Raw genomic sequence first — 71,349 nt, 5'->3', positions numbered from 1 at the left:
TTGTTCTCATCTGCAAAATGGGATTGGTAAGAATCATCATCTCCTAGGGCTGGTATGAGGATTAAGGAAGTCATTGCTCATGAAGAGGTTGGCACAGTGCCTGGCACTCAAGAAAATATCTGTGAGTTGAATGAATATAGTTCATGCACTTGCATGAGAATTCTGCAAGAAGTATCATGGAGAGGTGACTCCACAGGACATAGGCTCTGGAAACAGAGAGACCTAGGTTCGAATCTGTATTGATGCCTGAATTTGTATCCTAGCTTCACCAGTTACTAGCTGTGACTTATATCAGTCAGTTTACTTTTCTATTTATTCATATTTAAAAGAGATGATAATAATACCTACCTCATAGAGTTGCCAGGAAAACTAAACTAGAACACAGAGCTTAGCAAGGTGCCCGGCATAGTGTAAGAGCTCAGTGAATGTTAGGAAATGAAAGTTAGTTAAAAACAAGCCACAGCCCATGCATAGGAATTCACAAAGCAGAGAAATGCAGTGGCAGGCTTTGCAAACAGAGGGAATAGCAGGTGCAAAGACTCGGAGGCATGAACAGGCACAGCATGATAAGACTGGAGCCAATAAGGCATGGCTGAAGCAAAGAGTGAGTGGTAGGAGCTGTACTGCAAGTGTGGACAGGAGGAAAGCCATGCAGAGCCTTGAATGCCAGCCTAGGGAGCTTCGACTTCTCTCCGAAAGCTATGGAGAGCCACTGAGTGTTTTAAGTAAGGGAGGGACATAGTCATATTTGGACAACCTGAGCTCTTAGTCCCTATGAAGGCTTTGGCAATCAGGGCCAGATGTTTCATTAAGTGGATGGTAAAACTGAGACCCCATATGGAGAAGGGCTTTCCTGGTGCCTAAAGTGAGGCTTCAGCAGGTCCAAGGTTAGAATCCTGGGCTTGGCCCAACCATCTCTCTTCTAGTATTCCTGGGCTTGGGTGAAGGCAGAAAAGACCCAGATCCAGGGACCCCACTGGAGCAAAGAACTGAGTGCTACACACAGAACAGCCAGAAAAATCCCCGTGGTAAACAACAAGCAGCATTTAATTAACTTGTAAGTCTGTGGGTCAGCTGGGTTGGCTTGGCTGGGGTAGCTCAGCTCTGCCCCCTCCTCCTCCCAGGACCAGCAGGCTAGGCTGGGCATGTTCTTGTGGCAGTAGCTGAGGCACAAGCAGGCAAGCCCAACCACGGAAGTGCTTATCAAGCCCCTGCTTGATGCACCTCTGCTCTCATCCCATTGGCCAGAGCAAGTCCCATGGCTGAGCAACGTCCACTCAAGTCGCAATGGGAGGGCACTGCAAAATAACATGGTAAAGAGTGGGAACATACAATTGGGGGCATGCTGGGGAGGAAGTAAGGAGTTGGATTCATCGTCATAGCTACCATAGGTGCTCTTTAGAGGCTTCCCAGGCCTCCAAGCCCCCTTTCTGCCCTCAGAAGTCCATTTGTCACCCTAGCCATGGCCCCCAAGAAGGGGTGGGAAGAAAGGCCACCAGCATTTCCTGAGCACGCACACCAAGCACCGTGCTACGTGCTCTGCAAGCCCATGTTCCTGAATGCACATGTCTTCCCAACCTCTCCTGCCATGCCTCTCTCCCCCTTGCCTGCCCCTCTCTGGCTGGACTGCTAACACCAACATTCAAAGCTCCCTGTGTGCTTCCCACCTCAGGACCTTTGCTCATGCTGTGCCCTCTGACCGACACATTCCCCTCTCTCTTCACCCCCTCCAAGGCAAACTCCTTCACATCTCCTCTGAAATACCTTCCCTGGCCACCCTGTCTCAGTATCTTTTTATTCTTCACCACGGAAGCTCTTGTTTGTTGTCTTCATAGCTCTTATCACTGTCTGCAGTGGTGCATTCATGTATTTGTTTGATTCATGTCTCTCTCTAAAGACTGTAAGTACCATAAGGGAGCATATCTCTCGGACCTTGTGCAGGGCCTTCCACACTGTAGACACTTAGTAAATATTTATCAGAAGGAAGGAAGTGAAAGAGAGGGAGGGAAGAAGGAAGAAAGGGAAGGAGAGAGGGAAGGAGAGATGATGAGGTAAGAGTTCTTCATGCCCATTTTACAGATGAAAAGAGGTTCAAATGCATGAAGTCCCTTATCCATAGGCCCACAGTCACACCATTAGGAAGCTGCAATGTAAACTCAAGCCTAAGAGACCCCTCTCTACTCTCCCCTCTATTCGCCCCTCTAGACCACGAATTATAAAAAATGATCTTAACCATACAAAATATAGTCAATCAGCTGGGTGCGGTGGCTCTCGCCTGTAATTTCAACACTTTGGGATGCCAAGGTGGGTGGATCACAAGGTCAGGAGTTCGAGACCAGCCTGACCAACATGGTGAAACCCCGTCTCTACTAAAAATGCAAAATTAGCCGGGCATGGTGGTGCACGCCTGTAATCCCAGCTACTCAGGAGGCTGAGGCAGGAGAAGCATTTGAACCCAGGAGGCGGAGGTTGCAGTGAGCCAAGATCATGTCACTGCACTCCAGCCTGGGCGATAGACCATCACAAAAACAAAACAAAACAAACAAACAAACAAACAAAAAATATATATAGAGAGAGAGAAAGTCAATCAGGCCAGCCACAGTGGCTCATGCCTGTAATCCCAGCACTTTCGGGGGCTGAAGGAGAAGGGAGTCCAGGAGTTTGAGAGCAGCCTGGGCAACATAGTGAGACCTCATCTGCACAAAAAAAATTTTTTTAATTAGCCAGGCGTGGTGGCATGCATCTGTAGTACCAGCTACTCAGGACACTGAGGTGGGAGGATCGCTTGAGCCTGGAAGGGAAAGGTTGCAATGAGTCTGCCTGGGTGACAGACTGTATCTAAGAACAAGAAAATAGAGTTAATCACATAACAAATGCTTATCTGCCCAGCACACAGCTTAAGCACTAAAACATTATGAGGAACTCTGAGGGCTCCTGATCTCCCCTCCTGGACCTCATTCCTTCTTCCCTGCCTCCACAGAAGTGGCCATCACCCAAAATGGGCTGTTCATCATTTTCTGTGACCCTCGGCATGCCCCATGCTTATTCTCACCTCAGTACCTTTGTTCATGCTGCCTGGTACACCCTCCCTTCCCTTCCTTAAATCCTACCCATCATTCAAGACCCAGCTCCAGTCCCACCTCCTCCATGACACCTTCTCTGATTGATCCAGCCTGAGATCATTTCTCCTGGACAGTTCATTCTCATCTGCACATTGAGATAAGTAAAAGTTAGGCTTGTTCAAATGCTTGTCGCTGATAAGTTGAGGCTGAAGTCACTGCCTTAGTCTGAACTCTGATCTGCACAACCAACAGCTTGCTCAAATGTTCCTTGTGGACATTTTGCAGCAAGTCTCAAACCAAATGCCCCATCAGCCCTCAAAGCCTGTTGCTCTCCCTGTTTTCTGGGCTCTTGGGGATCAGCCCCACTACCCACCCTCCTACTAAGTCCAAAGCCTGACTCCTCAACACACCCTCCCCACCAGTCAAGATACCATTCATCCCATTCATCCCAGCACTTCTGTCTCCTCCTTCCTCTCTACCACCATGTCCGATGCCCTAGTCCAGCTACCATCCTCTCTCTCCTACAAGACAAAAACCGCCTCTGTGGTCTCCCCGCTTCCACTCTCGCACTCTTACAATCCATTTTCCAGACATCAGCCAAATAATCTTTTAAGAATACAAACATTATGTTAAGTGAAATAAGCCAGAAACAGAAAATTAAACACCGTGTGTTATCACTCATATGTGAAAGCTAAAAAATGCTAATCTCATATAAGTAAAAAGTAGAACACAGGCTAGCAGAGGCTGGGCAGGGTTAAGGGGGTGGGGATAGGGAGAGTTTTGTTAAAGGATACAAAATTACAGCTAGATACCAAGAACAAGTTCTAGTGTTCTATACCAGTGTAGGATGACTAGGGTTAACAATAATATATTAGTTTCAAATAACTGCAAGAAGGATATTGAATGTTCCCAACACAAAGAAATGATAAATATTTGAGATGACAGATATGCTAATTACTCTGATCTGATTGCTATACATTATATGTATCAAAACATCACTAATGCTCCATAAATATGCACAATTACTATGTGTCAGTTTTAAAAAAATGTTTAAAGAATACAAACCAGATCATGTTGCACCTGGTTAAACCCCTATGCTGGCTTCCTAGTGCTCTTAGAAAGAAACTAAACTCCTTAACATGGCCTACGAGGTCCTGCATGTTCTGGGCTCTGCTCATCCTTTGGCCTTATTTATTGATTTATTTTTGTAGAGACAGGGTCTCGCTGTGTTGCCCAGGCTGGTCTCAAACTCCTGGCCTCACACAATCCTCCTGTCTTGGCCTCCCAAGTAGCTGGGAGCACAGACGTGAACCACTGCACCCAACACATGGCCTCATCTTCACCACTCCTCCTTGCCCTGCTCACATGTGCCCTGAACCCCCAACCTCCCACACCCAGTAGACCTTGGCCACCTATGTCCCCTGCCTAGACCACTCTCTCTGTCTCTTTGCCTAGTTATCTCCTACCACCTCCACCACTAGGTCTCCACTCAAAAGTTATCTTCTCAGGTCAATGCAAGTCAAACTCCCATTATTATGTGCTAAAAGCCCAAGGGACCTCTTCTGTAAGGCACTTATCGTTGAAATTTGACATTTCTTTGTGTGATTCTTGGATTAATGTCTATCTTTTTCTCTAGGATGTGAGTCCCATGATGGCAGGGACTGTGTGTTGTTCACTGCTATATCCTAAGATCTCCATCCAGCAGCCAGTAGCAGGCTCAAAACTATTTGTTAAATCAATGAATGAATAGAACTGCAGTAAATATGTGTGCAGAGGCACACCGCGTGAGGATCACAAGATTATGGAGGGGCAATTGGCAGGAATGGGGTACTGATTAGATGGGGAGGGAGAGCTGGCTCCCATTACCCTCAATGTTTGCTCAGCCTCCTATATGCAAACAATACCCCAACCATGATGACCATGACCATGGCCCCCCTATATCCATGGTCTCCAGCCAGGCTGCTGCCTTCTTGGTCCTGCTGCCTCCTCAGTCCCTGGTAATTCTGGCACCTCCAAGAGAGGGGAAGGAAAGGGAAAGGAGAAAGGGAGAGGAGAGGGGAGAAGAGGATAAGAGGAAGAAGAAAAAGAAGAGGAAGAATCTTCCATTTTCTCTCTTTTTTATTATTTTGAGACAGGGTCTCACTCTGTTGTCCAGGCTGGAGTGCAGTGACACAATCTCGGCTCACTGCAACCTCCAACTCCTGGGCTCAAGTGATCCTCCTACCTCAGCATCCTGAGTAGCTGGGAGCACAGACACGCACCACCATACCTGCTAATTTTTGTATTTTCTGTAGAGATGGGGTTTCACCATGTCATCCATGCTGGTCTCAAACTCCTGGACTCAAGTGATCTGCCTGCCTTAGCCTCCATTCTCTCTTGAGCCCACTCCGATCAGGCTTAATCCCCTACCACCCCTCAAAAACTGACTTGGCCGAAATCCCCAATGACCTCCAGGCTGCTCACCCGATGGTGACTCCTCTGTTTTCATCTTACTGGCCCCTAAAGCAGCAATAGATACAATTGATCATGTTCTTCTTCTGGAAACACTTTCTCCACATGCCTTTGCCTGGTGCTCCTCCCACCTCACCAGCAGCTTCTTCTCTGTACCCTTCCTTGGCTACCCCTTAACTTCCCACCTGTTCAGTCTGGGGCCCCAGGGCTCAGTCCTTGGTCCTCCTCTCCTCTTCATCTACTTTCACTGCTTTGGTGATATTATCTAATCTATGACTTTAAATATTAATGTCAGGCTGGGTGCAGTGGCTCATGCCTGTAATCCCAACACTTTGGGAGGCTGAGGAGGGTGGATCACTTGAGGCCAGGAGTTCAAGACCAGCTGGCCAATATGGTGAAGCCACATCTCTACTAAAAATACAAAAAATTAGCTGAGCGTGGTGGTATGTGCTTGTAATCCCAGCTACTTGGGAGGCTGAGGCAGGCGAATCGCTTGAACCCAGGAGGCGGAGGTTGCAGTGAGCCGAGATCGTGCCACTGCACTCTAGCCTGGGTGACACAGCGTAACTCTGTCTCAAAAAAAATTTTAAATTAAAAAATAATATATTAATATCATCTGTGCCCTGATGTGTCCTAAATCATAGCCCCACACAGAGCCCCTCCTGCAGACCTCTAGATCTGTCCTAGCAGATCCCAGCGACCCATGGCATCTCTAGGCTTGATGTTTCCCTCCAGTCTTCGCCTCCATCTTCACATGGTGTTAGTGTCTTCACAGCATCTTCCCTCTGTGTATTTCTCTATGCTCAAATTTCCCCCTTCTTATAAGGACACCAGTCATTGGATTAGGACCCACCTTAATCCAGTCTGACCTCATGTTAACTTTTTGCAGATATAAATCTGACCTCATGTTAACTTTTGCAGATATAAATCTGCAAAAACCTTCACAGGTTCTGGGTAAACACAAATTTTGGAGGGACACTATTTAACCAGTACAGCATCCCATCTCACATCTCCCTGTGGAATGCCTCATAACATTTCAAACTTAAAATACCCAAACCTGAACCCCTGATTTTCCCCTTTCTTCCCCACTAATCCACTCATCCTTACCCTTCTTTATCTCAGTAAATGACTCCTTCATCCTTCCAGCCATTCAGGCCCAAAACCTCAGAGTCAGCTTTGACCCCTCTTTCTTTCACACTCCACGTTTAATCCAACAGGAAGCGTTGCTTGTTCTACCTATAAAATGTGTCTAGAACGTGACTTCTTCTCACCACCACCCTGCTCCAAATCTCCATCATCTCTTACCTGGGTCATTTGTAACGGCCTCTTCATGAGGCCTCTAGCTTCCACCATAAAACCCCTCAGACTGTCTACCACACACTGGCCAGAGAGATCCACTTGAAATCCAAGTCAGACCATGTCACTCCTCTGCTCAAGACCCTCCCATGTTAGTTTGTCAGATAAAATACAAGACACCCAGTTAAATTTGAAGTTCAGATAAACAGCACATAATTTTTATTATAAGCATATCCCATGCGACATTGGGGACATACTTAGATGAAAATTTTTTTGTGTGCTTTATCTGAAATTCAAATTTAACTGGGCATCCTTTTATGGATTTTTTTTTTTTTTGAGATTAGGTCTCACATCATTGCCCAGGCTGGAGTGCAGTGGTGCAATCAAGTCTCACTGCAGCCTCAACTTCCCGGGCTCAGGTGATTCTCTCATCGCAGCCTCCTGAGTAGCTGGGACTACAGGCACATGCGACCACATTCATATTTTTTGTAGGGATGGGGTTTTGCCATGTTGCTAAGGCTGATCTTGAACTCCTGGGCTCAGGCAATCTGCCCACCTCAGCCTCCCAAAGATCTGCAATTACAGGCGTGAGCCACCTCGCCTAGTCGTCATCCTGTATTTTTATTTGGCAAATTCAACACTCATACTCCTGTGGCTCCCATCTCATGCAGAGAAATACCCAGAGTTCTTACAATGGCCTACTTCATGTCTTTCTTCTTTCCTCCTTTCTAACCCAACAGCAGCCATGCTGGCCTCCTTCCAAACCTGAAATATACCAAGCTTACACCTACCGCAGGACCTTTGCCTGGTATGCACATCCCCTGAATAGTCATATGACTTCCTCCTCACTTCTTTCTGCTCACTTCATTTCTTGCTCAAATGCCCCTCCCTAAGGCCTTTTCTGACTACTGCATGTACCCATTCCCCCTGGGTCCCTTTCAATCTCTTTTTCTGCTTTATTTTTCTCCACAGCCCTTGTCATCTTCTAATATACCATATATTTTACTCATTTCTCTTCTTTATTATCTATTCCTTGATTAGAATGCCATAGGGCAGGGATTTGCATCTGTCTTGCTCACTGCTGTCTATGCAGACCCTACAGCAGTAACTGCCTTACAAGAGGAGCTCAACGAATACTTGTTGAATGAATAGCTTTCAGTTTCTTCATCTTTAAAGTGGAAATACCTCTGTAATCATGGAGAGGTATTATGAGGATCTTGTGAGTTAATAAAAGTAAGGCGGTGCTTATTAAATGCTCCCTTCTAAACTAGGTTCCCTGCCAACTCATAGATTTGATAGGTGTATAGTTATGTCTACCCTGAGTCGTCTACCTCTGAAGTTGCTGCTGTCCTCCTAGCGGCAACTTCTGGGATTACAGGCATAGTGCCCCGGGAATTACTAACCTGCTACTAGGGACCAAGCCTAGCAAATCCCCTTTAAAGGCTGGCACACGTAAGCCCAGGACACCTGAACAGAACTCCCAGGAACAGAGCAGCCACCAACTGTCTCAAAGACCCCTCCCATATCCCCAGGCCCACAACTGCCTGCTGCAGGCTTCCATATTTCCCAGAACTTGCCTCTGTTCACTCCTGAGTCTGGCTTTCAATTCCGTCTCACTGTCTGCCTTTGCCTTCATTATCTTCCACCTGCCATGGAGGGGTTAGTTAAAGTGTCAGGAGCGATGTCATTTACAGCCTCCTGTTGCTAAGCAACAGACCCAGGTGAGCCCCTGAACTTTTTTCTCAGCAGCTGAAATGTATCTAGTGGAGTGATGGGGGCCCTGGCTGAACTAGTTCATCACTTGGGACAAGCTGCCAGCCTGGTGGCCCTGTCCCTCTTGGGACCCAGACAGGACTGATCCAGGGCTCTGGGCTCCACTGTTTTCAGATTTCCCTAATTAATCAGTGCTGCCCGGAGCCTCCTGGGTATCCAGCCCCAGGGAGCACATTCAGGGTGGAGATAATCAGACCTGGGCCTCCCTGTCTCAGTGTGGAGAAAGATTCCCAAACAGGTCATTATAATCTGGGATGGGGTGTCACATGAGGGAGACAGACTTGCTCTGCTTGCCAGGGAAGCTCCCCAGAGTTTCGAAGGATGAATGGGAGTTCATCTGGGAGTTGGCCTGGGACAATTGAGGGGAAAGGGCTTTCCAGGTGGGGACACAGGACGTGAAAATATCTGGAAGCAGGAAAAGCCCTGGCTCCTTCTTTCAGCAAGGGCTCCTACCTTGGAATGGTGGGAACAGTGGAGGGGTCTAGACTCTAGCACCCACCCTGTGGCTAACTCTCTCTGTGACTTCAGTTCTGTCCTTGTTCCTCTCTGGATCTGAGTTTACAATGGGATGCAGGGAGCAGGGATAGGATGAAATCAATGTTTAACTAAGTACAACATGCATGCTGCTGGGGATATGCCCTAGGTTTGGAGGCATTCCGGGATCCAACTTTTTTGTTTGAATACTTTGAATTTACTTTAAGTAGTGCTAGAAAGAAATATATAAGTAGGCCAGGAGTGGTGGCTCATGCCTGTAATACCAGCACTTTGGGAGGCTGAGGCAAGCAGATCACTTGAAGTCAGGAGTTCAAGACCAGCCTGGCCAAAATGGAGAAACCATGTCTGTACTAAAAATACAAAAATTAGCCAGGCATGGTGGCATGCGCCTGTAGTCCCAGCTAGTCGGCAGGCTGAGGCAGGAGAATCACTTGGACCTGGGAGGTGGAGGTTGCAGTGAGCCAAGATCACACCACTGCACTCCAGCCTGGGCAATAGAGCAAGACTCCATCTCAAAAAAAAAAAAAAAAAAAAAAAAAAAATATATATATATATATATATATAAACTGGTACATCATAACAAGTAATGTTTCATATTCCTTTAAAATACTTTAAGTTATTTTAAAGAAATATATTAAGTAACTAATAGTACAGGTGGTAGCTAAGGGGTGATCTGGGAATGCCCAAGATTCCAGACACACTAAAATCAGTCTGTGAAGGCTCTTTCTGCTCTGCTAGCCATACAAGGACTAACACTACCCACTGCTCTTTGTCACTTAGCCACAGCGCCTGGGGCACCCCAGGCAAGATTATCGCCTTCATTTCACTGATGGGTCACTGAGGCCCAGGGGAGTCACTCAGCAAGTTTGTGGCTTGGGGAGCTGGGCTTTGAGCCTGTGCTCATTCCCCTTGCCACACAGACATCACTCACTTGTCTCCCCCAACCCCTACTCCCAGCATGGGTGTAAACTGAATTTTCACTGAAAGCATCCAGGAGCATATCTGCAAGGTCAGCCATGCTGGAGACAGTCTGCCATGAAACTTTGGGCAAGGGGCTTCCCTCTCTGGGCCTTGGTTTTGCCATCTGTACAGTGGGAGAGTGCCCAGTGAGATTGGGTGAGAATCAGGGTTTTCTCCAGCTACGTGTTCTTGGAGTCAGAGTTTCTGAGAGCCCCTGAATGTCCAAGAAGCTGGAGGGACAGACAGGTGGAGGAGGAGGCAGAAACAGCCTCTCAGGCTTCTTGTTGTACAAATTGCTCTAAACTTCAAAGGGCCCAAAGGCCCAGAAAGTTTCTTCTCAGCATTGTCTTGGGCAAGATTCCTCCATCTTTCTCAGAGATCTGGCTTTGTTCAGGCCTGATTTATGGGATCTTCTGAGAATACTGCTTCCTCCCTGCTGCCCGGTATAGGTGCCTGACTGAGAGGATAGCTGTATTAGTCCGTTTTCACATTGCTATAAAGAAATACCTGAGACTGGGTAATTTATAAAGAAAGGAAGTTTAATTGGCTCACAGTTCTGAAAGCTGTACAGGAAGCATGATGCTGGCGTCTGCTCGGCTTCTGGGAGACCTCAGGAAACTTACAATCATGGCAGAAGGCAAAGTGGAAGCAGGCATCTTTACATGGTGGGAGGAGAAGCAAAAGAGTGAGGGGAGAGGTACTACACACTTCTAAACAACCAGATCTCAAGAGAACTCACTCACTATCACAAGGACAGTACCAAGGGGGATGGCGCTCAACCATTCATGAGAAATATGCCCCCATGATCCAGTCACCTCCCACCAGGCCCCACCTCCAACATTGGGGATTACAGTTCACTATGAGATTTGGGAAGGGACACACATCCAAACGACATCCGTAACCAACCATCAGATTTGCCTAGGACAAACAGCTTCCTGGGATGTAAGACTTTAAGTTTGTTTTTCTGTTTGTTTGTTTGTTTGTTTGTTTGTTTGTTTGTTTGCTGAGATGGGGTCTCATTCTGTCACCCAGGCTGGAGTGCTGTAGTGAGATCTTGGCTCACTGCACCCTTGACCTCCCAGGCTCAAGTGATCCTCCCACCTCAGCCTCCTGAGTGGCTGGGACTACAGGCATGCACCATCATACCCAGCTAATATTTTAATAATTTGCAGAGATGAGGTGTCACTATGTTGCCCAGGCTGGTCTTGAACTCCCGGACACAGGTGATCCTCCTGCCTCAGCCTTCCAAAGTGCTGGGGTTACAAGCACGAGCTACCACAACCAGCCAAGAGTTTAAGTTTTAAAACTGGGATGATCCCAGCCTAACTGGGATGATCCCAGCCTAACTGGGATGAGTTATGGCCTACCACCTCATGCAAGGCCTTGCTAAGAGAGTTACTCTCATCTCCTCCTGGAGTCCTCACAACAACCCAGAAGGTAGGGCTCATTGTCCCATTCTCCAGATGAAAAAAGCAGAGGCTCAGATGAGAAATGACTTGCCAGGGCCACAGCTGCCAAGTGGTGGAGCTGATTTTCAAATCCAGGTCTGGGGTTATGGGAGGTAAACGCACTTGATACAAAACCTTCGGTGGTCCAGGATTCTCAGCATTTGGATAGGATAGAATGGAAGCAGAGAGGAGGTGGGTGACTCTGACTCAGTATCAAGGCCCTTCTCTCTGGGGTTCTCTGTGTCAAAAATAATATTGTCCTTCTTTTCCATGAAGGTTTGAGACTTGGGTTATGGTGTCAGCCCCGCCCCTAACTTGTTGGGTAACCTTGAACAAATCACTTGCTTCTCTGGGCCTCAGTTTTTCCTAACTAGAAAATGAGAAAATTATCTTGGATCCCCTTTAAGACTACATTGCTATAAAGGAGGCTTAGAGAGCAAGAGGTTGAATTGACTCTTTGCTTTACAGATGAGGGAAATTGAGGCCCAGAGAGAGAGGACTAAGTCTTGCATTTGCACTTGACTATGATACAGGAGAATGTGGTCAAAACTGAAAGAGAACCAGAGCCAACATGAAAAAAGATACAGAGAGGCAAAGAGATATACACAGAGAGAAGGAGGATGAGTGAGAGTCAACTGTTGACTTTGTTTGGTTTCTGGATCCAGCCATGCCTGAAGTCTACTTGGACTTCCTAATAATTAAGTCAATACATTTCTTCTTTTGCTTAAGCTAGCTTGAGTTGGGTTTCTGTCACTTACAGTCCTAAGAATTTATATCAGTTTCTATGTCCTTCCATTGAGGGATCCAGGGATACGTGTATTAAGTAATTAATTAATTCATCCATTCAACAAACATTTATTAGCATGCACTCTGTAGTAGATAATGCACGAAGGGCACAGTGTGGATATAGCGATAAACAAGATACATTAGGGCCTCAAAGGACTCACAATCCAGTTGGGGAGGCAGATAGGAAAATAAATGAGTGCGATGGAGTGAGATAGAAGTCTGCAGAGAGAAAGAGAGACAGAGAAACCATGTATCAGAGAACGAGAGGGTGAGACACCCTTAGGGTGGCCAAACAGGCCAGCAAAGAGATGGAAACAGCGGTGTACCTCTCAGAAATGATGTAAAATGCGTGGGCGGTGGGGTGGGAAGAGGTGAGGGGGCAGAAGGAGGAGGAGAGCTCTGTGGTTGGGGCCACAGTGGATTCAAAGGTGGATTAGCACCTGCTGTGTGTTTAGTCCTGGGCGGACCGGGGTATTTCCATAGTGAAGAAGACACGAGAGCAAGTTCTCCATGAGTAGGACCTCCCAGGTTGGTAGGTGGTGCCCAAAGCCCACAAATAAGGGCACTGGGATATGATGGGGGCTGGGGAGAAGTCTGTCTGTTGAGATCCTAAGGGAGTGGTCAATTCTAAGTGGGAAAAAGGATGTCAGTGAAATTTTCTTATGAATATCTATGTAAGGCCGGGTGCGATGGTTCACGCCTGTAATCCCAGCACTTTGGGAGGCCAAGGCGGGTGGATCGCATGAGGTCAGGAGTTCAAGACCAGCCTGGCCAACATGGCCAAACCCCATCTCTACTAAAAATTTAAAAAAAAAAATTGTATTGTAATCCCAGCTACTCTGGAGGCTGAAATAGGAGAATCACTTGAACCCGGGAGGCAGAGGTTGCAGTGAGCCAAGATCGTGCCACTGCACTCCAGCCTGGGCGACAGAGCAAGACTCTGTCTCCAAAAAACACAAAAATCTAGGTAAGCAGGGTCTTTTAAACAGAGGAGGGTGGGCAGAGATGGGTGGGGTTTGGGGCAAGATGGACAGGAACATGAAGCCATTGGCACAGCCAGTCATGTCTGGATGTCTGGGCAGCAGAGTGGCCCCAGGCAGGCAGACTGGGTGCAAATTCTACTCTGCTGTTGCTTCCTGTTGGTTTTCCTCAAAACAGATCCTGTGACAAGGATTTGGGTGCACATGGTTTATCTGGGAGGTGGTCCCAGCACGTTGAAAGAGTGGGGATGTGAGACTGGGAAGGGAAAGAGGTCAATATGGGTGTGTTCGTGAGCAGGTAACTGGAGCTTATCCGGCTGAGGACTCAGAGAAAGGGCGTGCAACATTGTCCCTGCAGGGGACGAGGAAGCGGGACTCGTCCCCATTGATTGAGGGCTGCTCCTGAGGTTTGAACTCCGTGACTTCTGGCCTGCCCCTGCTGGCTGAGCAACCTTCAGGAGGCCAAACAATGCCCTCGGGTGTGGCATGTCCAAGAGCCGTCTACTGGTGACCCCCAGGGAAGATGAAAGAGGCAGCAGAGCACCAAAAGCAGCTGCCTCGGCTTCTTGCCGGTTGTGTACACTTAGCTTCTCTGTGCCTTGGTTTTCTTGCCTATAAAATGGGGCTGAAAATGGTACCCCCCACACAGCAATCATGAGGATGTAAAATGCTTAGCACAGGGCCTGAGACATGGCTCCGAAAATGGCAGCTAGTTTGGTTTCTAGAGAACTATGAGTAGCTCTGCATGGCTGGAATAGACAGTGCGGGTAGCAGGGGCAGCAAGAGTGAGGGGGGAGGGGGAGCAGCAGTGTCATGGGGGGGCCTTGATTGTCAGCACAGGTAATGAGGTCTCAACCAGAGCATGGCTGACATGGTTTGGATTTGTATCCCTGCCCAAATCACATTTTGAATTGGGAGAGGGGCCTGGTGGGAGGTGACCATATCATGGGGGCAGATTTCCCCTTTGCTGTTCTCGTGATAGTGAGTGAGTTCTTGCAAGATGTGATGATTTAAAAATGTGTAGCACTGCCCTCTTCGCTCTTTCTCTCTCCAGCCACCATGTGAAGAAGGTCCTTGCTTCCCCTTCACCTTCCGCTGTGACTGTAAGTTTCCTGAGGCCTCCCAGTCATGCCTCCTGTGAAGCCTGCAGAATGGTGAGTCAATTAAACCTCTTTTTCTCATAAATTACCCAGTCTCAGGTAGTTCTTTATAGCAGTGTGAAAACAGACTAATACAGTGGCTGAGGGATGCTAGGGAGGAGGACGAGTGAGGAGGGCTGCTGGGTGTGGGGCAGACAGAGACTAGGATGTTCAGGATGGCTGCCCTCTGGCCCACCAGGACATCCCTGAGTCTGGTGTTCATTCACACAGTGTCTCCATGACTTCTCTGTACCAACCACTTTCCAGGGAGGTGGATCTCAGCCTGAAAAGAGCTCTTTGTGCAGGCAGGGAGATAATACTTGAGCAGAAATAATGATAATTTGGGTAAAACCCATCAGAAAGCCATCAGAAGGAGGCACAGAGGGTGAAGGGAGCTCAAGGGGAGGGAAGCATCACTTCCAGATGGAGAGGTCAGGAGATGCTCTGGAGGACAGGTATTTAGGATCTTGGCCTTATGGGAAGGATGACAAGATAGGCAGGTGAAGTGAGGGTGAGGTCCAGCCTAAGCAAAGTCAGAGAGGTGGGAATGTACAGGAGGTGCTGCAGGTGGGTCAGTGGCAGTGGGTCAGTGACTGCAGCCCCAAAACCCAGACCTCCCTGTGGAACTGTCTTTGGGATTAAAGTTATCTTGGCTTGTCCAGTTCAAGGCTATATTTGCGTGTAAAAGTTTGATGTGCATGGTGTAGGTGAAGCCATGGGGAAGACAGCTCCTCCCCCTCCAAATGCCAACAATGTATATTAGCACAAGCCTATAGGAGTGTGTTGAGTTGGGTTCCCCAGAAGCAGACAAGGATATCTGTGCAGGTGGTGTATTAACAGAGCGCTCCAGGCCGGGCGCAGTGGCTCACGCCTGTAATCCCAGCACTTCAGGAGGCCAAGGCAGGTGGATCACGAGGTCAGGAGTTTGAGACCAGCCTGGCCAAGAAACCCCATCTCTACTAAAAAAAATACAAAAAATTAGCTGGGCGTGGTGGCAGGCGCCTGTAATTCCAGCTACTCAGGAGGCTGAGGCAGGAGAATCACTTGAACCCGGGAGGCGGAGGTTGCAGTGAGCCGAGATTGCCCCATTGCACTCCAGCCTGGACGACAAGAGTGAAACTCCATCTCAAAAAAAAAAAAAAAAAAAAGAGTGCTCCCAGTGAAGACTGGTGAGAAAGTGCGGGAGGCAGGACAGGAAAGGGAAGGAAGCCCAGTAAGATGCATTGGTTATTTATTGCTGCATAACAAATTAGCCCAGACTTAGCATCTGAAACAACAAGCAGTGATCATCTCAGTTTCTGTGGTCAGGAACCCAGGAGTGGCTTCACTGAATGGTTGTGTCTCAGGGTATCTTAGGAGCGGGCAGTCAAGGTGTTGGCTGGGGCTTAATCACCCCAAGGCTCAACTGGGAGGCCTGGCGTGGTGACTCACTCCCATAATCCCAGCACTTTGGGAGGCCAAGGCAGGCAGATCGCTTGAGATCAGGAGCTGAAGACCAGCCCGGCCAACATGGTAAAACCCCATCTCTACTAATAATACAAAAATTAGCCATGTGTGGTGGTGCATGCCTGTAATCCCTGCTACTCAGGAGGCTGAGGCACGAGGATCTCTTGAACCTGTGAGGTGGAGGTTGCAGTGAGCCAAGATTGTGCCACTGCCCTCCAGCCTGGGCAACAGAGCAAGACCCTGTCTCAAAAAAATCAAAGGCTCAACTTGGGGAAGATCCACTTCTAAACTCACTCTTGTGAGTGTGGACAGGCCTCCAGTCCTCACTGGCTGTAGAGACATCAGTTCCCTGCCACTTCAGACGGCTGAAGTATCATGGCATATCATATAATATCCTATCATAGCCTATATCATATCATATCATGTCATGTCATGTCATGTCATGTCATGTCATATCATATCATGGCAGCTTGATTGCCCTAGAGAGAGACAGCCCTGAAAGGGAGAGAGAGAAATAGAGGGCCACCCCAAGACAAAAGCCATAGTCTCTTTTTTTTTCTTTTTTTGAGATGGAGTCTTGCTCTTGTTGCCCAGGCTGGAGTGCAGTGGCACGATCTTGGCTCACTGCAAACTCCACCTCCTGGGTTTAAGCAATTCTCTGCCTCAGCCACCCAAGTAGCTGGGATTACAGGTGCCCGCCACCACACCTGGCTAATTTTTGTATTTGTAGTAGAGATGGGGTTTCACCATGTTGGCCAGGCTGGTCTTGAACTCCTGACCTCATGATCTGCCCGCCTTGGCCTCCCAAAGTGCTGGGATTACAGGCATGAGCCACTGCGCCCAGCCCCCCATGGTCTTTTTATCACTTAATCTTGGAAGTGACATCACATCACAGCCTACACTCAAAGGGAAGGGATCACACAAGGGTGTGAGTGCCAGGAGGCAAGCCCCTTAGGGCCATCTTAGAGTGTACGCCTGCCCCAGTGAAACATTCAGCAAAGTCCCAGCCTCAGCCACATCCCACAGGGAGCTCTGGAGTGTAAAACAGTCTCCAGGCAAGGAAACTGGGCTTTCACACTCCTGTCCCAGTCTGTTGTTGACTAAGTCCCCCAGGGTGGGGCTTAACAGCCAGGCATTTCAGGTTCGTTCCATGGACAAGGCAGCTCCAGTAGCTGAAGAACAGGCCTCCAACGAAGGTCACAGGCATGAACTCTTCTCTTACAACAACGCATGGCCAGGCACGGTGGCTCATACCTGTAATCCTAGCACTTTGGGAGGCTGAGGCAGGCAGATCACTTGAGGCCAGGGGTTCGAGACCACCCTAGCCATTATGGGGAAACCCCACCTCTACTAAAAATACAAAAATTAGCAGACCATGGTGGCCCACACCAGTGGTCCCAGCTACTCAGGAGGCTGAGGCACAAGAATCACTTGAACCCAGGAGGTGGAGGTTGCAATGAGCCGAAGTCGTGCCACTGCACTCCAGCCTGGGCAACAGAGCGAGACTCTGTCTCAAAAAAAAAAAAAGCACACAGAGGTCGGGGGAAGCACCCCAAATGTAAAAGATCCAATGGGCTCTAGAGAGAGCATCAATAGTGTCCCCTTAAAAGCGGGTAATTTGGAAACATTTACCAACATCAAGAATGCCTGTATCCTTTAACCATCAACCTCACTTCTAGAAATTTCTCTTACAAACTCACTGAAGAAACAGCCTGAATATCCATTAGTAGGGTCTGGTTAAGTAAATTATGGTCTGTTCATATACTGGATTATTATACAGCTGTTAAAAGAACTAATATGGGCCGGGCATGGTGGCTCATGCCTGTAGTCCCAACACTTTGGGAGGCCGAGGGGGGTGGATCATTTGAGGCCAGGAGTTCGAGACCAGCCTGGCCAACATAGGGAAGCCCTGTCTCTATTAGAAATACAAAAATTAGCCATGTGGGGTGTCGCACACCTGTAATTCCAGCCACTCAGGAGGCTGCGACAGGAGAATCACTTGAACCCAGTAGGCAGAGACTGCAGTGAGCCAAGATCACGCCACTGCACTCCAGCCTGGGCAACAGAGCGAGACTCTGTCTCAGAAACAAACAAACAAACAAACCCTAACATGAAAGATCTCCTAGACACATCATTAAGTAAAAAAAGCAGGGTGTAAAATATTAACTGTATTGGAAACAAAGGAATTATTTGTGTATATCTGGACTTGCAAAGGAATGGGAATTTTCAGGTGAAATAAACAATACGTTATTATTGGTGAAAGGGAGACTGACAGCCTGGGATGGGAGGGAGACTTTTTCATCTTATGTCTTTAGCAATAATTGAATATTTAATTGTGTGCAGTGGCACAATCATAGCTCACTGCAGCCTCAACCTCCTGGGCTCAAGTTATCCTCCCAGCTCAGCCTCCTGAATAGTTGGGACTAAGGTACACACCACCATACCTGGCTAATTTTTAAACTTTTTGTAGAGATGAGGTCTTGCTGTTGCCTAGGCAGGTCTCAAACTCCTAGCCTCATGTGATTCTCCCACCTCTGCCTCTCAAAGTGCTGGGATAACAGGCGTGAGCCACTGCACCCTGCATTGCAATAATTTTTTAATCGATTTTTAAACAAAAGAGAGAGTGAATCTGGCAACTCAAGTCCCTAGAAGCCACACATATGTTTGTGACTCTTCCTGTCACCTGTTCAGTGCTATGGGGGCCCAGCAGCAGTGGTTTCTGACCCAGCCCAGAGTTGTCCCTAGGAAAACTGGTTTGCTTCAATGAGATTGTATTGCCTGTCTAATTTGTTTCTGCTTTGTGTTTTATAATTTACTCTGAAGATTATATTGTATTTTTTATTTTACTCTAAATTTTTTACAATAGCCGTTGGCCAAAAGCATTAATGATCTGATTTTGAGAGCTGTGTAAATTACCAGCCTGCACCAGCCCATTTCTCTCTTGCCCTGTCTAGGTTGTCCTCCCCAGAGCCCCCTCTGGAGATCTGAGGAGCAAATCCAACCCCATGACTCCCACCTCTGCTGAAAGCTGCCATGGCTCCCTACAGCTCTCAGCATAAGCAATAACAATAAGAGCACCCACTCATTGAGTGCTGACTACAGCCCCAGCCCTGAGGCTCGTGCTTTACATGGGTTATTGCCTGGAGATTTCACAAAAGCCCTGGGAAGCAGAGATCATCTAAACCAGCAGTCCCCAATTTTTTTTGGTACCAAGGACCAGTTTCACAGAAGACAATTTTCCCACAGAATGGTGGTGGGGTGGGGGAACGGTTTTGAGATGAAACTGTTTCACCTCAGATCATCAGGCATTGGATTCTCATAAAGAGCACAGAACCTAGATCCTTCACGTGCACAGTTCCCGATGTGGTTCGTGCTCCTATGAGAACGAAATGCTGCTGCTGATGTGACAGGAAGTGGAGCTCAGGTGGTGATACTCGCCTCCTGCCATGCGGCCCAGTTCCTAACAGGCCACAGACCCGTACCAGTCTGTGGCCCCAAGGTTGGGGACCCCTGATCTAAATGATTTTAAAGGTGAGAAAACTGAGTCACAGAGAGGTGGAGTTATTTTCCAAGTTTACACAGCCAGGATCTGGCTGAGCCCAAATCTGACATCCTACTTGGCTCAAAGGGCTGGATCTGGGTTGAGAAAGCATAAATGGGGCTGGAGAGGCCAGTAGGAGCAGATCGCGAAGCACCGGATGCTGAGGGTGAGGATAATGGGAGCCAGAGGAAACAAGGACCCTGAGTCCTCTGATATCTGTTTGGAACGATCTTGGGTGCCCCTTTCAAGACCTGCATGGTCATTTCCCTCCAAAAAGTGTTCCCTGCTTTTGTAGTCCATGGTTATTCATTCATTCAACAAATTCACGTGCCGGACGCTGTTAAGTTTAGGGACACAGACATGGTCCCACCAAATCAGACAAGGTCCCACTCTCCAGGAGCTCTAAACTCTATACTCTAGGAGTATAAACCAACAGTGACAATTCAGAGATCCATGTTTGGGTTAGAGGAAGCTCAGGGAGCCGGGGGGTTGTAGAAGCGTAAAGGAAATATCCAAACAGTCTGGGGAGAGGGGTTGGGGTCAAGGGAGACTCCCTAAGCAGGTGCTGCCTCAGTTCAGCTCTGAAGATGGCAGATACCAAGGTGAAAGGAGAAAAAGGGATAGGAAATGGGGCAGAAGAAACATTCCGAACAAAGGGAACAGCATGTACAAAGGCCTGGAGGAGAGATTCTTGAAAGAAGAGACTTGGCCTGAGTTGTCGTCTGCCAGTTCCCCAATGCCTAGAACACTGTCAGGCACACAGTGGATGCTTAATAAATATCAGTTGAGTAAATAGAGCATGGCATGTGCAGGGGGCTGCAGGTGATTCAGGGCAGCTAGATGATAACCTGCAAGGCAAGGAGAGATCATGCAGAGGCTGGGGAGTTCCATAGGGGCCAGGTTAGGAAAGGTCTGGAATAGCAAGTTTATAATTTTGAGCACCAGAGAGCTGCTGACGGGTCTTGATTTGGGACAGGGGTTAGCAGGGAGGGTGCTTCATTGGAATGGTTTTGAAAGACCCTCCGGTTCAATATGTGGAAAATGACCTGGGAGGGGCCAGGCGTGATGGCTCATGCCTGTAATCCCAACATTTTGGGAGGCCAAGACAGGATTGCCTGAGCCCAGGAGTTCGAGACCAGCCTGGGCAACATGGCAAGACCCTGTCTCTATAAAAAATATAAAAATGGGCCAGGCATGGTGGCTCATGCCTGTAGTCCTAGCTACTCAGGAGGCTGAGGTGGGTGGATTGCTTGAGCCCAGAAGTTCAAGGCTGCAGTGAGCTGTGATTGCATCACCGCACTCCAGCCTGGGTAACAGAGTGAGAACAAAGAAAGAAAGAAAGAGAGAGAGAGAGAGAGAGGGAGGGAGAGAGGGAGGGAGGGAGGAAGGAAGGAAGGAAGGAAGGAAGGAAGGAAGGAAGGAAGGAAGGAAGGAAGGAAAGAAGGAAATAAATAAGCTCAATACCCCAAGCAATGCCTGCAACTGAGGATTCCTCCCAGGGAGACCACAGCCCATTGGCATGGCTCAATAGTTTGTGAACTGCAAAATCCAGTCTGGGAAGCTGGTTGTGTTCATCAACCCCACCTGCCCATACTGCTGGAAGACCCAAGAGATCCTCAGTCAATTGCCCATCAAACAGGGGCTTCTGGAAGTAGTAGTAGTAGCTGTCGATATCACAGCTTACTAACCACACCAACGAGATTCAAGATTATTTGAAACAGCTCACAGGAGCAAGAACGGTGCCTCGAGTCTTTATTGGTAAAGATTGTACAGGCGGATGCAGTGATCTAGTCACTATGTAACAGAGCAGGGAACTGCTGACATGGCTAAAGCAGATTGGAGCCCTGCAGTAACCACAGAGCAGGCCCCATGCTGATGTCCCTCCTCAAGAGCTGGATGGCATTGCAAATGATGACATCACTTCTTGGTGGATGAATTTGGGGGCACAAACAGCTTTTTTTCTTCTTTTGGCTCAGTATTTGAAAGTTGATCAACTTGTTCTTAACCACAGGGCCAAGAAGGTTGACGGACCATCTTGGTTTTCTTCTGGATGCGCTCTTTGGTTTTCAGAAGACTGTGACAAGTTCTGGCCTAGGATTCGCTCACTGACCCTCAATTGTTCTTTCTCTTTGGCACGCATTTCTTACTGTTCCCCATGTGTTGGCATGCCCCTACCTCTAAGCCGGTGTTTTTCAACTATGTTTATCCAGACTCCTTCTCCACAATAATGAATCCAGTTGGTTTTCTGCTACTGCCCATTAGCTGAAATAATTTCGCTGCTTGACTTTATGGAGTTGGTGTTATTAAATTAGTGGGTATTTTGAATGTGCTCTTTCAAACTACATGCATCTCTCCACTCAACCCCACCCCATCCCATCCTGCCTTGAGAATCACTGCTCTGAACCAGTGTTCTCCACCTTGTCCTCTCACAGATCTCATAGGAAATGTTCAACAATTCTGTGAAGAGTCTCAGGACCCAATTGGAGAAATATGAAAAGTTAAGCTTAGTTGGTCTTGGTATCACATGGATCAGAGGCATAATTGCAGAGGCTGTGATTATGTGGGACACGCTGTTATTTAAGATGGCTATCCAGATAATACTGAACACTGTGTATTTATTTGATTTAGAGTACCAACAAGAATTAAAGCACAAAATGTAAAATATCTGAGGAAAACTTACAGCCCCCACCCCAAGAGTGTATCTGCGAAAGAGCACCCCACACTTTGAAAACTAAGAATCCCTTATCATGAAGTTTGCCTGTTCTAGAATTGTAAGATTGTTAATTTCCTTCTTCAGTCTCTAGTGAGAACGCTTAATTTATTTTCTAATAAAAAAATACCTATAGATTGAAAAAAACAAAAAGAAAATGACCTGGAAGGGACAAGGCTGGAGGCAGGGTGACCAGTGAGGAGGCTGCTTCCATAATTCAGATAAGAAAAGATGATTTAGAATCTCACTTCTATCTTAGTCCATTTTCTTTTGCTTATAACGGAATACCTGAAACTGAGTAATTTATCAAGAAAAGGAATTTATTTCTTACAGTTATGGAGGCTGAGAAGTCCAAGATCGAGGGGCCACATCTGGTGAGGGCCTTCTTGCTGATAGGGACACTTCACAAGGACCCAAGGTGACACAGAACATCACAGGGAGAAGGGGCTGAGCATGCTAGCTCAGATCTCCTTCTTCTTATAAAGCCACCAGTCCCTCTCCCATGATAACCCATTAATCCATTAGCCCATCAATCCATTAATCCATAAATGGATTAATCCATTTATGAAGGCAGAGCACTCACGACCCAATCACCTCTTAAAGGCCCCACCTCTCAATACTGCCACATTGGGAATTAAATTTCAACATGAGTTTTAAGGGGGCAAATACTTAAAACATAGCACCTTCTAACCAGCTACAATACTGCCCAGCTGCCCATTCAGGATTACTGAGAACCCCAGAATCTTGTCCAGCCCAGTACTGTCCTCCATGTTGACTCTCATTAGCAAAGAGGAAGTCCAGATATCACCTAGGTCTCCTGGAACTATACTCCTAGTAATGCTGCCAAAGATGGCACTTATGTCCAGGTGAGCATACGGTCTTTTTTGTACCTTTCTAATTATCCAAGGTATATCGGTATATCGGTCATTGTCCCATTGGATAAATAGAAGGCCCTTAAGATATTTCAAGCAGAGAGGGACTGAATGCATAAAATTTATTACAAAATTGTTGGCCAGGAGAAGCAGAAGAGCAAACAGGAATAGAAGGTGGCACCCAATTATCAAGAAGCTGGTACACTCCATGCTTGGCCCACAGGCCAGCACTCACTACTGAGCTGCTGCAGGTGCTGCCACTGCCATTGAGCAGGAGCCACTCCCATGGTCACCACTGGAACCACTGACCCTGCTGGAACCCACACTTGTCTGTGGTCAACTGAAATTGTCTACTGCTACTGCTACCATGTTTCGTCTCTTGCTAGAACCTCCCATTAGCAGAACCTACTGGTCCCAGCTGATGAGATCATCTGACAAATGTAGTTTGCAGACTTCTAGCCCCCACAATAACTGCAGAGAATGGAAGCCATGAGAGCCATCAGCAAATAATTGGTCCACAAGGTGTCCTCAGTCAACAAAGCAAATAATTGAAGAAACCCTTTGAAACCAATAAAACAGAAGTGGATGAATTTCTGTCCCTGTAGCACCAACATGGGTGCCAGAACAAATCTTTGAGATGGATGAGCCTGTAGGACCAAGGTTTTCTGAAGTTTAAGGAGCAGCAAAACTCTTTCCCCAGAAGTGACAGCTATATATGTCTGTCCCAGAGAACAGCTCTCGTGAGGCCAGGGAGGGGACCTGTGGCATGCACATCCAAATCCTTCAGAGCAGCCTGCTCCTCCTCTCCACATTCCTCTTGACAACCCCCAAAGGCATACACAAAACCATCTGAGAAACCGATGTCTGCCCAGATCTAAATTTATGAAGTTGACTGAGTAATGACGCAGACAGGCTAATACCATTGAAATAATTAATTCCTTACAGTTCCCAAGACAAGGGGGCATGCCACGCCATGCAGGGCCACATGGGAATCACCAGGATTGGTCAGCAGGCAGGAGCAGGAGCAGCTACAGCCTACAGGTTTCCTTGGGAAAGGCAAAGCAGGGTAAATGACTTGAGGATAGTTTGAATAATTCTGGTAGGTGGGAAGCATAAGGGATTTCCGTAGTTGTCTGGTGCCTGGCCCTGGGTTTATTTAGGACAGTGAAAATGATGCCTTGGTGCAAAAGAGTTGAATTTGATTTGATTTGATTTGATTTGATTTTTTTGAGACACGGTCTTGATTTGTTGCCCAGGCTAGAATGCAGTGACACAATCACAGCTCACTGTGGCCTCGACCTCTCAGACTCAAGCAATCCTCTTGCCTCAGCTTCCCCAGTAGCTGGGACCACAGGTACGTGCCACCACACCTAGCTCATTTTTAAATTATTTATAGTGACTGGGTCTCCCCATGTTGCCTAAGCTGGTCTGAAATTCCTGGGCCCAAGCAATCCTCCCGCCTCAGCCTCCCAAAGTGCTGGGATTACAGGCATGAGCCACTGCACCTGTCCTGAGAGTTAAATTTTTTAAAGTGGTTCAGAGCACGGACTCTGGATCACAGGGGAAATGTTGGCCTTGTGATTAATGGATGCCAAAGAGACAAGAACAGAATCTAAGAAAACACAGACAGGAAACCACTTTGAAATGACTAACCTTGTCTTATTCTCACGCATACACCCATTTTACAAATGGAAAAGGGAAAAGGACCTCCCCAGAGTTTTACACTGAGTTTGAGTTGAGATGAGGACTCAGGCCACCTCTTGTCTTCCAGCCCAAGCCCCTTTCCCTGGCTCCTTTAGGCTGGTAAGTGTTGGGAAGTATTTGCAAAGCTAAATAAATATTTCCCTTTTTGCTCTATGCTCCCCATGTTAGCTGTCTGCAATGAATCTCTAGTCCCTGTCAGCTTTCTTGCCCCCACGCACCACATGAGCCAAATCCTCTAAACACCACCTCTGCAGTAGGGGTTTCAGAAACCATTCTGGAACTGCTGTTTGTCTAAGAACCAGCTGTGCATGGTAGAAAAAGCACAGGCAAAATGAATGTACTAGAACTACATGTACCAACGTGTCTTCATCTCAGGATTATGTAAGTCCAAACAAGCAAGTTGCAGAATGACAGGTCCATCCGAGACCCTTGCTCATCAGGACTTTTCTGTCCCCCGTCTTAGAGAATAGGTTCCCCCTGCCCCCATCACTCACACTCTGCCCATTCCCAGTGTTCTGTCCCTCAAGTCTCAGCCGTAATGTCCCTTCCCTAGAGAGGCCTTCCCTGACCACCCCATTTCAGTTGCCTCCCTGCAGATAATGTCTCTCTACAGCATATGTTTGCAATAGCAACTATTAGCTCGTTTATCTCCCCACTGTCTGTTAGCTTCCTGAGGGCGGAACCATGTCTGTCTTTATTTCAACTTTATTTCCAGTGCTTCAAACACATAGGGCACTCAATAAGTGAGTGTTGAATGAATGAATGTGTGAATGAATGAGAGTAAGCTCAAAGAGGGGGAATTACTCAAGCCAAGGCTCCCCCGCCCCCACCCGTGGGCTCTTTCCCGAGCCCCTCCCTCCCCAGGAGTTCAGGCTCCAAGATGGGTTCAACCTGCCTTGGAGAGCTCCCTGGCCCTCTCTTTCCCTCTGTCTGAAGTTTCCCATCCCCCTGAAATGGGAGGGCCCAGGAGACCTCCCCACGACACCTGCCGCTGGAGAGCGTTCTCCCAAGGGAAAAAGGACGGGGGGCGGGGTGGGGGGACCTCCCCGCTCCACGACGTCCTCACACCAGGCCCTGCAGGGGGAGGGAGCGCGCGCAGCCCCCACGCCCACCGCCTCTGCGAAGCAGCCACTGCAATCTGCAGCCTGACCTCAATTAGCCCGGTGCCTACGCGCGCCAATTACCGCGTCAATCACTGCGCCGGCTCCTGCAGAGGGGAGGTGGGGGAAGGAGGAGGGGAGAGGGCCTGGATAAGAGCAGCCCTGGCCGCCCTGGACAGGCTGAAACCGGTCTAGACCTGGGGACGCCACTGCTGAGACCCCTTTCTCTCCTCTAGCCCACCTCAGAGCTCAAGGGATCCCTCTCATCCCTCTCATCAATACTCCGGACTCATTCCAGATGGACTCCCCCACCAAACACCCACTCACCTCCCCATGCTCCACACTGCTCTGCGCAACTGTGCGTGCCTCAGTTTCCCCACCCACTAGATTGTAAACTCCGGGAGAAAGAATTGGTATCTTTTCTCTTGTACACCCTAAACACTTAATAGTAAAAGTAAGATAAATACAATAGCAAACCTATTATATGGGAATCAAAGTAATACCCCGGAAGAGAGGAATCTCCAGTGCCTGAAACACGTGAGGCTAAAGTAAGATGTCCAGGGAATTACGGAGGATTGGCAAACAGTAAGCGCACCGTAAATGCTGTTTTCACCTCCCTCCATTTATTCAAACATCTGATGACACTGATGCAGGACAGGCAAGTCCCAAAATTGGGGCTTAGCCTAGAAGGATTCTTGGCTTCACCCAGGAAAGAATTCAAGGGCGAGCTGGTTGTGTTAGTAACTTTTATTGAAGCGGCAGTGTAGGCAGCCACAGAGGCAGTACTGATCCTTGCAGAGCAGGGCTACCCCATAGGCAGCGTGCCCAGAGTAGCAGCTTAGAGCCAGTTCTGCACTCGTATTTATACCCATTTTTAATTATACGCAAATTAAGGAGCAGTTGATGCAAAAATGTCTAGGATGAGGATAACTTCCGGTTTGTCCAGTGGTTGCCATAAAAAGGGTCAGTAACTTCCAGCTGTTGCCATGGCAATGGTAAACTGACCTGGCGCACTGGTGAGCATATGCTACAGGGTGATGCTTTGTTTGGGGAAGAGCTTCCATCCCAGATCTGTTTTAGCTAGTCCTCAATTTGGCCCAGTGTCCAAGCCTGGCCTCTGGAGTCTAGTGCCGCCTTCTACCACAACACTATCTCTGTGCCAGGCTCTGGGCTGGATGCCATGCCAGGGACCCAACCAGGAGGCTGGCCTGGTGCACACAGGAGGTCATGGTCAGCTGGTTTTGAATCGATTGTTGAGGTTTGTCTTCTCCATATCCTCATTTTTCAAGCCCTGATGCTTTTTTGACCTTGTAAAATATGAGATGGAGGCACGAAGATGGGACCAAAGATTGAGACACTTGGGTCTGAGCTCACTAAGGAGACAAAAGTTCCAGCCCCTATCCTTAGGAACATCCTGCTCTGCAGAGCAGAGAGTCAATTTTTTTTTTTTTTTTTTGAGACAGAGTCTTACTCTGTCACCCAGGCTGGAGTGCAGTGGTGCGATCATAGCTCACTGCAACCTCCACCTCCCTGGCTCAAGCGATCCTCTGTCCTCAGCTCCCTGAGTAGCTGGGTCCACAGGTGCATGCCACCACGGCCAATTAATTTTAATTTTTATTTTTTATGTGGAGATGGGGCACGGGGTGGGGAGTGTCTCTCTAAGTTTCTCAGGCTGGTCGCGAACCTCGGCCTTCCAAAGTGCTGGAATTACAGGCGTGAGCCACCAGCCTAGCCGGACAACATCCTGCTGACTGTGCAGGACAAAGCTGCCCTAGTTAGGTCTCCCCAACACTCTTTCTGTGTTCCTTCTCTGGTGCCTTTGGAACACCTCCCCTCGCCAACTCCCTGCCTCTGGTGCAGCTGTAACCATGAGGCTGCCCCACCATGACTCCAGCTGACCATTTAGAGTCCCCCATCAGCCTAGCCAAGTGATTGGCCCAAGGATGGACATGTGACCCCAGCAAAGCCAATCAGAGTTTGCCCTGGGATTGCTATAGAGAAAGACGCTCTTAGGGTTGCTGAAGCGGGAGATTGAGTCAGGGGTTGCTGGTGGCCGCTTTATTGGCCATAGACAGAGCCCGTTTGCATAAATGAAGCCAAGCCTGGGAAAGATGGGGAGAGAGACAGAGACATTGTTTGAGCCCCTGGTTCTCTCAGTTACTTGACACAACCAATTGAATCTTGCTCAAGGCAGTGGAAGTTGGGTTTGTGTCAGTTGCAACCAAGAGTCTTTTGCCTGTTTGTTTTGAGACAAGGTCTCCCTCTGTCACCCAGGTTAGAGTGCAGTGGTGTGATCTCCACTCACTGCAACCTCTGCCTCCCAGGTTCAAGTGGTCCTCCCACCTCGGCCTCCCAAATAGCTGGGACTACAGGCACATACCACCATGCCCAGCTAATTTTTCTATTTTTTGTAGAGACAAGGTTTTGCCATGTTGCTCAGGCTGGTCTCAAACTTCTGAGCTAAAGCAATCTGCCCACGTCAGCCTCCCAAAGTGCTGGGATTACAGACATGAGCCACCACGCCCAGCCCAAGAGTCTTTTACTTTCCAGAATTTCTACATTGGGCACATCAAATTATTATTATCAAACACATAGACAGAGATGCTCTTAGAAGCTCTCAGGTACAAAGGTGATGTCCACCATTTTCTGTTCATTTGTGCTTTTATATCATTTCTACAGTAAGTATTACTTTTGTGATACCAAATAGCAATTGTTTTAAAACATACTTTACCTATGATTTTGGGACATAATGATGAGTCCCAGAAGTAGGTGCTGTATGTTTCTGTTCATGCAACGTTCACGACCAGGCAAACTGGGTCTATTAGTACCAGAGGTCAGAAGGGTGGTTACCTCTGGGGGGATGTGGAATGGGAAGGGTGCAAGGGAGCCCTCAGGGTTGATGGAATCATTATCTTTACCTGGGTAAAAGTTACACAGGTATATGCAAATATAAAGAGTCATTGGCCAGGCGCAGTGGCTCACGCCTGTAATCCCAACACTTTGGGAGGCCAAGGCGGATCACTTGAGGTCAGGAGTTCAAGAACAGCCTGGCCAGACATGGAGTGAAACCCCATCTCTACCAAAAAAAAAAAAAAAGCAAAATATTAGCTGGGCGTGGTGGCACGCACCTGTAATCCCAACTACTCAGGAGGCTGAGGCAAGAGAATTGCTTGAACCCAGGAGATGGAGGTTGCAATGAGCCGAGATCACACCACTGCACTCCAGCCTGGGTGACAAAGCAAGACTCTATCTCAGAAAAAAAAGGAAAAAAATGTCATTAGGTTGTATTTAAAGAAGTGTATATTTTACTGAGTATGTACTATACCTCAATAAAAATTTTGGAATAGAATAACATGTATTCATATCTCTGGATACCTTATAGCTCTACAAAGCTCCCTCACTTAGCCCACTATCCCACTCAAATTTCACATGAAGAATAAGAAATTTTTTCTTTATTAAGATTCTGGTATACAATAACAATAAAACAACTTATGTTGCCAAGCATGATGGTATATGCCTGTAATTCCAGCTACTACAGAGGCTGAGGCAGGAAGACTGTCTTCGCCCGGGAGTTCAAAACCAGCCTAAGCAATACAGCAAGACACCTGTCTGAAAATAAATGAATACATAAATTTTTTTAAATAAGTAAATAAAGCAACTTACGACCAGGTGCAGTAGCTGACACCTGTAATCCCAGCACTTTGGGAGGCCGAGGCAGGTGGATCACCTGAGGTCAGGAGTTCAAGACCAGCCTGGCCAACCTGGTGAAACCCCATCTCTACTAAAAATACAAAAGTTAGCTGGGTGGGATGGTGAGCACCTATAATCCCAGCTACTAGGGAGGCTGAGGCAGGAGAATACTTGAACCCGGGAGGTGGAGGGCTGCAGTGAGCTGAGATCACGCCACTGCACTCTAGCCTGGGCAACAGAGCGAGACTCCATCTCAAAAAAAAAGAAAAAAAAAACTTAAGTAAAAAATTAAAATAATTGTAGACAAGATCACGGGGGCCACAACCTTCTCCCGTCACCACCTCTGGGAAGCCTTTCTCCCTGTGAGACCCTGCAGGGATTCTCACTGCCCCCACGACACTACGACTATGGCCGAGTAGAAGTGAATCAGTCTGGCAAACCTGACAGAGCTGCATCCTCCTCAAACAGCCTGGCATTTGGAACAGAAAAGCCCGCTTTCCCAGCAAAAGTGATTTCCAGTATTAATGGGTGGAACCTTCTCCTGGATTGATCCCCCTTTTCACAGGACTAATTATAGATTTATTAATATTTATAGGCCTCTAGTCACAGCCGATAGTTCTTGTTTGAGGACATTAAGCCTTATCTCACTACCTCCAGGAAGGGGCACTTGAAGCCAGCTCTAATTGGGTGACCTGCAATCAAGATAGAAGGGAAAAAATGACAATAGCTCGCCTGTTGCCATATATTAAAATACGGTCCGCCCAGCTTAATGATTATCTTTAGAATTAATAATCTTGCTAGTCCAGGTTTGGCCCTAATAGCAGGAAATTGTATTAAATACTTTGCTAAGAGCAATCAGGTTTTTGATAAGGCTAATGGCCCTGCCCCTGGCTGTTTCTCATCCCTGAGCTCTTGGTTTTCCTTCCCCAGCAAAATGCCAGTTTGTCCATATCCCTTGTCATCTAAAGTCACCATCACCTGGTGCTGTCTCCTGATGGGGTTCCTGCTGCCTCTCTCATCCCCATCCCATCCATCTTAGGTGCTGCGACATGATTCATCTTTGGAAGTTGCAGCTCTGGCCCCACCATGCCCCTACTCCACAATCTTCAGTGGCTCCCCATTGTCTACTGTATGAATGGACATCTAGCCCTTTGAAATTCAGTCCCAACTGCTCCATACTTTGTTCTCTGCAAGGACCCTAACCTTTAGCCACACTGGACAGTTCCTTTCTGTTTCCAGAACACACCTACAGTATCAGAAATAACATGGGCTTGGGAATTGGAGCGCCTAGAGTCAGATCCCACTGCCAATTGTTTAACCTTGTACAAAATGCTCAACTGCTTTGAGCCTGTTTCCTCATCTGCAAGATGGAGGTGATAATATTTTCTACCTCATATGGCTTGTAGTAAGGATTGTATGTGATCGAGCAAGCAAAATGTCCCAGCCAGGATCTGGTATACCCTGGCGCACAGTTAACACTTGTACCCACCCTCCCCTAATTCTGCAATTTTACATCCCTCTTCCTGGAGTGCCGAAGAGTGCGGAGCTTCAGAGCTCAGATATCTGAAAATTCAAACTCAGGCTTGGGTGATCTTGGGCAGGTGTCTTAATCTCTTTAAGTCTCACTTTCTTCTTCCATGAAATGGGTGCAATAGTCCCTATTACCTATTGCTGTTAGAATCTTTAAATAAGACCATATAGGTGAAACACCTATAGTACCTGGCACAGAGTAAATTCTCAGTAAATATTAGTTACATTGTTGTTACATTCCCAGCTATTAAAGCAGCATTCAAAAGTCTTCTCTTCCAGGAAGCCCTCCTGCACCTCTTTTTCTGACTCTGTCTTGTGATGTTTTGTACTCTCCATGAGGCATTTGAGTGCTTCCATCCTTCCCCTCGGCCACCCACAACTGGGCTTAGAGTATCCACGGATCAAGTTGTGCCTCTGTCTCGATGTTTTGGGTGCCTGGCATGAAGTTCGGCACAGAGCAGGTGTTCAGACGTTGTCTCAATGACAGTAGCTGCTGCTGAGCGCTGAATGCTCACTATGTGCCAGGCACTGTGGTGGGCACTTTCAAGCAATTAACTCGTATAACAATGGATTTTTAACATTCATAGCAATTAACAAGCAATTAATTCATTCCCTATGGCAATTAATAGCAATCCTTTCTTACAAACAACCCCATAAGGTGGGTTTTATTAGTGTCTCCAGTTTATGGGGCAGGAAACTGAGGTGTGGAGAGGTGAAATGACTTGATAAAAGTCACACAGAACATAAAGGATTCAAGGGTCACGTGCAGCCTGGGGCTGCCAAGAGCCTTCACCCCCAGCAATAAGGAACTGGAGTTGGCAATGTTTCCCTAAGCTTGTCTCGGGCAGCCCCAGTGGCTGCAGCTGTGACTTTTTTTCCCCAAGGTGGAGACCAGTGCCTGCTGTGTGCCCATATCTGGGTTAGGCCCTCCCCAACATTATCTCCTTAAATTGAGCAGTGTTACCTCATGTTGCACTGATGGCAACCAAGGCTCAGATAGGTGAAGTGACTTGCCCACGGTCACACAGCAAATAAGCGGAGGAGTGGGTATTTGAACCTAGGTCCAGGGAGCTCCAGTCTCCTTTAAGACTGGTGAGCTCAATCAGAAGGCTGAAGCTTGAGCTCCAGTTCTTGCTGGACTGCAGTCCGGTCCTGACCTCTGTGCCCCCTTCCTAGAACCTTGGCCCTCTGCCCTGTGGTCAGCAGCCGCTCCTCTTGGAATGAAGGAGGGTTCTGGGCGCTTCTCTATGTCCTCCAGGTCTCTCTCCTCATCACCAGCTGGGGTCTTATTTTAAGAACAACAGAATTATCTTCCTGGGATCCAGACCTTACCCTGCCCAACTCTGACACTTGTCCCCTTGGGTTGAGGTCACCTAACTCCACCTGGTCGCCCTCCTTGAGACTCAAACATTGTGATTGGGAGCCAGAGGCAGGCATTCACCTGAATTCTCCTTCCTGGCAACCAATATGTGTAATGGAAGAGAAACGTGCAAAGGGCTGTGTGGGTTTGGGGAGGAAGGCTCTGCCTGGGCACAGCATGACAGGATGTCTGAAAAAGGGAATTGGAAGCTGGCCTTGGAAAAGGGAAATTCACCAGACAGAGGTGGGAAACCAAAGTCTTTGAGGCAGAGGGACCAGGAAACACAGGGCGGCATGGCATCACTCGCTGTCTTAGGAAAACAGCTGGAGTGGAGGCGTGTGGGTGGCATCAGCCAGAGTCAAGACCAGCGAGGAAATCCACTGGAGGTGACGTGGGGAGGAGGTCTGCAATTCCAAAAGATGTACAGGAACTGGGGCTCACCCTTCCATGTAGAGGGGTCAAGGAGCAGTGCAGCAAAGAGCCTCCCAGACCCCAAGAACAACTGCCTCCTGTCACCTTCCCACTCACAGCAGCCATCACTGGGACAGCGTTAAGGTGCTGCTGACAGGTGCTGCCACAGGCGCCGCTATTGCCAGGGAGGCCTGACAGCCGCTCCAGCTGTCTCCCATCAGAGAACACACATCTGAGACCAGACTTGATGAGGTTGTCTCCAGACAGGCATCTGCAGAGAAAGAGAGGGCATGCAACAGGCCACTATTATAATGCATTCCCCACCCATCTCCCCAGTGGCACCACCCAACAAGAGGCTCCTAAGCACCAAAGACCCTCTGAGGGTCTTTCTCGGGCTTCCTCGACCTTTCTGGCTCATGCAGGCACAAAAACACACCCTTAAACAGGTCTGAGAGCCCATCTATTGCAATATGACAAATATATACATGTGCACGGACACTGGCACACACAAGCATTCCACAGATGCATCTGCACTGGAGTATAAGTACGCACAAAGGCTGGGTGTGGTGGCACACACCTGTAATCCCAGCACTTTGAGAGGCCAAGGCGGGAGGATCACTTGGGCCCAGAAGTTCTAGACCAGTCTGTGCAACATGGTGAAACCCCATCTCTACAAAAAAATCAAAAAAATTTAGCTGGATGGGGTGACAGGCACCTGTGTTCCCAGCTATTCAGGAGGCTGAGGCAGGAGAATCATTTGAGCCCAGGAGTTTCAGCCTGCAGTGAGCTGTATTCATACCACGGCACTCCAGCCTAGGTGACAGAGCAAGACCCTGTCTGGAAAAAAAAAAAAATTCATGCACAAACATGCACACGTGTACATACACATTCATGCCAATTTCCAAACAGAAATGCTTCCATAGACACACATAGACATGGGTATACACATGTATTCATACTTTGATTCCCATATATTCATGAACACAGATGTGCACACCCCATTCACAGCCATACACACAGTATTTAAATGTGGCTTCTCTCAAAGGAAAAGTCTAAGACTGGGATTTAGGTGCAAATAGTTTATGTGGGATCCTAGGAATCTCAGCAAGGATGACAGGAGACAAATGTGTATTCTGAGTGAGTTAACACCTGGGGTCTCTGGGGCTCCGTCCTGCTAGACATCCTCTGAAAGACCATGTGAGACACACTTCAGAATTGTCTCCGAAGGGCAAGGAAGTTGTTGGTGCTTCTTTAAAATTCCTGGTTGGTTTCTTGTCGTTGTTGTTGTTTTGAGATGGAGTCTTGCTCTGTCGCCCAGGCCAGAGTGCAGTGTCAAGATCTTGGCTCACTGCAACCTCTACCTCCCGGGTTCAAGCGATTCTCCTGCCTCAGTCTCCCAAGTAGCTGGGATTACAGGCATGTGCCACCACAGTCGGCTAATTTTTTTTCTTTTTTCTTTTTTGTATTTTAGCAGTGACACGGTTTCGCCATGTTGGCCAGGCTGGTCTCAAACTCCTGACCTCAAGTGATCTGCCCGCCTCGGCTTCCCAAAGTGCTGGGATTACAGGCGTGAGCCACCACGCCTGGCTTTCTCTACATCTCCTGTTCCTTGCTGACTGAAGGTTGCTCCTGGGCACTAATTCTGCACTTCTGGGCTAAGCGCACCCAGGAAGCACCCTTAGATAAAGACGCAGAAAACCATTACTGTGTGCAGGAGCTGTCTGAAAGGGACCTATGAGGTTCACTGAAAGTATCCACCACATCCAGGATATATCCTGATTCATGAGCTCTCCAAAACACGTAATCAATGTTTGCATTGATTCCAAGAGCCACATGTTAAACATGTTAACATCCCTGAAATTGAGATATGCCTTACAATTAAAATTAATTTTTTCTTCCTTTTTAGTACATAAAATACTATTTTCATTAATAGAATCTCAGACTTAGTGAAATATTTATTATAGGCTGGGCGCGGTGGCTCACACCTGTAATCCCAGCACTTTGGGAGGCCAAGGCAGGCAGACTACTTAAGGTCAGGAGTTCGAGACCAGCCTGGCCAACATGGTGAAACCCCATCTCTACTAAAAATACAAAATTAGCTGGGTGTTGCAGCACATGCCTGTAATCCCAACTACTCTGGAGGCTGAGGTGGGAGAATCACTTGAACCCAAGAGGAGGAGATTGCAGTGAGCTGAGATCACACCACTGCACTCCAGCCTGGGCGAGAGAGCGAGACTCCATCTCAACAAAATAAAAACAAACAAAAAAAAAACAGAAATATTTACTATATACATATATATGCTGCCACATGCCTAGAGTATCTCTGGAAAGATACACCAGAAGAAAATAGCATGGCAGAACATTGACTTTTATGACAGTTTTATTGAGATATAATTCATATGCCATAAAATTTATCCTTTTAAAGTGCTCATTCAGTGTCTTTAGTATATTCACAAAGTTGTACAATCACTATTTAATTCCAGAACATTTCCATCACCTCAAAAAGAAAACCCACACCCATTAGCAGTTAGACCTCATTTCTCCCTGCTCCCAGCCCTAGGCAACCACCAATCTACTTCCTGTCTCCATGGAGTTCCTTATTTTAGATCTCTCATATAAATGGAATCATACAATGTGTGGCCTTTTGTGTCTTCTTTCACTTAGCATAATGTTTTCAAGGGTCATCTACGTTGTAGCACCTTTCTTTTCATGACTTAATAATACCCTGTTGTATGGATATACCACATTTTGTTTACACATTCATCAGCTAATGGATATTTGGGTTGCTTACACCTTTTGGCTATTATAAATAATGTAGCTATAAACATACATTAGTAAGTTTTTGTTTGAAAATAGGTTCATTTGACTGGATGTATACCTAAAAGTAAAATTGCTGGGTCCTATAGTAACTCTATGTCCAACTTTTTGAGAAACTGACAAAATGTTTCAATTTTATATTCCCATCAGTAATGTATGAGGGTTTCAATTTCTCCAAATCCTTGCCAAGTAACACCTGTTATTGTCCTTTTTTCATTATTATACCCATCCTACTAGGTATAAAGTGGTACATTCACTTATTTCCTCTTTAATTTTTATTATGTAATTGTCTCTGCTTACTGTGGATTTAGTTTGCCCCTCTTTTTCTAATTTCTTTATGGAGGAAGTTTAGGTGACTGATTCGAGGTCTTTCTTTATTTTAATATAGGTGGTTGTAGCTGTAAACTTTCCTCTAAGCACTGCCTAAGCAACATCCCATAAGTTGTGGTATGTTGTGTCTTCATTTTCATTCATCTCAAAATATTTTCTAGTTTTCCTTGTTATTTCTTTTCTGACTAATTGGCTAGTTAGTAGTGTGTTGTTTATATTTCCACATTTTTTTGGAAAGTGCTTTCCCAAAGTTCTTTCATTATGTTTTTATAATTAATTTCATTTTATGTGGTCAGAAAACATATTTTGTGTGATTTAAATCCTTTTGAACATATGAGACTAGTTCTGTGACCTAACATATTATCTATTTTAGAGAATGATCTATGCATACTTAAGAAAAATGCTGCTGTTGAGAGGAATATTCCATAGGTGTCTGTTAGGTCAAGTTAGTTTTTAATATTGTTCAGGTCTTTCATTTCCTTGTTGATCTTCTGCATAGGTATTGTATTCATTATTAAAAGTAGAATATTAAAGTTTCCATCTATTATTGTTGAATTGTCTATTTCTGCCTTCAATTCTGTCAGTTTTTGCTTCATGTATTTTGGAGCTTTATTGTTAGATGCATATGTGTTTATAGCTGTTATGTATACCTGATGGATTGACCATTTTATCATTATAAAACATCCTTTTTTGTCTCTAGTATTAATCTTTATCTTAAAGATTACTGTGTCTAATGTTAGCATAGCCTCTCCAGAACTCTTTTGGTTATGGTTTTCGTGTTATGTATTTTTCCTTTTTTTCTTAACTGATAAGGTAGAATTCGTGTCTGCCATTTTACTTTGCCATGTGTATGTCTTACATTTTTTTGTTCCTCTATACCTCCAATACTACCTTCTTTAGTGTTAAACAGATAATTTCTAGTATACCTTTTTTTTTTTTTTTTTGAGACAGAATGTTGGTCTGTTGCCCAGGCTAGAGTGCAATGGCACAACCTTGGCTCACTGCAACCTCCACCTCCTGGGTTCAAGTGATTCTCATGCCTCAGCCTCCTGAGTAGCTGGGATTACAGGTGCCCACCACCATGTCTGGCTAATTTTTGTATTTTTAGTAGAGACGGGGTTTCACCATGTTGGCCAGGCTGGTCTTGAATGCCTGACCTCAAGTAATCCACCCACTTCAGCCTCCCAGAGTACTGGGATTACAGGTGTGAGCCACCATGCCTGGCTACTAGTATACCATTTTTATTATCTTGTTTTGTTTCTTTTATTTTTTGAGTTATTTTCTTAGTGGCTTCCATGTAGATTACAATCAATATATTAACTTAAAATAATCTAATTTGGTTCAATACCAATATAATTTCCATAGTATACTAAAACATTGCTCCAATATACTTTCATTTCCTCCCTCCTCTTTTATGCTATTGTTGTCATACAAATTACATCTCTATACATTACATTATAAGCCCATCAACATAGCTTTATAATTATTGCTTTGTGCAGTTATCTTTTAAATAAGATTGAAGAAAAAAGTTATAAACAAAATTACATTTATGTAGCCATATATCTACCTATGTAGTTATTGTTCCTCCTTATTTCTATACTTTACTTCTATAACTGTTGTTTCTTCATGCAGATTCCAGTTACTGTTCTTTCATTTCAACCTAAAGGACTCCCTTTAGTATTTCTTGTAAGGCAAGCCTTCTAGTAATAGATTCTCCAATATTTTAAATCTAGGAATGTCTTAATTTCCCATTTTGAAGAATAATTTGCTGGATAAAGAATTCTTACTTAGTAGTCTTTCTTTCAGCACTTCAAATATTCATCCCACTGCTTTCTGGTCTTCGTGGTTTCTCATATAAAGTCAGCCGTTAATCTTCTTGAGGACTGCTTGCACCTGGTAAATCACTTTTATCTTGAGACTTTCAAGATTCTCTCTGCTTTGGGCTTTCAACAGTTTGACAATGAAGTGCCTAGATACAGACCCCTTTAAGTTTATCCTTCTTGGAGTTTGTCGCACTTCTTGGATGTGCAGATTAATGTTTTTTGACTAAATTTGTGGAGGTTTTGGTCATTATTTCTTCAAATATTCTTTCTTCCTCATCTCTCTCTCCCATCTTTCTGAGACTTCCATTTTGCACATGTTGGTACATGGTACACTTGGTGGTATCCTACAGGTCTCTGAGGCTCTAGAGTTCACTTCTGTTTCTCAGACTGGTCCAGTGACCAGATCCCATCCTGAAGCTGTCTAGGGCCCCCCACCTACCTCATGCCATCAGTCATGTCATTAGCATACAAAAGACACTAATTACTCTGGAGATTCCAAAAGTTTTAGGAGCTATATCCCAAGAAACAGGTAGAAAACTAAATACCACTGTTTTCAAAAATATCACAGAGATAGGGAGAGAGAAATGGGATTAAGGCAGGTTAAAACATCATGGAGGTGGATGCCTGTGGTGCCAGCTACTCAGGAGACTGGGAGGTGGGAGGATTGCTTGAGCCCAAGAGGTTATGGCTGCCGTGCCATGATCATGCCACTGCACTCTAGCCTGGGTGACAGAGCAACACCCTGTCTTAGAAAAATGAAAACAAAACATCATAAAGCTCATGGTCTTACCAAGATTCAGCTATTTTAAAATCAACACTCCTCAGATTATAGTAAGCTTTTAATTTCCAGTGTTTCAAAAAACTATATTGGAGAGTTTCTCCAGTATTTTCATTGCTTTTATGAAGGAGCAGATTTTCGGAAGTCCTTCCTCCACCATTCAAAAAGCCACTGGGACATGGACTTTTCTTATGTATCTTTTTTAATTGTGTGAAGCTTTTATCATGTCCAGGTATTACCAAATCAAAAAATAAAGTAAATCTAAAAATGAAATAGGGTACATACACATCTCCATGTGCACACACAGGATCCAGGAGCCCACATGCATAAGCATAGAAATGTGCCTGTAACACACATTCATTCATCCATGCTGTGGAGTGGCAGGCTCAGCTCTGGATTTCAGGAGTCTCCCCAACCCCTGGTTGCAATGGGAAGCTTGGAGGGGATGAGATGGAAGGCAGAGAAGCCAAGAAGAGGCTGGGGAGTCATCTGGCAGCAGTGATGGTGTGGCATGGACTTGGTCCAGGGGGAGCTACACGCATGTCCACAGCTACTAACTCCTCAGGACCCCATGTGCACACCGGTCCAGGCATGTGCATATGTAAATACAGGGTCCCTGTGTTCGGGCATGCATGCATCCAGCAGCATGCTGTTCAAGTTAAAGAGAAATGTAGTACAGATGTCCCAGAAGGGCTGGGGGACTGAATTATAAAACATAAGGGGACTTGGTGAATAGGACAAGATTCTGGAGGGGAGGGGATGAGGAAGATGCAGTTTTCTGGCCTGATGGCCTGGGACCACCAGCTTCCCTCTATCGGGCAGACCCATGCACCACATTCTGCTCTGGGACCCCCTTTTCTAGCTATGCTGACAAATCCTGGTCATTCCGGAAGCCTATCTCTAGGATAGGGCACAGTTTTGTCAGCCCCTCGTGGAGTTGGCGGAGGGGAGGTGTCATCCTTGGTCACCCTGATTTGTTATCAGCCCTTTCTGTGTCATTCTAGGTCATTTCCCTTCCTTATGAACAATATCTGCAGATGAGAGTAATGTTTGTATCTTGACCTACCCCACCCCTGGAGTTAATCTTATCATGCACTCTGGGTCACTCCACTGCAGAGAGTACACAGGCAAAGGCTGGAAGCTCGCTGGGTAAGCTCCCGTATGTCACAGACATGACTAGCTCATCCCTAACCCCTTCTGACACCAAAGATTACAGGCCTTCTAAGTCCAAGATGCTACAATTCAAGATTTTTCAAAACACGATTTCTTTTTGTTATGAATTACTTCAGACATTCAAAGAATAAATTAATAAAGACCAATGTGCCCACGATCCAGTTTTAACTTATATTAGAATTATGCCTGACTTGCTTCAGTTCTTACCTTTTATTTATTTTTTAAAATGTATTTTGTCAGCAAACAAGTGTATTCATTCCTTCTCGGGTTGATGAGCATTTAGGTTGTTTCCAGGTTTTTGTTATTGTGGACAGAACTGTTATAAGCATTCTTGTCATGTCTGCTGCTGCGTGTGTGCAAGAGTTTCTCTTGGGTATTTACCTGGGAGTGGAATTGCTGAATATTCACCTCCATGAGATACTGCCAAATTGTTTTCCAATGTGGTTGCATCAATTTGCACTCCACCAGCAGTGTCGGGGAGGTCTTGGGGACTTGCATCCTCCGATATCCTTACACAATGGAATGCTATCCAGCAGTCAAAATGAATGAACAACAGCCACAAGCAACAACAAATGTGAATCGTAGCAATGTAATAGGAAGGGAGAGAAGTCAGCTTCGGAAGGATACAGAGGCCATGCTTCTCTTTTAAAAACTTATAAACAACTTACATACAGAAACACATGTATATATATATTTATATATAATTTATAACTAATAAAAATATATAAATAAAATGTTACAGATACAATTGAATACCCCTGTATATACCACTCACCAACCCAATTCCTTTCTCTTTCTCCTCCCAACCCCTGAAAAGAAAATGCTTGGCCGGGAGTGGTGGCTCACGCCTGTAATCTCAGCACTTTGGGAGGCCAAGGCAGGCAGATCGCTTGAGGTCAGGAGTTCAAGACCAGCCTGGTCAACATGGTGAAACTCCATCTCTACTAAAAATACAAAAAAAAAAAAAATTAGCCAGATGTGGTGGCACGCACCTGTAATCCCAGCTATTCGGGAGGCTGAGATGACAGAATTGCTTGAACCCAGGAGGCAGAGGTTGCGGTGAGCCAAGATTGCACCACTGCACTCCAGCCTGCGTGACAGAGCAAGACTCCATCTCAAAAAAAAAAAAAAGCAAATGCTCTCAGGGAACAGGGTGTGTAGCCTCTCTACCCATCATGTTTATTTTTATTTATTTTTATTTTTATTTTTTTGAGAGTAACTCTAGAGAGTAGCAGAGATTCTTCACTTGACCAAACTTTAGTCAGGCTCCCGAAACTCTGCTAAGCCCATCTGCATACTTTCTTACAAAATCCAGTTTTAGCAAGAACCCTAAGTCAGTTTAGCAAGAACCCCCTATCCTCAATATCTGATCATCCTTCATATCTAATCAGGCTGTTCACCCTCCACCACGGCCCAGATTATGCCTGATCCCCCTGGCCTGTCTTCAGCAAGAATCCTGTTAGATCAGTTGAGTCAGATTCTCCCTCACCCCTGATGCTTCCTCTCAGTCATTTTCCATCCTTGGACCCCTGCACTGCTCCTTAGCCATAAACTCACACTTGCCTATGCTGTATTCGGAGTTGAGCCCGTTCTTTCTCCCCCACCGCAAAATCCCGTTGCAATGCTCCCTGTTGCAGTGGTCCTGAATAAAAAGTCCACCTTATCACTCTTCAACAAGTGTCGTTGAATAAATGTTTCTGTTTTTCTTGTTGTTTTGTTTTGTTTTTTGTTTGTTTGTTTGTTTAGATAGCTCTGTCTCCCAGGCTGCAATGCAGTGGCACAATCTCGGCTCACTGCAACCTCTGCCTGCCAGGTTCAAGTGATTCTCCAGCCTCAGCCTCCCAAGTAGCTGGGATTACAGGCATGTGCCACCACACCCACCTAATTTTTAGTAGAGACAGGGTTTTGCCACGTTGACCAGGTGGGAATAATTTTTTCTCTAACAGATGTGACCCAGCTCCCAGTCACCCCTAGGATCCCCAGTGCAGTCCCCTCAGCTGGGTTTCAGGAAAGGAGTCGAAGGGAAACCCGGAGCCCTTGAACCTGCAGGCCTCTGAGAAAGGAGTCCTACCCCATCTCCAGGCCTGAGGGTGATGTCAGAATCCACAGCCACATCTAGAAGACTTGAGAGCAACGGTGGCCTGTGCCCTACTCCAAGCTGAGCCCCAGTCTGGGTCCACAGGTCTGATATGGCCCAGCAGAGACCCCTGTGCCTAGCATGGTGTGGGAGCATCAGAGAGACTCAAAAGACCAGAGCAGCCTTGTGGACAGTTGCACGCCATGGTGACCAGCCACTGAGGGTCAGAAGGGGCATCATGTCTTGATAGGCAGACAACTGAGGAGTCACCTCTCCTCTTCCATGACCTGTGGCAGTCCCCCAAGTATCATCCAGCCCCATGAAAGAGGGAAACCCGGTCCGCCTGGGTTTCTTCCATCCTGGCAGAACGGAGCTTGAAATGCAAGTTCGATGCATTATTTAAAAACAAAGGAAGCTACATTTCTTGCACACCTGGGGTGTGGGTGGAGAGTTACACTGAATGCATTCAGAGCTGAGGAATCTGGGTTTCTAGGAAAACAAGCTTTCCAGGTTCTAAGATTCTAAGCTCCCCAAACCTCTAGGTTCAAGGATAAGTTGGAAGCAGGAAATGTGTAGCTTTGGGGCTCCTGAGACTTCTGCCAGAGTTACGTCCATTTTCCTGACTCTCCCAGACCCTACGAGACAGCTAAAGATAAGAGATATGGGAAAAAGCCCACCTACATCCCTCCCCAAGATTCTGCTGGCCTTGACAACTCACTGTACCAGTGGGGAAACTGAGGCCTACAGAGGGCCTGACTTTGCCCTGGTCACACAGTCAGCACTAACCCAGGCCACCTCACACATACCCTCCTCCCACGCCCCCTCAATGCGTCTTCCCCAAGTCTGGGCTGCCCCCTTGCCTCTGCCCAGGACAATAGATTCAGGTGGGAGCCGGGGGTCCGCGGGGAGTGGTTGCCTGTGATCCCCATTGCCCGGGCAGGCATGGCCACTCCCTAGGCCCCAGGTCTCTCGCTGCCAAAGGTTGCCATCAATTTTCTGTCCACCACATTTGTCTGCAAACCATGAAGAAAAATCGCTCCCATCTCTCTGCCTCAGCTGCCACTGTGATATATGACTTCCATCAGAGACCCCTCCTCCCCAGAAGCACCCTCCTTCTCCCCCAGTCTCCCCAAGGCTGGGGGTTAGGGGGCAGGGGGAAATGGAGTGATACTGAACCAGCTAATGGTGGTGTGCTTTCAGAGACCCTTTAGGAGATGATGCCCCATCTTGACTTTGTGGAGGAAAGATGGTGTAGACACTGCAGATCATTGCTGTGCAGCCTGTCACCTCTGCATATAATAACACCTCCCCACCTCCTGGACACAAAAGCCACACAAGGTCTGTTTACAGCTTGGTTTTTTGTTTGTTGCTTGTTTGAGACAGGGTCTCGCCCAGGCTGAGAGCAGTGGCACGATCTCAGCTCACCGCAGCCTCGACCTCCTGGGCTCAAGCGACCCTCCCACCCCAGCCTCCCAAGTAGCTGGGACTATAGGAACATGCCACCACACCCGGTTAAGTTTTTATTTTTTGTTGAGGGAGTGGGTCTCACTATGTTGCCCAAGCTGGTCTCCTGGGCTCAGTGATCCTCCCACTTCGACCTTCCAAAGTGATGGGATTACAGGCATGAGCCCCTGCACCCAGCCTGTTTACAGCTCTTACTTCATTTGCTCCTTCTGTCATCTCTGTGGGGCTCCTGATGAGACCAATCTTAGTTACATTTACCCTTTTTGCCTAGCCTTATGCTGGGAACTGGGAACCCACAGCCACAGTCCTTGACCAGCCTCAGCATCTCATGACAGAGCCAGACATGAGGGAATAAAGGCAGTGTGGAAATGTAATCACCAAAAACGTCCTGGGTCCATGGGAGCCCCAGATGAGGAGGGAGGTCTCGCTGCTGAGAGCAGGAGTGAGGTGGGATGGAGGAGGCTGGTGTTTGTGTGGCTGGGAGAGCTCTGAGGAGGTGGGCTCTGAGCTGGTTCTGAGGCTCTGAGGTTAGGAGCATGGACTCTGGAGTTGCACTGCCTGCCCTGCCATCCTACTGTGTGACCCAGGGCAAGTTGCTTGACTTCTCTGAGCCTCTGCTGACTTCAGGAGATCTGCAAATGGGAATTTCTCTTAGAGGGGCTGTGAGTGCCAAGTGAATAAGGCATATAAAGTGTGAAGTGCAATACCTGGTGCAGAGGGCTAGCTGGTGTCCTCACAATTTGCAGAGAGTGTCTAGGAGTTTGCCTAAAGGACAATGTGGCAAATGGTTTGGGCAAAGGGAACAGCCTCTGCCAAGGTGTGAACATGGGGAAATAGGAGCCACTGGGAGATGCTGGAGCTTAGGAAGAACTGAGAGAGGGGGCTGGTGTGGATAGGGCTTGGAAGGCCAGAAATTTGTACCCAAGCCTGAGGGGAGTGGGGAGCAATGGAAGGGTCTTGAGCAGGAGAGTGGCCAGGTCAAATCGTCTATTAGAAAGACCCCACTAGGTTGGGCTCAGTGGCTCACACCTGTAATCCCAGCACTTTGGGAGGCCAAGGTGTGTGGATCACCTGAAGTCAGGAGTTCGAGATCAGCCTGGCCAACATGGCCAAACCCTGTCTCTACTAAAAATACAGAAATTAGCCAGGTGTGGTGGTGCATGCCTGTAGTCCCAGCTACTCGGAAGGCTGAGGCAGGAGAATCACTTGAACCCAGAAGGTGGAGGTTGCAGTGAGCCGAGATCACACCACTGCACTCCAGCCTGGGTAAGAGAGTGAGACTCCACCTCAAAACAAAATGAAACAAAACAACACCACTAAAGGTGAATGAAGAAGAGAGGTTGGCGGGACCAAGTTGGGACTCATATTCTGCTCTCTCTGCCCAAATGCTCCTGCATAGCCCTGAAGGATTTCAAATCCTTTATGAAGTCTAGTGCCTGCCCTGCTTACAGGCCCCAGGTACTGGCTGGGTTCCCAGTGGCCATCTCTCCAGCTGAGATATGTGTGTTGGAGCCGGGGGAGTGGAGAAGCCAGCTTCGGGGTGGGAAGCCCATCTGGCAGATTCTGGCTGGAGTAGGGGGCAGTGGCGGGGCAGCCTCCTGCTCATCAGCCTTTCCACTGTGGAGTCGGTCAAGCGTTCCTCCCTCCAAGGAGTGGTGGCTGTCAGGCATGTCCAAACTGCACTCCTGGCTGCCTCAATTTTGCATCCCCTAGGTAGCGCAGACACCATGAATGGACCAGAAATTGAATGCAAAATCAAAATGCAGCAAATAAATGGATGCAAAAGTCATTTGGAGCCAATAATAAGAACCACCTCCAGACTCAGAAGCAGGGAAGGTTGCACAGAGGCTGAGCTGGCCTGGCCGCTGGTGGAGAAGGGATGTTAGTTTGGGCACCCCTTCCCCGGCTTCACTGGCCCCAGCACTCCTCTCACTGATCCACGTCGCTGGATGGTCTCCAAGGTTACTCAGGGTACAGACAGGGAAAATGAGACTTGGGGCCAGGTGCGATGGCTCATGCCTGTAATCCCAGCACTTTGGGAGGCCAAGCCAGAAGGATCACCTGAGGTCGGAAGTTTGAGACCAGCCTGGCCAACATGGTGAAACCCCGTCTCCACGAAAAATACAAAACTTAGGCGTGGTGGCACACGCCTGTAATCTCAGCGACTTGGGAAGCTGAGGCAGGAGAATCACTTGGAATCACCTGGAAGGCGGAAGTTGCAGTGAGCCGAGATGGTGCCACTACACTCCAGCCTGGGCAACAGAGCGAGACTCCATCTCAAAAAAAAAAAAAAGAGAGAGAGAGAGACTTGTAAACAGAGGATAGATACAACCCAAGATACCCAAAGAATTAGGGCCCTAGACTCAAACAGATCTGAGTTTTGATTCAGCTCTTCCAATTTCCAGCATACGTGACCTTCAGCGAGTCACCTGATCTGCAATTGCTCTCGTCACTTTAGTTGGGCAGGCCGAAGGTAAAATATTGGAGCGTGGAAAGGCACTAAGCACTGAACAGAGATGGAGCACCAAATATGCACTTGTGAGGGCAGGTCTCATTCACTTCTCCATCCCAAGGCCTCCGCTGTGCCCAGCACACAGTAGGTGCTCAATGCATATCTGTTGAAGTCATGGATGGTGCAATGACTGCGTTAGGAACTAGGAGCAGAGTTCTAATTTGTTTGCTGATATAGCCCTAGAGCCCTAAACAGTGCCTGGCACATAGTAGGTGCTCAGTAACAGTGGTCCCCAATCTTTGTGGCACAAGGGACAGCTTTCATGGAAGACAATTTTTCCAAGGACCGGTGTGGGGTTGGGGGAAGGATGGTTTCAGGATGATTCCCGGATGATTAAAGCACATTACATTTATCGTGCACTCTATTTCTATCACATTGTAATATAGAATGAAATAATTATACAACTCACCATAATGTAGAATCAGTAAGAGCCCTGAGCTTGTTTTCCTACAACTAGATGGTCCCATCTGGGGGTGATGGGAGACAGTGACAGATCATCAGGCGTTAGATTCTCATAAGGAGTATGCAACCTAGATCCCTCGCATGCACAGTTCACAATAGGGTTCGCCCTCCTGTGAGAATCTAATGCCACCACTGATCTGACAGGAGGTGGAGCTCAGGCAGTAATGTGAGCAATGGGGAGCAGCTGTAAATACAGATGAAGCTTTGCTTGCTTGTCCCCCGCTCACCTCCTGCTGTGTGGCCTGGGGGTTGAGGATCCCTGCTCAATGATACACACATTAATGAATTTGGTTTTAAACACCAACTTTGTCCTTCCCCTAGTTGCCATCATTGAAGAGCCCCAGCACCCCAAGCACCCCAGCCTGGGCTCCTGGGGGCTGCAAATTGAACTTCATGTGCCTTAGTGCCCAGAGAGGGAAGGAAAACGTTATACTAACATCTGGTAGTCACAGGTACCAACAAGGCACTTCATGGGTTACAAAGCAGGTTCCCATGGAATGTCTTTGCTGATCTCCAGTCAATTTCACAGATGGAGAAAGAGAAACTCAAAAGATGAGGTGACTTGCGCAGGGTCACAAGGTATGTCAAGCAGAGATGGCTGGGATTGAAATGGCAAATCCTTTCTCTTTGTATCATTCATTCCTCTAACCAGTTATAACAAGTACCTCCCAGTGGGATCATGATGGGGCTCAGACAGGCACTGGTCCCCACTATGGAAGGAGTGAGGGTCCTGGGTCAGCAGGCTGAAGGCCAAGGCCCACCCTGGGCCACCAAGAGCTGTGGAGACAGGGAAGTGAAGAGCAGGATGAGAGACAAGTGGAGAAGCCTCTGGCTAGGTCATCCGGGCAGCTAGGACAAAGCAGAGAGACTAGAAGGGGCAGAGAGAAAGGCAATTACACCAGGAACATCTATTAAGCACTCACTGTATGCCAGGCACTGAGGATATGGCAGTGAGCAAGGCAAACAAGGAACTCACATGCTGGTGGGGAGACAGACTCTGGTTTGTAATTACTCATTGCAAGTAGAAGTGGGGGCTCTGAAGGCAAGGTGCATGGTTTCCAGGAGGACACAGGGACATAAGTTAGGCCTGGAGGGTCAGGGAGGGCTTCTTGGAAAAGGTGGTGCTTGGGCAGAGATCTGGAGGATGATAAGAGAAGGAGGGAGGGAGAGACAGAGACAAGGAGTGGGAAAGACGAGAGTAGGGGGAAGAAACTGACAAAGAGGAAGAGTTTGAGGACCCAGTGCAGTGGCTCACACCCAGCACTCTGGGAGGCCGAGGCAGGTGGATCACTTGAGGCCAGGAGTTTGAGACCAGCCTGACCAACATGGCGAAACCCCATCTCTACTAAAAATACAAAAATTAGCCGGGCGTGGTGGTGCACACATGTAGTCCCAGCTACTCAGGAGGCTGAGGCATGAGAATCACTTGAACCCAGGAGGCAGAGGCTGCAGTGAGCTGAGATTGTGCCACTGCACTCCAGTCTGGGTGACAGAATGAGGCTCTGTCTCAAAAGAAAAAAAAAGAAAAAGAGAGAGAGAGTTTGAGGAAAGATGATGAGCAAAGAGAAGGATCCAGAAACGAGATGGTCAGCTGGAGTGCAAGGTAGAGGAGAAAAGGGAGCCCCAGACACAGCCAGCTGGGGGCTAACAGTGAGACCGAGAGCAAGGAGGAAGGGAGGGTGAGAGGAAAGAGAGACGCACAAATCACTCCAAGCTCCCCATCTACTCTAGCTCAGACTTTCATCTCTGACACAAAAGAGGAACTTGAGTTCCCCTCCAGAGAAGCACAGGGCACTTAGGCTGAGAATTCACATCCCAGCTGTGGTTTCCTGTTTCCCTCTGTAAGCCAGAGGGCACTACTGCATGGAGGTAGCGCTGTGGGGCTGGTGGGCCAGGCCTAAGGACAGAGCCAGAGGCTGAGCTTCCTCCCTCTCCCAAAACCCTCAGTGAGTGCCTCATCCTAATTTTCTGCCAAAGACCGGCTGTCAGCTAAAGGGCTTGTTGTTGGGTAGGGTGCTAACTGTTAACGAAGGTGTTACCTGTTAACTAGGATGTGTTCACTGTTGACTAACATGTTCACTGTCAACAAAAGTGTGTGTTAAGTAGCATGTCCACAGTTTACTAGGGTGTTAACTGTTAAAAACAATGTTTGCTGTTAACTAGAGTGTTCACTGTTAACTATACTACAGTGTTCAACAAGTAAGCTTTTTGTTAAGTAGGGTGTTTGCAGTTAACTAGGGTGTTAACAGTTAATGAAGATGCTGGCTATTAACTAGGGTGTTTAACTTCAACTAAGGTATCTGTTAATAAGGTGTTTGCAGCCAGGCGTGGTGGCTCATGCCTGTAATCCCAGCACTTTGGGAGGCCAAGGTGGGTGGATCACCTGAGGTCAGGAGTTCAAGACCAGCCTGGTCAACATGATAAAGCCCCGTTTCTACTAAATATACAAAAAATTAGCTGGTGTGGTGGCAGACACCTGTAATCCCAGCTTTTTGGGAGGCTGAGGCAGGAGAATCACTTGAACCCGGGAGGGGGAGGTTGCACTGAGCCAAGATTGTGCCACTGCACCCAGCCTGGGCAACAAGAGCTAAACTTCATCTCAAATAATAATAATAATAACAATTATAAAGTGTTTGCTTTGGCCCCAGCTTTTGTGCCTCAGTTTACATACTTCACCCTCCTCCCTCTCTCCATCTTATTGGCTGGTGGTGCTGGCATTTCTCTCAAAGCAGAGCTCATCACTGCAAGTACAAGGTCCTAGTTTGACCTCAGGACCTCTCCCCCAGTAACCTGGCCCCATAAAGAGTCCAACTCAACTCCCCGGTCCCAATCTTAATTGACAACCAAGGTGGAAAGTAAAATACTTTCTGAAATTACCCACATTTTAAAAAAGAAACATTTGAAAGATTTACATAGCCAAATGACTGACTCCTTAATGGCGGAATGATAGGCAGAAAAGCTATTCCTTGGCCTTGAAATCCTGCAGAATGGACAGGCTGTGAGCTCTGATGGTGGGATTCCCATGTTGTTTCCAGCTTTGAAGTCATGCCTGGGCATCTGCCAGAACATGAGGGGACAGCATCTATCAGTCCTGTCCCCCAGGCTGGAGTATTGTGCTGGGTGCTGCCTGGAGAAGGGAGGCCCAGGGCTGGTGTTCCAGGATCCCTGCCAGGGCCCTGACTCAGATGGCCACAGGAAGCCAGAGTCTGCCCTCCAAGTAGCCACTGATTTGCTGGGCAACACTCATCAAGTTATTGCCCAGTTTGGGTCTCTGTGTAAGGTGGGGTTCGAGCCAGCAGACATTGGTGGATCTGCCCAGCTGTATCTTTTGGGGCCACTCTTCAAGGCCCACTTCACAGACACAGAAACAGAGGTCCAGGGAGGTGGCCCTCTCCTAGGTCTGCACCCAGCCTTCACCCACCCTACTCCCTTCTCAGTCCTGACTCCTCCAGCCTGCCCCAGGTCCTAAGAGCCCTCCCCCACTGCCAGGGCCATGGCAGTCCTTCTAGATACAGGACAGACTCAGTGCCAGCAGGCCTCCTCGGTCTGGGAGTCAGCTCCTGTGAGAGAGGGGTGGAAGGAGTTCCAAAGCTGCCCATCAGGCCACTGCCAGGCCTTCAGCCCCTCTGCCACCCCAGCCTGCCAGGTTTGGGCCAGACACACACCCACACACATTTGCAAACACGCTCAAGTATGGTAGGCACACTAGTACAATGCATGCCCTCAACTTCACTCCCAGACACACATGCACCATTACACAGACACACAGATGCCCCTACAGACACTCATGACACACACTCAGATAGACCACACACACGTGCCCATGCAGGCCCATGCACAGGGCACACTATGCTACACACCCACAAGCCATGTGTGTCACCCACTGTGCCAGCCCAGCCGCACCACCCTCCTCCTGTCTGGACGTTAGCATCACCCAACCTCAACCATCTCCCCACCCTGTCATCTCTCTGCTGCCCCTCTGAACCCAGCACACACCCCATACTGCAGTCATGACATTCCTGGCTGAAAGCACACTGATGGCTCCCCTCAGGCTCTCGGGGGCAAATCCACTGCCCCACCTCAGCTCACCCCAGCCCTCTCCCCCAGCATACACTCAGCCCTACAGCAGCCCCTCGTCCCCTAGGCCAGAGGCTCAGCTCACATCTAGCACCCCAGCTGGTGCCTCTTGGCCAGGCAGAGGGAAGAGCTGTGGCTGTCAGTCCTCACAGTGGGCCACCCAGAACATGCACTTGACAAGCACTTTCTTATTTAATTCTCTCAACAGCACTATGAGGGAACAGGTACCTCTATTCACCCCATTTTACAGAGAAAAAGACTAAGGCACAGAGGGCTGGGCTAGAATGTTTGGGGGAGGGGAAGAGAGCGCTGTGTGAGCCTCTTCTCCATACCCCCACCTCCCTACTCCTTCTCTGTCTCATTTACCTTCCTCTGTCCAAACAGGTCTCTCTTTTTCTGAGACAGAGTCTCACTTTGTCACCCAGGCTAGAGTGCAGTGGTGCGATCTGAGCTCACTGCAACCTCTGCCTCTTGGGTTCAAGCGATTCTTCTGCCTCAGCCTCCCAAGTAACTGTAATTATAGGTGCCTACCACCACACCCAGCTAATTTTTGTATTTTTAGTAGAGACGGGGTTTCACCATGTTAGCCAGGCTGGTCTCGATCTCCTGACCTCAAGTGATCCGCCTGACTCAGTCTCCCAAAATGCTGAGATTATAGGCGTAAGCCACTGCACCCAGCCCAAACAGGTCTCTTAAAGCCTCGCCTCTCTTTCCCCCTTCTTCTGACAGTTGCTGTCCCTGGTGCTGACAGCTTCCCCTGCCTCTGGCCATCTTCTCTTGCTCCTCCAGTCACCAATGGGAAGAGAACAATGGGAACTGGGTACAGGCCTCAGTTTGGCCCAGGCTCCGCCCAGCTCTGACAGTCACTAGCTGTGTGATGCTGGGCAGGTGGCTCCATCTCTCTGTGCCTCATTTTCCCCATCTACAAAGTGGGGGTGAATAATACCACTTAGCATTGCTGGGAGGAATAATTGAGTTAATACAAGCGAGTGGTCACTGTTGATGCCCAGCTCCGATGTGTTTGGATGCTAATAAGAAATCCTTATTCAGGCCAGGCACGTTGGCTCACGCCTGTAATCTCAGCACTTTGGGAGGCCGAGACGGGTGGATCACTTGAGGTCAGGAGTTCGAGACCAGCCTGGCCAATATGGTGAAACCCCATCTCTATTAGTAATACAAAAATTAGCAGGGTGTGGTGGCGTGCACCTGTAATCCCAGCTACTCGGGAGGCTGAGGCAGGAGAATCACTTGAACCTGGGAGGCAGAGGTTGCAGTGAGCTGAGATTGCACCACTGCACTCCAACCTGGGTGACAGAGTGAAACTGTGTCCAAAAAAAAAGAAAGAAAAAGAGAGAGAGAGAGAGAGAAAGAAAGAAAGAAAGAAAGAAAGAAAGAAAGAAAGAAAGAAAGAGGAAGGAAGGAAGGGAGAGAGAGAGAGAGAAAGAGAGACAGGAAAGAAGGAGAGAGAAGAAAGAGAGAAAGAAAGAGAGAGAGAAAGAAAGAAGGAAAGAAAGAAAAAGAAAGAAAGAAAGAAAGAAAGAAAGAAAGAAAGAAAGAAAGAAAGAGAAAGAAAGAAAGAATAAGAAAAGAAAGAAATCCTTATTCGGAGGCTTGACCTGGGGGCCTGGGAGTCAATGTGTCCCAAGAATGGCCCCCAGCCAATGACTAACAGAGGAGTATGAAAGCCCGGATCTTTTGCTTCCAGCTGGGACAAATTCTGGGGTGCTCCAGACCCACACCCCATTAGGCTAAGGCTAGGACATGGTCTGAACTCACACCCTTGCCTGGCTTCCTCCCCTTCCCTGTTCTGCAGCCCCTCTCCCCCTTACCTGGGCACACCTTTGAAATAAATCTCTTGCACAGGGGACTTTGTCTCAGGATCTGCTTCCAGGGACCCCGACCTAAGCAACAAGTCAAGCTATTTAGCATAGATCTGGCTCAGAGTAAATGCTCAATCTATTTGAGCTACTATCATTTTATTTCCTGGCAACTATGTGACTGGAAACAAATACCTTTTCCTGTCTGGGTCTTAATTTTCTCATCAGCAAAATGAGCATCATGATCTCTGCTCTGCATAAATTTTCATGGAATCACTGCATGAGGGGGCCGGCTGTGATGGCTCAAGCCTGTAATCCCAGCACTTTGGGAGGCCAAGGCAGATGGATCACCTGAGGTCAGGAATTCCAGACCAGCCTGGCCAACATGGCCATTTCTACTACATGGCCAACATAGTAGAAACCCGTCTCTACTAAAGAAATACAAAAATTAGCCAGGTGCAGTGGCACACACCTGTAATCCCAGCGACTCGGGAGGCTGAGGCTGGAGAATTGTGTGAAGCCGGGAGGTGGAGGTTGCAGTGAGTCGTGATCACACCACTGCACCCCAGCCTGGGTGACAGAGCGAGATTCTGTCAAAAAAAAAAAAAAAAAAGTGTGAGGAAATAGGCGAATGTCCACCTCCACTGAAGGATGGGCCGGGTGAAGGGACAGTTGCGGCTCTTCCTAATCAGTCCCATCACTTACCTGCCCTCCCAGTCTCCATAGCTGGGAGCCCCCACCTCTGCCATTCCATGCATCCCTGGCCCAGAGGAGGCAAAATAGCCCTCTGCTTCCCTCCTCCAGAAGCAGGAAAACTTCACATCAGGATCCCGATGTCATCTTGAGATCTGCACAACCCTCTTCTCACTTGAACAATTGTCCTCAAAGCCACAACCCCTCTGACTCTTCCAGGTTCTATTGCAGAAGCCTGGCCAGCCAGCTTTTGCTAGGTCATAAAAGGGCGATTGTTAGATTTTCGGGAACTTTGAGAACCAATTGTTAAACTGCTGGCAACTTGAAATCAATTGCAGTGGAAGTATTTACACCATGAAAACTGGCAAATGCTACAGACCCCAGCATTCTTTGGAGAGGTGGTTTACTAGCATGCAGCAGACTCCATCCCTTTATCAAACTCCCACCTGAGCTCCAGTCCTTTTAACAGAGAAAATATTTTGTATTTTTCTAAGTCAAGTGAAATCACTTTGCTTTTGCAGATGGTCTTTTTATAGATTTATTTGCTATGGGTAGGTGGTTCACACATTGAAAAAAAGCAAAAAAGTTTCACATTTATTCCTTAGCACTTCCACCCCTAACATACATTCCCCATAGAAAGTCTTATCTTGAACTACCTCTTAAAGATTTCTTGACTTATAGAGTCTTAGAAATATTGACTTTCGGAATCTTCAAGTTATAGAAATTTTAGATTCTGGAATCCTGAACCCTTAAGACTCCTGGCTGTTAGAATTGGAGCATCCCGATTAGGGAAGTCACATCTTATTCAGGGATTTGGTTCTAGAGTTAATGGGTGAGCAAATATCCCAGTCTGGTGTAGTCAAAATGCCCCTTGCCAGCACATATATGCAAAGGAATATTATTCTGCCATAAAAAAAGAATAAAATCCTGTCATTTGCAACAACATGGATAGAACTGAACGACATTATGTTAAGTGAAATAAGCCAGGCACAGAAAGACAAACTTTGCATGTTCTCACTCATTTATGGGAGCTAAAAATGAAAACAATTGAACTTACAGAGACAGAGAGAAGAGTGACAGTTACCAGAGGCTGGGAAGGGTTGCAGGGAGGCAGGGGAAGTGAAGTTGGTTAATGGGTACAAAAACATAGATAGAAGAAATAACGGGAAGCTAAGGCAGGAGAATTGCTTGAACCTGGGAGGCAGAGGTTGCAGTGAGCCAAGATCGCACCACTGCACTCCAGCCTGGGCGACAGAGAGGGACTCTGTCTCAAATAAGATCTAGTAGCACACTAGGAAGACTATAGTCAAAAATAATTTATCGTATATTTTAAAATAACTAAAAAAGTAGAAACGGAATATTCCTTACACAAAGAAATAATAAATGGTTGAGGTGACAGATACCTCAATAACCCTGATGTGATTATTACACATTGTATGCCTGCATCAAAACATCACATGTACCCCGTAAATATATTACACCTATTGTGTACCCAGAATAATGAAAAAATAATTTTTAAAAAAGACAAAATTTCCCTTGCAAATCCTGTAGAGACATTCCATGCTGGAAACCATTCAGCTGTCAGTGAGTCCAGCTCAGTCAGCTTTTCCTCCAGGGACGAAGCAAATCCAGCCAGGCATGGTGGCTCACACCTGTAAGTCTAGCACCTTGGGAGGCCAAGGCAGGCAGATCACTTTAGCCCAGGAGATCGAGAACAGCTTGGGCAACATGGCAAAACCCCATCTCTACAAAAAATACAAAAATTTGCCGGGCATGGTGGCATTCACCTGTGGTCCCAGCTACTAGGGAGGCTGAGGTGGGAGGATCACCTGAGCCCGGGAAGTTGAGACTGTAATGAGCCCTGATTGCATTGCTGCAATCCAGCCTGGGTGACAGGGGACCTTATCTCAAAAAGAAAAGGAAAAGGAAAGGAAAGGAAAGGAAAAAATCCCTGCGTTTTCAGTGGAGCAGACGATCACAAGTGTTTGGTGTGAGTTTAGGAGCTATGGCAGAGTAAAAGATGTGTATTTAAACCCTGGAATCACTCCACACCACTATGAGAGGTACCTGGAAGGCAAAGCCACACGTCTGCCACTTTACACTCTGGTAGAATATACAGAAACCCCAAACTGCTCTCCCTCTTCCTCTCCTCAGTCATAGTTGAAGTTCTGTGTAGCCTTCAATCATAACAAATTAAAATTATCTGCCCACCAACAGTAGACTGGATAAAGAAAATGTGGTACATATACACCATGGAATACTATGCAGCCGTAAAAAAAAGAATGAGATCATGTCCTTTGCAGGAACATGGATGGAGCTGGAGGTCATTATCCTTAGCAAACTAACATAGGAACAGAAAACCAAATACCCCATGTTCTCAATTATAAGCGGGAGATAAATGATGAGAACACATGGACACATCAAGGGGAGTAAAAGACACTGGTGCTTACCAGAGGGTGGAGGTTGGGAGGAGGGAGAGGATCGGGAGAAATAACTAGTGGGCACAGGTTTAATACCCGGGTGATGAAATAATCAGTACAACAAATCCCTGTGACACAAGTTTACCTTTAGAACAAACCACGTAACATGCAACCCTGAACTTAAAAGTTTTAAAAAATTAAAATTATAAGAAATTTGGAATCAGAAGGGATCTCACAGTCAAACCCTGTCAAATGCTTAAGTATCCCTTACAGCATCCCCAAAAAGAGTTCATTCAGCCTCTGTTTGAATTCCTTCAGTGGCAGGGAGCTCACCACCTTGCAAGATAACCCATGCCACTTCTGGTCACCTTTAATTACAGTGTTGGAACAAGGTGTACCTTCCCATCTCTGATCATTAACAAACATTTACAAAGTGCCTCTCCTGCAGGAACCAGGATGCAGAGGAAATCAGGCCCTACCCGGAGACCTAAAATACCAGCATTGAGATGGAAATCATGGTCTGAACACTCAGAGGGGGGGCCAGTCACTCCAGCGAGACTGTGACTCCCTTGACCTCACCCCAATTTTGCATGTAATTTTTGAGGATTCATAGAGTCCTCAAGTCCCACGATCAAGTTTAAATCTCTTACAGTATAGACGAGGTTATTGCAGCCTGAGCTGGGGAGTGATTTCCCCAAGGTCAAGTTCACACAGCACCTAATCAGCAGAGTCAGGATCCAAACCCTTATCTTCTGCCTCAAACCCAGCAGACGCCCCCCAACCCCACTCCCACATCAGATCCCTTTTCCCAGCCGAGCCTAGACAAGCCCAGAATCTGAGATCAGAAGCGGAGCCTCCCCCTCCAACCTCCCAGCCTCTGCCACATCCCCAGGGTTGGGGGGTTAGATCTGCATGGCACCCCACCCCCGCCAGCCATTCTGAGCCACAGGAGACCCTGGCAAGAACCCAGGCCACTGAAGGGGGCGGACAGCTGGGCCGGGTGATGGGTGGTTTTAATATTTAAACACAGTTTGCTGCTGCACAGCCAAAGGCAACAGCAGCTGCCTCCTTTTTCTTCTCCTTCGTCTCCTTCCTTCCTTCCCTTTTTTTAAATCTTTAATGTCTCCCGCCAGCCGCCAGTGGGGGAGGCGTTGTTCGAGTGTCATATTTCAAAGGGTTGCCATAGCTGGAGGGATATTCAGAGCATTTCGAGCCAATCCATTTTGTATAAACATATAGATATATATATATAGGTTTCATTATCCCCTTCAGGGCTGCCAGAGAATATATTCTTTTAATATGTATAATATATTTGAGCTGCTACATGGCTCGTAGGAGGAAGGGGAGGTGGGGGTGGCTCACAATTGACATTTCAGAGGCATTTCCAGGGACAGAGAAACAGCTGACTTTGGGGAAGGGGAGGGCTCCGTTCAGCGAAGGTTGGCCTCTGGGGGCCCTGTCGCCAAGTGGATGTGGCGTCCAAAACATAATCCCTACGTCGTGCCTGGACCTAGCACTGGTATTTATTTGGTCCTTTGAGAGGTTTCGTCTGATCCTTTTGGGTAGCCATAGTTTTCTGTTGTTAAGTGGTGTTCAGTTATAACAAAGGACTTGGAGGCAATGTTTTCTGTATCTGTGGCAGCCACAGAAGTTCCAGGCCATGTGCAAGCTGTGTGACCTTGGGCAAACTGCTTAAACTCTCTGAACCTTAGCGCCTTCACCTGTAAAAGGAGACAGCAGGTCTGCCTTGCTGGATGAAAGTGCATCATGCATTGAACATGCCCACGGGAGGAAAGAGAAGGCCAAGTGGGTGTTCACACTGGGGATATGACCCAGTAATGGGGAGCGAGGGAGGCCTCCCCTGAAGAAGTGATGCTTGTGGGGAGACCTACAGGATGACCCCCAGGTGAAGAGGGCCAGTGAGAGAATGTTCCATGAACCTCCCCAGCCTGTCAAGGCAAGGGACACATTTTGGCCATTTGAGCCCCTCTCGTGGGATGGATTCAGAATGAACTGGACTGCCAGCATCTGCCTGACTTATCTTAGCATCATCCTAGGGACCCAAAGGGCCCTCAGAGTCCCAGCCCTCCCCACCTCCATCTCTGCAAGTGCTCGGTGCAAGGACTTCAGCCTCTGGGTCCTGTTTTGCTTGCCAGTTTCTCTTGGTGCTTCCCCCAGCCACTTCCCAGGAGGCAAATTAATATCTTCCTTGGTAGCTGTGATCATTTAGAAATGAGGTCAAAATTAAAAGGTAGCTTGTTTTTCCCTGGCATTTCTCGACATCTCTGACTCTCGAGCAGCCTCTGCTCATGTGTGTCTCTTGGCGCTCCCTCCAAACTCTCCCACCACTGCCTCTTCCCTCACCTGGGTCTGGCCACCTAGAAGAGGAAGACAGGAGTCACCACAGTCCTAGTGGGAAAACAACTACTGGGCTCTGGGGCAGGGATTCCCACATAGGGGCCACCTGAGAGCTTCTGTGTCAAAAGATCTGGGACCTGAGAATCATATTGACCAAAGCTCCCAGGCAATACTGAAGCTGGACCAAGTTTGGAAGCCTTAATCCTTGAGTTCAGAACCACAACCTACCTGCAAAGACAGGGAATACGTAGGGAGGGCTGGATTCCGTCCTGGGATCCCTTACAGCCCATCCCGCGTTTCACACACCTGTCCCCACCTTGGAAAAAGGCACTTCCAACTACCCAAGGCTTCAAGGCAATTTGATTTGATTTGATAAATAAATTAAATAAACCCTATTTTATTTATTTATTTATTTGTATTTTTTTGAGACACAGTTTCACTCTGTTGCCCAGGCTGGAGTACAGTGGCATGATCCTGGCTCACTGCAACCTCTGCCTCCTGGGTTTAAGCGATTCTCCTGCCTCAGCCTCTCAAGTAGCTGAGAATACAGATCCATGCCACGATGCCTGGCTGATTTTTGTATTTTTAGTAGAGACAGGGTTTCGCCATGTTGGCCAGGCTGGTCTCGAATTCCTGACCTCAGTTGATCCACCCACCTCCGCCTCCCAAAGTGCTGGGATTACAGGCATGAGCCACCACGCCCCACCAATCCTATTTTAAAATACATCCAGAATCCACCACCTCCACAGCCACCACCTTGGTCTGAGCCACCAGCAGCTGTCCCCTGATTCATGGCAACGGCGTCCTCTCTGGCCTTCTGACTGCCCTTCACGCCCTGTCCAGGCCCACTCTCCACCCAGCAGCCTGAGGATCTTATAAAAGGATGAGTCTGATTGTTTTCCTTGCCCTAGCTCACCCTTTCCACTGGCCTCGCCTCTGCACGGCTGACTCCAACTCATCTTTCAGCTCCTGGTTTAAATGCTGCCTCATTAGAGGGAACTCCCCTGACAGCTGCAGCTAAGAGCAGCCTCCCCCTCCTCAGTCGTCCTTTCTGTCTGCCCTTTCTTGGTTTCCTTCACAGGACTTTGTAATTGTTTGTTGGTTTGTTGTTTACTTGCTTGGCACGCTGCCTCCTCTCTCTGGACGGTGGGGTCTCTAGGGGCAGAGCCTCACTTTTCTGTTTACTGCTCTCTCCCGGGCACCCAGCACAAGGCCACGGACAATGGGTGTCCGTATACAGTTCTAGAAGAACAGGAAGGCAATAACTGATTGGTCCAATTCATCGTTTTGAGTCGGGCTGCTTAGGTAAGGATGCTGTAGGCGCGATCACCATCCCATGGTCCAGTAGGCAGGTCTAGGAATGAGCAGGGTCTGGAGGTGGTCATGTCTGGAGAATGCAAGGATGGGATGCCCAGGACGCTGGCCCAGGCTCCCCTTAAGCTTCTGACCTGCGCTAGGATGAAGCCGAAAGCAAGGGAGAAAACTGAACATGCCTGTTCCCTACACACCCATTTTACAGATGAATAAATGGGTCCTCAACCTAGCCCTCACAGTGAGCAACTTCCAGAGGGCCAAGTCCCCCCAGCCCTACCCTCCAGACCTCATCCCTGAGCTGGCGGACCTCCCCACAGCTGGCGAGGGTCTCTGAGGGGACTGAGAGGTCATTGAGTCCAATCCCCCACCTCTGAGCCAGCCTGTGCAGCCCAGGTAGAGAACAGCGCTCCCACTGCATTTCCTAAGTCTAGGGACAAGCTTGGTGCTGTGGAATTTGAGACTGGAATTTAGGAGGTCTGAGTAGCCTCCCTTCTCCTCTCTGGGCCTCAGTTTCCCCTTCCTGGGGGCTCTGGGCGTCAGGCGGCCGGAGCGTGGTCTCTGGGGCCGCAGCCGCTCTCCGCGGAGCGCCGGCGCCCCCTGCGGGAGCGGAACGGAAAGAGCAGGCCGGGCTCTCGCCGCGGCCGCGATTTTCCCACCGTCTCCTCCCAGGCGCCGGGAGGCGGCGGGCGCTGTCTGAAGGCGGAGGGCGGCCTCTTGGGGTCTGCAGCACCACCAGGCCTGGAACCACAGACGAGACAGATTCACAGACACACAGAGACACAAACACCCACCGACCTCAAAGACTCCAGACCCCTAAACCATGCACACAGGTCCACCCACCCTTTCCCCAGGCAACCCCGGCCCCTTCCCGCGGTCCCAGGAGCCCCGAAGAGCAAAGGGCAGCTGTTGGCAGAAGGCGTGGACAGAACTCGGACACGCGGGCCGGGTGTCCTCACGCAAGTGAGTCCTGGAGGCCGCTCAGAGGGTGGGAAGGAGAAGGGGAGGGGCTGGGCCTGCATAAGCCCCCCATACAAGAGACAGCCTGGGTCCCCATGTAACCACCCCGTGGGTTCACCTTGCCCGCTGCCCGGAGACAGCCAGATTTCTCAGAGCTGGCTGGACACGGGAGTTTTATTTGTACTCAAATCGGCCTCCCTGAAGATTCTAAGGCTGGAGTTTTTCAAGGATAGTTTGGCGGGCCAGGAAATGGGTGCTGCTGACTGGCTGGGGATGCAATCCCAGGGGTGCGGAAAATTGTCCTGGGGTGCTGAGTCCGCTTCTGGGTGGGGCCACAGGACTGGGGTGCCACCCGCACCCCCATGCCCCAGCCATTGGTAGTAAGAAATGCCAAAAAACCTGAAAACTTGTCTCAAAAAGTCAATCTTGGACTCTCCAAGAGTGATGTTATTTGCAGGAGTAACCGGGGAAGTTGCGAATCTCGTGGCCTCTGGAATAATGACTGATAATCGGTTACAGCTCCACCTTAGCAGAATGTAGGCACTTCTCATCTTCCTAACCTAGTGCTCTTTCATTATCTTTACAAAGGCGGTTTAGTTTGGGAGATGGGCTATTATCGTTTAAACTATAAACTAAATGTCTCCCAAAGTTAGCTTGGCCCAAGCCCAGGAATGCCTAAGGGCAGTTTAGAGGTGAAAGGTAAGATAGGGGTTAGTTAGATGGGTCTCTTTCACTGTCCTAATTTTCTCACTGTTATAATTTCTGCAAAAGCAGTTTCATCAAGGGAGAAGAGTGGGGCCAGGGACACAGCTGCCCCATCTCAGCATCACGGGAAGCCCTAAGGGAAATTCCAGGTGTGGGATAGAGACCCCTGGCATGACTGTGGTGACCCCTCTCCTTTGTCAACCTCAACAGGGTTCACAAAAGTGTCCAGGCCCCCTCCCCCAACTCCCCTCCCCTCCCAGCCCCCACACCTGCCAGGAACCCCAGCAGTAGCCTGTGGATGGGGAGGAGGCAGAACAACAAATTCCTGGGTGTAGCCCTTATGTTTGGAAATCAGGCTGGCTGGCTTTTTACTCATTCAGGTGGACTTGCAGCGCTGGCTACATGCCATGTGTGTGCTGGGCACTGTGCACACTGTAATGAGCAGTCTCTGTCCTCCTGGAGCTTACCTGTATAATACCTCATATTATATAGGTAATATAATGCCAGTTGGTAATCCAGCAATTCCACTGTTAGGTATACCCAAGAGACATGAAAACATACAGATATGTCCCTATATGAGAGGTGTGTAAACCAGAGCAACTCTATCTTGAATGGGGCCAGGTAAAATCAGGCTGAGACCTACTGATCTGCATTCCCAGACGGTTAAGGCATTCTAAGTCATAGGATCAGATAGAAGGTCAGCACAAGATTCAGGTCATAAAGACCTTGCTGATAATAGAGGTTGCAGTAAAGAAGCTGGTCAAAACCTGCCAAAAGCAAGATGGTGACAAGAGTGACCTCTGGTCATCCTCACTGCTACACTCCCACCAGCGCCATGACAGTTTACAAATGCCTTGGCAACGTCAGGAAGTTACCTTATGTGGTCTAAAAAAGGGAGGCATAAATAATCCATCCCTTGTTTAGCATATCAAGAAATAACCATAAAACTGGGCAACCCCTAGCCCTCAGGGCTGTTCTGTCTATGAAGTAGTCATCCTTTTATTCCCTTACTTTCCTAATAAACTTGCTTTCACTTTACTCTGTGGACTTGCCCTGAATCCTTCCTTGTGTACGATCCAAGAACCCTCTCTTGGGGTCTGGATCGGGACCCCTTTCCTGTTAACACCTATGTTTGCACAAAGACTTGCATGCGAGTGTTCATAGCTGCTTTCTTTCTTTCTTTCTTTTTTTAGACGGAGTCTCACTCTGTCACCCAGACTGGAGTGCAGTGGCGTGATCTCCGCTCACTGAAACCTCCGCCTCCCGGATTCAAGCAATTCTCCTGCTTCAGCCTCCCAAGTAGCTGGGATTACAGGTGCATGCCACCTTGCCCAGCTAATTTTTTGTATTTTTAGTAGAGACGGGGTTTCACCATGCTGGCCAGGCTGGTCTTGAACTCCTGACTTCATGATCCGCCCACCTAGGCCTCCCAAAGTGCTAGGATTACAGGCATGAGCCACCGTGCCTGGCATGCTGCTTTATTTCTAATAGTTGAAAACTGGAAACAGCCCAGCTGTCCATCATCAACAGGAGAGTGGATAAGCAACCCGGTGCATTTGTACGATGGGATACAGCTCAGCAATAAAACAGAATGAACCCTTGGTACACGCAACAACATACATGAATCTCAAAAACATCATGCTGAGCAAAAGAAATCAGACACAAAAGAGGACATGCCAGATTATTCCATGGGTGTGAAATTCTAGAAAAGTAAAGCTAAGCTATAGTGATCCAACGCAGATCAGTGAGTGCCTGTGTTACAGGAAAGGGGTCCCGATCCAGACCCCAAGAGAGGGTTCTTGGATCTTGCACAATAAAGAATTCAGGGCGAGTCCACAGTGCAAAGCAAAAACAAGTTTATTAAGAAAGTAAAGGGATGAGACCATCCTGGCCAACGTGGTGAAACCCCGTCTCTACCAAAAATAAAAAAATTAGCAGGGCATGGTGGTGCATGCCTGTAATCCTAGCTACTCGGGAGGCTGAGGCAGGAGAATCGCTTGAACCCGGGAGGCAGAGATTGCAGTGAGCCGAAATCGTGCCACTGCACTCCAGCCTGGGTGACAGCGCGAGACTCCGTCTCAAAAACAAAACAAAACAAAAAAGTAAGTGGAAGAATGCATCCACCCTAGGTACAATGGTCGTATATATGGGGAGATGTGCTCTGCTACAAGGGTTTGTGATAAAGAATTAATTTTCTTAATTACTATATTGCTCAAGAATCAATATTATCTTTAGAGCAAAATTAGAAATGCCTTTGTTCGGCCGGGCGCAGTGGCTCACGCCTGTAAACCCAGCACTTTGGGAGGCTGAGGCGGGCAGATCACGAGGTCAGGAGATCGAGACCATCCTGGCTAACATGGTAAAACCCCGTCTCTACTAAAAATACAAAAAATTAGCCAGGTGTGGTGGTGGGCACCTATAATCCCAGCTACTCGGAGGCTGAAGCAGTAGAATCACTCAAACCCGGGAGGTGGAGGTTGCAGTGAGCCGAGATCGCGCCACTGCACTCCAGCCTGAGTGACAGAGCAAGACTCCATCTCAAAAAAAAAAGAAAGAAAGAAAGAAAGAAAAAGAAATGCCTTTTTTGTCCAGATATTGGGATATCTGGACACTCCCAATCTGGGTCTGTTTAGTGAACATTATTAATTTGTTCCCTTAATCATAAACCTCTAGAGGCTAGGAATGCCTGACTTTCTGGGAATGCAGCCCAGCAAGTCTCAGCCTCATTTTCCCAGCCCTCACTCAAAATGGAGTCGCTCCGGTTCAAACACCTCTGACACCTGGGGCAGGGAGGGAACCTTCTAACTGAAACTTTTGGGGTAATAGAAGTGTTGATTGGATGGTGGTTACCAGGAAACACGTATTTGTCAAAACTCCAAACTGTACACTTCAAGTGAATGTATTTTATTGTGGGTGAATTATTCCTCAATAAAGTTGATTTTTAAAAAGATATAATGCCAGGAGCTATAATGACAATAGGATGAAAGAGAAAGGGGTATATTTAAGATAATGTGGTCAGAAAGGCCTCTCTGAGGAGATGCTATCTGAGCCTGAATGAAGTGAGGGATCTGGACTTAGTTAGGGCTATCTTAGGGGGAAACATTCCAGGTGGCAGAATCAGCAGTTGCAAAGGCCCTGAGGCAAGAAAGCCTCTTCCTCCATGCCCCAAATAACTGAAACAAAGGTTATGCTGGTGTCTCCGGAAAGGGGTCCCAATCCAGACCCTAAGAAAGGGCTCTTGGATCTCGAGGCGAATTCATAAATTGAAAGCAAGTTTCTTAAGAAAGTAAAGGAATAGGGGAGGCGTGGTGGCTCACGCCTGTAATCCCAGCACTTTGGGAAGCCAAGGAGGGTGGATCACTTGAGGTCAGAAGTTTGAAACCAGCCTGGGCAACATAGTGAAACCCCGTCTCTACCAAAAATACAAAAAATTAGCCTGGCGTGGTGGAGCACATCTGTGGTCCCAGCTGCTCTGGAGGCTGAGGCAGGAGGATCACCTGAACCTGGAAGGTGGAGGTTGCAGTGAACTGAGATTGCACCACTGCACACCAGCCTGGGCGACAGAGCGAGACCCAAAAAAACAAAGTAAAGGAATAAAAGAATGGTTACTCCAAAGGCAGAACAGCCCTGAGAGCTACCGGGTGGTTACTTTTTGGTTATTTCTTCATCATATACGAAACATGGATTATTCATGAGTTTTCCAGGAAAGGGGTGGGCAGTTCCTGGAACTCACAGTTCCTCCCCCTTTTAGATCATATAGGGTAACTCCTGGACATTGCCATAGCAATGGTAAACTGTCATGGTGCTGGTGGGCATGTTGTCTAGCATGCTAATATATTATAATTAGTGTATAATGAGCAGTGAGGATGACCAGAGGGCACTTTCATCGCCATCTTGGTTTTGGTGGGATTTGGCTGGCATCTTTACCGCATCCTGTTTTATCAGCAGGGTCTTTGTGACCTGTATCTTGTGCCGACCTCCTGTCTCATCCTGTGACCAAGACTGCCTAACCTCCCGGGAATGCAGCCCAGCAGGTCTCAGCCTCATTTTACCCAGCCCGTATTCAAGATGGAGTTGCTCTGGTTCAAACACCTCTGACTCTGGCATGTACCCAAGGGCTGCCAATTGTTGACTTAATTAAAACAATTAAAAAGGGGGACTGCTCTGCCCTCATCCCGATCGTGTGCCTCCAGTTGTGTCCACAAAGACAGCTGCATATGGTGGACTGTGAGGACACACATCAGCTGGAAAAATGACGCCTGCAACTCCAGAGGAAGCTAGGGAAGTAGTGGTGACCCTAACATTTCTTGCTTGTTTTGCTTTGGGGTTCCCATGAAAGCAGACCCTGAGGCAAAAATTTGGGGGCAGGTGGTTTCTTTGGGAGGTGGTTCCAGGAAGCACAGTTTGAGAGTCAGGAAGCCATCCAGGGAAGGGAAGGAAGCCAGTACAGGGCGCTAATGAATGGGTTCCTGCTGTGGACAGCTGGGGCTCAGTTTGGCTGAGGTCCCTCTGGGAGACTGCAGACCACACCTCAGAGCTGTGCCACTGAGAGGAGAGGCTGGGCCATTTACCCAGCTCCCATCTTCTGCTGGACCATGGCGAGTCTGGGACGTGTGTAGGCTGAGCTGGCCTTGGCCAGAGAATGCCCTTGGGCAGAGAGACACAGAAAGCTGCTGGTGAGCATGGTACTCTCTGCATGTCAATTCCAAGGTGGGTCAAGGAAAGGGTGTGGACGGGGTGCCAACCACGTCTGCTAGAGCATTTGACTGGGGACACAGGAAGGAACACTTTGTCACACAGAGGTTTGCAAATTTTGTTTCATTGCAGTGAATAAGAATCCAAGTCTTAGAAAAGAGGTTCTGTAACATGGCCAACTGTGCCACCTCCTGTTAGAAGCAGCCTGGTACCTTCAAGCCCCAAACCAGGGCGCCCCTCAACTCCTGGCCCGCTTCATTCCCACATCCAATCAGGCTCCCAGGCCTGTAGATTCTCCCTTCCTCCAGGTCCCACAGGCCCTGGCCTCATGCCTTCCAGACTAGTGCACGTTCCCCAGTCCATCCAGTTGGGCCTTCAACTCCAGCCCCACCGCCCTCTTCCCTCATTCCGTCCTTGCTGTGGCTCCCACCATCCACAGCAGCGTTTGCTAAATGTCTGCCCTGGGGTTTCACCTGTATTTATTATTTACTTAATATATTTCTTCAAGTCGACTTGCCTTTTTGATTTATATACATTTATCTTTAAAAGGAAACTATTAAAATGATTTACTATTTTAAAATCCTTATAAAATTATGAGTTCAGCTGAGCATGGTGGCTCACACCTGTAATCCCAGTACTTTGGGAGGCCGAGTCCGGAAGATCACTTGAGCCCAAGAGTGTGAGATCAGCCTGGGCAACATAGTGAGACCCTGTCTCAAAAGGAAAAAAAAAGAAAAGAAAGAATTATGAGTCCTACATCAAATCACCCAGACAGGTACCACCTACCCTCTCCAGTGAAACTGACTTCACACTAAGAAAACTGCTGGAAGTTAGAATCAATCTTTAGCTGGGTGTTAAAAACCTTTTATTTAATTTTATTTATTTATTTGTTTATTTTTGAGACAGGATATCACTCTGTTGCCCAGGCTGGAGTGCAGTGGCACAATTGTAGCTCACTGCAAACTCAACCTCCCAGGCTTAAGTGATCCTCCTGCCTCAGCCTCCCAAGTAGCTGAGACTACAGGCGCGCCACCATGCTCAGCTAATTTTTCATTTTTTGGGTACAGACGGGGTCTCGCCACGTTGCCCAGGCTGGTCTCCATCTCCTGGGCTCAAGTGATCTCCCTGCCTTGGCCTCCCAAAGCGCTGGGATTACAGGCATGAGCCACCATGCCTGGCCTTAAAAACCTTTTGTGTCCAGGGTTCTACCTGCATCTCCAGATTCACACCCTACCACCCTACACACACACACACACACACACACACACATTCATACTCACACACATATGCACACACATGCACTCACACAGCCAGAGGCAGTGGCTCTTATCTATTCCAAACTCTTCTCTATGCTCTTACCTCTGCCTGAGATTTTCTTCCAATGTCCTTACGTACCCAGCACTCTCCTATTCATCCTTCAAAACCCAATTCACATTGCACTTGCTCTCTAGATTTTCTTCCCTCTCTGAGCTCCCAGAATTAATTTCTGCCTCATTTAGCTTCCTGCACTCCTCTGCTCACCTGCCCATCATAGCACAGACCACCTGGTGCCACAGGTGCCTGCCTCAATGCCTCCCTCCCCCACTTAGGAGTGCTTGTTTAGGGGAGCAGGGCCAGGAGTGTGTTGTATTCATAAAGCACCTGACAAGCATTTATTGAGCACCACCTATGTGCCAGGCACAGAGAAGGATATGGTGGATACAGCCACGAGCAAAACAGACCCAGTCCCTCTCTCCTAAATCTCACTGCCTGGTAGGGAAGACAGACACTAAATACTTAGAAAAACAAATGAGTACACACTTTCCAAATGGAGATAAGTGCTATTAAGAAAATATTCTGAGTGTTATGAGAGAGAATAATGGAGAACATTTTGGGACAGGGCAGGAAGAGAAGCCCTCTCTGAGGAGGTGACATTTGGGCTGAGTCCTGAAGGATGAGATAGGAAGGGGGTGGGGACAGTGCTTCAGGGAGGAGAAACAGCCTGTCTGAGGACCCCAGGGTGGGAAAGTGGTATATTCCTTGAAAGAGAACCGAGGCCAGGAGGAGGACAGGGAAGATGGTGGTAGCCAGATGACACCAAGAGTGGCAGATGCTGACAATGCCACAGACATCGGTGGCCATGCAGCCTGATGGCTTCTTGTGTCTTAGCCCAAGGGAGTCACCCGCCCACAGTCCTGAGCTTGGATGGATACAGAGGGCAAGCCAGGAGAGTTAAACCCCAGAATCAGAATTTAGAGGATAAATACCCGCATCTTCCACCAGGTCCAGGACTAGGGTGTAGCAGGGAGGTACAAGGGCACAAAACATGAGGGTCTCACCCTCAGGCTCTGCAAGGGCAGAAGCAGCACCTGATGGTGGGGGCCCTCTTAAATGTTTGTTGTTGTTGTTATTGTTGTCATTGTTTGTTTGTTTGTTTGTTTTGAGATGAGTCTCACTCTGTCGCCCAGGCTGGAGTGTAGTGGTGCACTCTCGGCTCACTTCAACCTCTGCCTTCAGGGTTCCAGTGATTCTCCTGCCTCAGCCTCCCAAGTAGCTAGGATTACAGGTGTGCACCAGCACACCTGGCTAATTTTTGTATTTTTAATACAGACAGGGCTTAACCATGTTGGCTAGGCTGGTCTTGAACTCCTGACCTCAAGCGATCCACTCACCTCAGCCTCCCAAAGTGCTGGGAATACAGGCATGAGCCTCTATGCCCAGCTTAAATGTTTTTATAACAACTTTATTGAGATATAATTCACATACCCTAAAGTTCGCCCTTTAAAGTATACAATTCAGTAATTTTAAGTATATTCACAAAGTTTTGCCTTTCTATATAAATTTTAGAACAAGCCTGTCTATGTCTACAAAAACCTCTCTGGGACTTTTACACGAATTGCTCTCAATATGTAAATCAATTTCGGGAGAACTGACATCTTTACTATGTTAAGTGATCCAATCCATGAACACAATGTCTCTCTCTTTATTTAGGTCTTCTTTGAATTTGTTCATCAGCATTTTGTAATTTTCAGCATACAGATCCTGTATGTGTTTTGTAAGTTTGTACCTTAGTATTTCATTTTCTTTGAAGATACTTTAAATGGTACCATTGTAATTTGGGGCTTTCACGTGTTCGTTGTTAGTATATAGAAACAAAACGAAGTTACCTGATCTTAGAAAAATTTTAATACGGGATTCCATTTCTGCTTAGGATATAGAAAGCTGCAAGAGAAGGCCAGCCACAGTGGCTCACGCCTGTAATCCCAGCACTTTGGAAGGCCGAGGTGGGTGGATCACTCGAGATCGAGAGCTTGAGACCAGCCTGGCCAACATGGCAAAACCCCATCTCTACTAAATATACAAAAATTAGCCAGGCATGGTGGTGCGTGCCTGTAGTCCCAGCTAGTCGGGAGGCTGAGGCAGGAGAATCACTCGAACACAGAAGGCAGAGGTTGCAGTGAGCCGAGATTGCACCACTGCACTGCAGCCTGGGCAACAGAGCGAGACACTGTCTCAAAAAAAAAAGGGCTGCAAGAGAATGGTGCACTCATCCTAAAAAAGAGAAAAAGATAATTTATTTATAAAATCATAACTTTCCTTGAGCTCATCATAGAACTAAGATCACAATGTGAGCAGTGGTAAATCTGTATGGGTCTGCAGCAACCTCAATTCTTGCCTCCTCAGAGGAAAGAATTCAGCTGAGGGCCATAAGACAGAGCGGGAGACCAAGGCAAGTTTTAGAGCAGAAGTAAACGTTTATTAAAAAGCTTTAGAGCAGGAATGAAAGGAAGTAAAGTACACTTGGAAGGGGGCCATGCTGGCGACTTGAGAGAGTCAAGTGTGTGGTCTGACCTTTGACTTGGGGTCTTATACGTTGGCATGCTTCTGGGGTTGCCTGACTTCTCCCCTGATTCTTCCCTTGGGGTGGGCTCTCCGCATGCACAGGGGCCTGCCCGCATTTGGGACGGGCCGCATGCGCAGTGTGTTTACTGGAGTTGTACACATGCTCACTTGAGGCGTTCTTCCCTTACCATTCGAGTGTTCCTAGAAGGCTACGTACCACTTAAACTCCACCATTTTGCCTTTTAGTGCGCATCCTTGAGCCCACCCGCCCAACTCCTGAGGTCTTATCGGTAAGCTGATCACCCATTTCAGGTGTTTTTATCTATTGGGAGACTGCCTTTCCCTGGCGCCGGCTGCAACCAATTATTATTTTAAAGCAACAGTTTTAACAGCTGTCTGACCATCACCTGATGGTTGCCTGACATTCCTGGGTTTGGGGGGCCTCTCCTGCCCTGCTCGTGTCTGAGTAGCTACCTACTTACCTACTGTGACAACAAGGTGACCAAATGAATTGAGTTCTAAAGAGTAATAATCTCCTTGAGGAAGAGACAGGACCTGCTGTAAAGCAGGTTCACTGTGCACTGGTTACCACCTCAGCCCTCTGCATCTTAGTCTGCGCTTTGTTGCTTGCTCAAGTCTATTGAGGCAGAATGCTCACACACACAAGTTACATGAAGATTTATTACTTACAGATAGCAGCAAGGAACAGTTAAAGCCTGGGATTCATGATGAGCTGGTCCTCCAAGGCTCAGGAGAGCTACCCAAGGCAGGTGGAGACTCATAGCCCAAGCCCAAAACATTTCATCCAACTGCTGACGAATATACATTCTACTCATCTGCACGTGGAACATTCTCCAGGATAGGCCACATTTTAGACCACAAAACAAGTCTTAACCAATTTTTAAAAATTTAAATTATACCAAACATCTTTTCTGACCATAATGGAATGACACTAGAAATAAATAATGAGGAATTTTTGAAATTGTACAAATACATGGAAATTAAACAACATGTCCAGGAATTTGTCCATTTCTTCTAGGTTTTCCAATTTGTTGGTATACAGCTGTTCATAATACTCTCTAATGATCCTTTGAATTTCTGTGCTATCAGTTGTAAGGACTCCCTTTTCATCTCTGATTTTATTTATGTAGATCTTCTCTTTTTTTTATAGGTTAGTCTAGATAAAGGTTTGTTAATTTTGTTTATATTTTCAAAAAACCAACTTTTTGTTTCATTGATCTTTTGTATTTTTTTCATTTCAACTTCATTTATTTCTGTTTTTATCACTATTATTTCTTTCCTTCTAGTAATATTGGGTTTGGTTTGTTCTTGCTTTTCTAGTTCTTTAAGGTACATCATTAGGTTGTTTATTTAAAGTCTCTCTACTTTTTTTTTTTTTTTTTTTTGAGACTGGATCTTGCTTTGTCACCTAGGCTGGAGTACAGTAGCACAATCACAGATCACTGCAACCCCAACTTCCCGGGCTCAAGGAACCCTCCCACCTCAGCCTCCCAAGTAACTAGGACCACAGGCATGGGCCACCATACCCAGCTGATTTATTTTTTATTTTTTGTAGAGACAAGGTCTCACTATGTTGCCCAGGCTGGTCTCAAACTCCTGGACTCAAGTGATCCTCCTGCCTTGGCCTCCCAAAGTACTGGGATTATAGGTGTGAGACAGTGCACCTAGCCCTTTCTACTTTTTTGGATATGGGTGCTTATTGCTATAAACCTCCCTTTTTATACACTATTTTGCTGTATCCCATAGGTTTGGGGATGTTGTGTTTCTATTTTCATTTGTTTCAAAACAATTTAAAATTTTCTTCTTAATTTTTTTATTGACACATTGGTTGTTCAGGAGCACTAACTAATAAAAAAGAGAGAAGACCCACCTAAATAAAAGCAGAGATGAAAAAGGAGGCCTACAACCGATACCAGAGAAATTCAAAGGCTCATTAGAGAGCATCATGAACAACTGTATACCAACAAATTGGAACACTTAGAAGAGATGGACAAATTCCTGGACGTGTACAATCTACCGGTGTTGAACCATGAAACAATACAAAACCTGAACAGAACAATAACGAATAGCAAGATCAAATCAGTAACAAAAAGTCTCCCATCAAACAAAAGCCTAGGAACTGATTGGCTTCACTGCTGAAATTCCACGAAATATTTAAAGAATACCACTTCTACTCAAACTATTCCAAAAAATTGAAGAGGGAATACTTCTAAACTTATTCTGTGAGTCCAGAATTACCTTGATACCAAAACCAGACAAGGACAAAACAAGAAAATAAAA

General features: G+C 47.5%; 1 protein-coding gene, 1 long non-coding RNA gene and 1 pseudogene across 4 annotated transcripts; 2 read left to right on the top strand and 1 right to left on the bottom strand.

Moving 5' to 3' along the window:
• The first annotated feature begins 1,022 nt into the window (after positions 1-1,022).
• LOC130541030 (uncharacterized) lies at positions 1,023-4,840 on the top strand. Its single transcript, XR_008955073.1, has 3 exons — positions 1,023-1,313; positions 1,942-2,051; positions 4,699-4,840. It is a non-coding gene; the product is annotated as an uncharacterized LOC130541030 (long non-coding RNA).
• A 16,056-nt stretch (positions 4,841-20,896) lies between these two features.
• On the top strand, positions 20,897-21,230 carry LOC106634183 (glutaredoxin-1-like; annotated as a pseudogene).
• A 10,377-nt stretch (positions 21,231-31,607) lies between these two features.
• LOC130541057 (uncharacterized) lies at positions 31,608-53,403 on the bottom strand. 3 transcript variants are annotated; one of them, XR_008955099.1, is made up of 4 exons: positions 52,557-53,403; positions 52,097-52,168; positions 40,057-40,200; positions 31,608-33,025 (listed from the first exon to the last, which is right to left on the bottom strand). XR_008955099.1 is itself a non-coding variant. In XM_057300828.1 (4 exons), the coding sequence occupies exons 1-4, from the start codon at positions 52,836-52,838 to the stop codon at positions 32,880-32,882; spliced, it is 411 nt and encodes a 136-aa protein (XP_057156811.1). In that variant the 5' UTR covers positions 52,839-53,403; the 3' UTR covers positions 31,608-32,879. The 3 variants fall into 3 exon arrangements, 1 of the variants encoding a protein (XP_057156811.1); XM_057300828.1 differs by having other exon boundaries at positions 52,790-53,403; XR_008955100.1 differs by lacking the exons at positions 31,608-33,025; positions 40,057-40,200 and adding an exon at positions 44,748-46,967.
• Positions 53,404-71,349: the final 17,946 nt, after the last annotated feature.

The sequence above is a fragment of the Pan paniscus genome, chromosome 21 (genome assembly GCF_029289425.2).
Source record: "Pan paniscus chromosome 21, NHGRI_mPanPan1-v2.0_pri, whole genome shotgun sequence".
Taxonomy (NCBI): Eukaryota; Metazoa; Chordata; class Mammalia; order Primates; family Hominidae; genus Pan; species Pan paniscus.
This window is presented reverse-complemented; position numbering and strand designations above follow the sequence as displayed.

Coding starts and splice junctions, on each gene's coding strand:
- LOC130541057 (XM_057300828.1), bottom strand. CDS start 52,838: ATGGAATGGCAGAGGTGGGGGCTCCCAGCTATGGAGACTGGGAGGGCA. Junction 52,169..52,789: donor TATGGAGACTGGGAGGGCAG/GTAAGTGATGGG, acceptor CTTGTTGCTTAG/GTCGGGGTCCCTGGAAGCAG. Junction 33,026..40,056: donor TTCAGCAATTCCACTCCCAG/GTAAATACCCAA, acceptor CTTTCTCTGCAG/ATGCCTGTCTGGAGACAACC.